Consider the following 68,003-nt stretch of genomic DNA (forward strand, 5'->3'; position numbering starts at 1 on the left):
AGCAGAGTCTGCTTGGGGTTTTCTCTCTCTCCCTCTCTGTCTGCCCCTCCCTCCCTACCCCTACTCCTTACTCCCTCTCCCTCTCTCTCAAATAAATAAATCTTAAAAAAAAAAAAAAGAAAATCAAGGTGGAATCTCTTTCTAGGTAGATTCTATATTTTTATAGAATCTATAAAATCATTTAAAATCCTAAGGCTTATGCCATCCTCGATTCTCAAAAGATAATTATATTGGGGCACCTGGGTGGCTCAGTGGGTTAAGCCTCTGCCTTCGGCTCAGGTCGTGATCTCAGGGTCCTGGAATCAAGCCCCACATCAGGCTCTCCACTCGGTGGGGAGCCTGCTTCCCCCTCTCCCTCTGCCTGCCTCTCGGCCTACTTGTGATCTCTCTCTCTCTGTCAAATAAATAAATAAAATCTTAAAAGATAATTATACTGTTTTTGCAGCCGTCAGGACAGATGTCTGTGTATTACAACTGTGTATTACATAAACAGGGAAGCAATCTTATATAGGGACATAAATGTTCCCTATTTAGCTGTTACTAGAGTTGATGGTTTTCTTCTTTTTTTTTTAAGATTTTGTTTATTTATTGATCAAGAGAGAGAGTGAGTGCACGTGAGCAGGGAGAAGGACAGAGAGAATCTCAGGCAGACTCCCCACTGAGCATGGAGCCTGATGCAGGACTCAATTCCTCAATCCTGAGATCATGACCTGAGCCAAGAGTCGGATTCTCAACCGACTGAGTCACCCAGGTGCCTTATTCTCTGGCTTGTTTCTCTCAGTCTTGACCAACCACAAGAAAAGAAAAGGTGGAGACAATCTGGGTGCTCCCAGCTGTTTTTATTCTCTCAGAAGAACTAATATTTAAATCTTTGAAGAAGTAACTGAAATCTCTTTTAGTTTTGCTTGCCCAACATTAAAAACTTTCCAGTGGTCTATGAAAAACAAGTGTCTGCCTAAGGGACCTTCAGAAGATTTTCTTGACAAAGAAAATTGTGTAAGAGGTATGCCATCAAGTGTTAGCCAGTCCAGCTGAATGAAGTGGCACTGAATTGGCTGGTCCACACCTGGCCAAACTGAAACTCAGAGAAGAGCACACTGGAGAAAAGGGTGCAAACAAAAGATGATGTTCTAATTTTCCATTTACTGAGAGATTACTATTTTTTTATTTTATTTTTTTGACAGAAAGAGAGAGAGTACAAGCAGGGACAGCAGCAGGCAGAGGGAGAAGCAGGGTCCCCGCTGAGCAGAGAGCCTGATGTGGGGCTCCATCCCAGGACACTGGGTTCATGATCTGAGCCAAAGGCAGATGCTTAATAACTGAGCACCCAAGACGATACTGTTAAAATGAAATTCTGAAGCTCCCAATTGTAATTAGAATTGTTCTCCTACGTCCCACTCTACCTTAAAGCTTACACTAACTGTATTTCATTAGGGTGGTGTTTTTCCTTTTTAAGACTTCATTTATTTATTTGATAGAGTGAGCAAGAGAGAGAGAATGAGCAGATGGAGAAGAAGACCACCCCCCAAGCAGATAGCCTGATCCTGGGATCATGACCTGAGCCGAAGGCAGATGCTTAAGCCACCCAGGCACGGCTCATTAGGTTCTTAACAGATACTTTTTGCAAGCATAGTCCTGTCTTAGCATGAACACTAAGAGGGGGTCTCCCTCCCTGCTGGATAGAAACTGGGTAGAATCCAGTTTCTTCCTTAAAGTATTACCTGTAAATTGAGTTATTTTGCCCAGTAGTTTAAAGTGCTCTAAAATAATCTTGTTTGGAACAAGTAATTTTGCTACTTTTAGATAACAATTACACAGAGCTTTTGAAGTTGGAAAAAAAAAAGTTAAAAAATCACCTAGCACCAGTCCACAGGCCAATTTTACGTTGAGAGTCTATGATTTGTCTGAGGGAAAGTTAGTGCAATAAATAACACTAATACTAATAAATAGATCAGTCTTTCAAGTACAGCGGTGTTAACCAATTAGGTTTCCTTTGTCCCAGAGGTAAATGAGGTAGCCAATTCCAGCTATATAGGGTTGCTCACTTATCCTAAATAAATAATACTGTTTCATGCCTTCCTACCTTTGAACACACTGTTTCTCTTCCGGAAGGCCTTTCTCTCCCTTCTATCTAACTACTACATGTCCTCCAAATTCATTTTCCCAGGAAGTTTTTTCCTGGCCTTCTAACAGTGGTCCTTCCTTCGCGTTCACCTGGCATACTTTTCACTCAGTACAGGAATAATGAAACAAACTCCATATTCCTTGAGATCAGCAACCACATCTTATCCAACCTTTTTCCTTAAAGATGTTCCAAGTATAGCATCTAGCACATGATAAGTGAGTGCTCAGGAAATATTTGATGACTCAAACCCCAAACATCAATATTTTTCTCAAACAGATATGTTTTACAGAAGCTCTTTTGATCAGTAGCGTAAAGAAACTGACTTCAGTTTTTGTGTGTGGGTTTTTTTTTTTTTTAAACAAAGTAAGCTCAAAGAATTTTTAGTAAATCCACTGACTGTTACAACCTTGGTGGTGCTGCTTTATTCAGTGGCTATGGAAGGTCTACCATACTGACCTTCACTCAGGGGATTTTGAGGGCACTGTATTAAGCCCAGAAGTCCGGTTTCAAAGACTTCATAATCTAAGGAGGAAGATAGCAATAGACATTTCACCTTTTATACGAAAGGTACAGTACATTTCTAGGCAGTATGAGACTTATGTATCAGAATACATAGTTGCCAGGAAATCGGGAAAAAGTTACTGCAGACATTGTCTGAATGAATTTCAGTTGCTGAAGCTGTTGAAACAGGGAGGAGGATGCAGAGAAGGAAGACAAGAGTAGGTGGTATTTGATCTGGATTTTGAAAGATGAGGAGACTGATGAGTACCTGGGCTGTTGTTAAAGATAACCGGAACCCCACAATAGTTAAAGCAGTAAAACATATTTTATTCAGGAACTATTGGCAAGAGGAGAAAAGAGACTTCAGTATACAACTGGGCTTGATCGCACTATTGTAATAATTTCTGAATAAAATCTGTTATAATGCTTTAAGTACTGTCCGACTCTGATTTTATTTAAGCGGAAAGGGGTAGTGATTTCAAAGAGTGGTGGACGCATGAATGACTGCAAAGGTGAGTAAAGCAATTTAGGGAAGCAGTTAGTAATCCAATGAAGTTGAGTAGTCAAGGAAATCGGGAATTCTGTGGAGCCAGAGCCTAGAGCACTGCTGAGGAAGTGCCGGAAGATGCGAAAGAGCAACCTTCTTCTACGGGATTAACTGAGTTGTTTGGTGATACTTAGAAATGTTTTTCTGTTCATTCACGGGAGTTCAAGTGGGAAAGGTAAGTTTGAACAAGATTGCTTAGGAAGTTATGCCGGTAAGTTTGGACTTTATCCTGTGGTCTGTGGAGCGAACTGGAGTTTTCAAAAGGCTGTACGTACAGTACTTTATAAAGATGATTGCGGTCTCAGCAGATGACACGCTGCAGCAGCATAAAGCAACCCCGGCCTCAGTTTACAATTTATAATAAGAAAAGGGCTGGGCCATTTGCTGTCTTAGGTCCCTTACCATCCCCGGGCATGCTTCTGCGGTAGTTCTGCCTTTCCTCACCTGGGCCCTACACCTCCCTCCTCCTGATCCCGAGGCACTTGCCACCTCCCTTACCCTCTGGCCTAGCGCAGCTGCTCTCGGACCGGTAGGAAAGGGCAGGGGGAGACATCTCGGGAGTTAAACGAGCCCCTCCTCCGAGATCCTTTGTCCCCAGCAACACCACCTGGGGAGCCCAGAGGGAGCAGCGCGCGCCATGGAGCGGGGAGAGGAGTTTCCAGGCGCTTTTCCGTCCTGGGTCCCTCGGGGAGGCTAGCCGGCCGAACCCACGGCTCAACCAGCCATAGGGGAGGGCGGCAGGAACCAGCCCCTCGAGCGTCCATGGCTCCCTGAGACAAGAGCCTGCGAGTCTCGGCGGTCACCGAGCTCCACCGCGACTCTCCTCAGAGGCCCCCGCCGGAGAGCCCACAAACACCCGCTCGCAGGCCCCGCCTGTCAGGAGGCTAAGCCCAGGGCCGCCAGGCGCGCGGCGTCGACGTCACGTGAGGCGGCCCGGCCACGTGACCCGGCGGCCCGGCCCCTGGCGCCCGCCCCCAGCTCCTCCCCTTCGCCCGGCGTCCCGGCCGCTGCTCGCAGGCGACTCTCCAGCCCGCGGAGCTTCGGAGATTCCCGCGGCTGGGCCCGGCGGGACGGCGTGAGACAGCGGCTTGGCGTCCCAGGTAGCCGGTGGGGCGCGGGCCCGAGCTCGCGGCGGCCGCTTCCGCCCCTGCCCCTCTGCTTGCTTCCCTTCCCGGCGGGCCGGGCTGGCGCGTCCCGTTCTGCCCGCTCCCTCCCTCCGGCTGCGGGCCTCGGCCCCCGGCCCCCCCGGCGGCGGGTCGGCGGGGCGCTGTGTCCTGGCCGCCGTCTGCGCCGCCGGGCAAGGCACCGTTAGCACCTCTGCTGGCGTTTTTTCCGAGGGGGAGCGAAAGGGTGGGGGGAGGCTGGCGAAAGTTTTCCCGGCTCCCTTTTTGAGCTGTTTGGACGCGGCTATGCTCCCAGCTGAAGCCTCTTACCGCTCTCGGCGCTGTTTTGCTGAGAAAAGACCACCCCTCCGACTCTCCTCCCCATCCTCGCTCGGCCCTTCCCAAGATCGTTCCATCTCCTCCTTCACCTCCGGAGGGTAGTGGTGTCACAGACCGTGTTCCCTACCGTTTCCCTTTCTCCCACAACACGGTTTCCGCAAAGGGGCATGCACTTAGGGACCTTTATCCAGGAGTGCGGCGAACTGAGGGAAGTATTTCTCTTGTCCTGCCTCGGGTATGCTACCTATTCGATTTTATACGAGATGACCATCGAGGCGTGCTCTCCTCTCTCATAAGTGGCTTTTTGTGTATATTTGTTTGCATGTGAGACATTCCGATGTCATCTTTGCAGCTGGGAATTACAGTTTTATAAAACAATATTATAATACTGCTTAAAAACCAGATTCAAAGTCTTATCTGACTTTGGCCTGTGTTGGGGGTAATATAGTTCTTGGAGACAGAAAGATTTTCAGACTGTTATGCATTGTGGGATAGTAACATCAAAACACTGAGTGTATCATGCTGAAGGGAGTGGAAAAATGAGCTAACCCTGAGGGCAGTTTATAGTGTGCTTTAAACTTTACAAAGTATCCATATGAAGTGAGCACAAGGTGAATTTCACCTCTGTAAAGTGCTTTCAGGGTTGAGTAGGTAACTGTGCATTTCCCTTCCGTTAATATAGCACTTAAACTGTGAGATGGATATCTTTTAATCCGTTGTGGGAATACCAGTCTATTTATTAAGTGCTTCTGGACGGGTCCTGTTTCTTCTTCCCTCTAGACGAAGAGGAAGGATATTAATCATTAAAGAGATTTCTTCTACAGTGATTTTTTTATGGGTGTGATCGAAATGATCAAATTCTGGGAACTTCAGAAAGCAACTAGCCTTAAAAAGCTATCAAGTTTGCAGCTTAAAAATATTATTTAAAATTTTTAAAAATAAAGAGTGCCTATATGTTCTAGCAAGACCTTTGGCTAAATTTTATTAATCAGTTCAAGCTGGGAAGTCTGAGACAGTATCTTCCTTTATCTGAAAGTCAGTGTGGGGAAGACGAAACTGAAAGGAAATCAAACACCATTATTATTCTATTTTTTCCTGTGTGTACTACATTAAACAGTAATTCATGCATCATAGATAAGGTGTGAACGCTCAAGGATTCTAGAGTCCAGCCAGGGCATTAAGACACATTTTTTAAAGATATTCTGTGGTTAAAAAAAAAAACACCCTAAAAATGTTACATATTGTGTACATGTTGAGGAATGCACAGGAGGCATATGATGAATGTTGTTTGAGTTTAACCAGAATAGATTTCTTAGAGGAGGTCATTTAATCGAGTGATTAATCAAGTGATTATCTAAGTCAGTTATGTGTTTGACCCACAGCATGGATTTAATGTTTTAAAATTTCCAAGTACAGTAAGTCCACAATATAGACTTTTCCCCCCTAATCTTGCCAGGAAACAATGAAAGAAAATTTAGAAACTACAGAAGCATAAAAAAGAATGTACATCACCTGTAATTATATCATCTGAAAATAACAGCATTTAATATTTTGGGACATACATCCTTTTTACTATACAAATTTGCTGGGTTGCTGTGTTCAGATAGTGAGATTTCAGAGGTCAAAAGAGATATTGTGATATCCAAATCTAGCTTACACCTGAGTCTAGGAGAGCCAATAGCAAAAGTTTGAGTATTGAAGAACTTAGCCAGATCTTTTTAGATAATTTTGAGTTTAGATGGAGTTTGAATATCAAGAGTTGAAATAGCTGGGGATATCTCTATTTTTTTTTAGTGTTAGATTTTAATAAATGAGATCATACTCATGCATACCTAACAAATCGTAAAGTGTGAAAGGACTTGAGTAGATAATGAATTTCACTTGGGAAAGACTATACTCAGGCCATTCCCAAAAGATGGTATCTATTCTTCCCACAACACCAGAAAAGAAGATTCCATGGCTTTCCTGAGATTAGCATTCCACAGGGGCAAGAGTATGTTTGCTGAGATGTCCCTTTCAATGCTTAAGAAGTTTTAGTTTTGGCGATGGACCAAGTCTATCCAGTTCTAGTGCTTCAGTCATGAACCCAAATAGTATGTGGAAACATCTAGTAACATTGTTGACAGCTGTGGTGAAGTGTTTCCAAGATCACTGCCAACAGTTCCTCCCTCTATGCTTGACTGCTGTACCTTCCATCAAAGAGATGGAGTGTCTGGCTGCTCCATGTAAATCTAGGAGAAGGAGAGACTACCTGCAGTGGCCCAGCTATGTGAGTGAGGCCTGTTTCAGCCTTACTTAAGCTCCGTTTGCCTCCCTCATGAATACTCCCTCATGAGTAACCTCAACTGAGTTACTCAAAGCACAGAATTCAAAGAAATAACAAACAGCTCTCCTTTTAAGCCACTGAGTTTTGGGATTGTATGTTGGTCAGCAAAACATGATTGAGACATCAGCTTAGCACCTTGTGTCATAAAATCTTTGGTGTAAATCTGGTTCACATATAAGTCAGTCCCAAGATACGATCCGTGAGCGCAGAATTGAGGTCAGCATATGCAGTAGTGTGCCTTGTGATAAGTCTTTAAATTATTCAGTCTTTATATCCTTATTCCATAAGGATATACTTACTGAATTAGTTTAACTGAATGGTGTGACAGTATCTTGTACTGGTTACATCAAAACTCAGTTAACATGTTTTAAAGGAACTACCCATTATTGAGCTGATGGATATGTGGTGTTTTCTTGCAGTTTGCCATTTGATGAATTTAGTACCATGATTGTAGTTGTAAATACATACGGTACAGATATAAGATCTGCTGCAGTGAACAGATGTTTGTGAGGTGCTTTGTTCTCAAGGGTCAAGAAGAGGGAATTTTATGCAGACTGTCGTTTCAAATGTGTGTATTACGGGACTTTCAACAAGCAGATGATCTTATTGTTCAGGAGCACTTGTCTCATTATGTTTAATTGAGCAACTTCCTATTCCAAGTCTGCTTAGGTCAGTTTAAGAAAAACAGACACTTCACTGGAGAAGAAAAACTCATAGGAGATCACATGGGTACTTCTACAGACTTAAGGTTTCCAGCTTCCACTGGGCTCTGTCTTAGCACCTCTGTAGGTTCCTCTAGTCAGTCGTCTTTCCTCCCAGGGAGAAAAAGTTGACCTCAGAAGAGAATGGCCCCAAATGCACATCAAACCCATAGTGAGATACTTCTTCACACCCACTAAGATGGTTATAATAAAAAAGACAATAATAAGTGTTGACGAGGATGTGGGGAAGTTGGAACCCTCATGAACTGCTGGTGGAAGTGAAAAATGTGGAGGGAGGGGTAGAGAAAGAGAAGAGGAGAAAAAGAAATAGCTTCCAACTCTTGGTGCCCTGACCTTGAAACTCACTTCCATCCATATCTATCCTTTCCTTTTCTGGTGTTTTCACAGAAGACTCTCCCCCCTTCTACAGCTTGTCTTGTACCTGTGCTTCAGATTCCACTTCTTGTTACTTTCTCAGAAACCTTATTTAGTGGTTATGTCGTGTCCTTATCTTTCTCTCTACTGGCAACTTCCCATTAACATTTCAACATTTTTCAGTCTCTGGGGGCACCTGGTTGGCTCAGTCTGAAGGGCATGCGGCTCTTGATTTCAGGGTTGTGAGTTCAGGCCCCACATTGAGTGTAGAAATTACTTGAACATAAAATTTTTAAAGTGAGTATTTTTATATCTCTAATATGTTTAAAACAGAGATCATCCAAAATATGTCCTTCAGCCCCAGCCCATTTTACATTTACTGCCTATTTCTCTTTTCCCTCACAGTCAAACTTAGTGAACAGTTTCTTTATAGTCATTGTTTCCTTTCTTTGCCTTTTGCATGCTCCTCAACCTGATGCAGTTTGGCCGTGTCCACCCACAGCTTCGCCGAAACTCTTCTTGTGGAAGTTGCAAATGATTCTCGTTGAAGTTGCAAATGATTCTTGTTAATCCAGGGGACCTTTCTTTGTCCTTACCTTGTTTGGTCTCAGCAGCTTTGGACCTTGACACTACCTCCTTTTTGTGATACTCAAGTCCCGAGGCTTCCATGACACTGTTTTCTGCTGGTTTTCTTCCTACTCTGCCAGTTGCTTCACAGTCCTCTTCTGCAGGGGTATTCCTTGTTTCTGGGCTGTTGGACTTAGAGTTCTTTCCAAGATCCTGCTCTCTCCTTACTCCATACGCTTTTCCCTGGGTGATCTCATTCCGAATTATCAGATCTCCAATCCAGATCTTTCTTGATCTTCAGATCTGTAAATCTACCTATTGGACATATCCACTCTGATTTCCCGTAGGTAGCTAAACTTAACATGTCCAGGGGAGAATTCCTCATCTCCCCTCTGAAACTGGCTGTATTCTCTGTCCTAGTGAGTGGCACAGCTGTGCTCAGTTACTTCCACTGAGCAGCTGGGTATAACCCTTGGTTCTTGCTTTCCCTTATTCAGCTCCTTTCCTCCCAGTCAGTCAGTTACAGAATCTTCTTGAGTCTGTCTCCTGTCCAGGTTGCTCCATTTCCGTTTCCTTGGTGCAGGCTGTTTTCTTTCCTGCCTTACTGCAGCCACCTTAGGCTCCCCCTGAGTTCTTTTCCTTCATCCCCATCTGCTCTCTACGTTCAGCCAAAGTAATCTTGAACAGACCTACATCTGATCACTTCCCTGCTTAAGGTCTTTCCGTGATTAAATGTTGCTCTTAGGATAAAGGCTAAGCTTTTTGGCTAGTGCCATGCTAAATTTCTTTCAGTTCTTCCACCTGACGTATACATGTTCACTGTTCCCTGCCTGGCTTTTCGCAGGTAGTTGACACTTCCCGATTCTGGTGTTCCCATGGCATTTGCACCTCCCCATCAGAGCAGTGGCCCCTCTGGTGAACATCTGTTTATGTGCCTAGACCCCTCTGACTCCATGTAAGTTCTGCTAGGGGTCCAGGAGGGGGTTGCAGTGTTGGCCTTGTATCCTTTTTACCTAGTGGACATCCAATAAACATTTATTGAATGAATACAGTATGGGTCTGCCTGTCTACTGCTGGAATTTTAATTGGTTTTAGGCCATCTCAGGGTATGGTTGATTATTTATTTTTATTTTTTAAAGATACTTTTTTTTTTTTTTTAAGAGTAGAAGTGAGAGAAAGGGAGCATGAGCAGGGTGAGGGGCAGAGGGAGAAGCACGCTCTCTGCTGAGCAGGGAGCCCGATGTGGGGCTCAGTCCCTGGACTCTGAGATCATGCCCTGAGCTAAAGGCAGACACTTAACCTACTGAGCTATCCAGGTGCCCTGGTTGATACTTCTACCATTGCAGAGACTAGTAGATGAAATCACATTAGAGCTTTTCACGTAGGAAAGGTTCATGATACCATAAATGAATTTGAGCTTGGATCCCTCTATTCCTGCCTTGAACACAATAGAAAAATAAAATCAGGTATTACTATGTTCTATCCATTTCTTCAGACTTTGACCCATCTATTTTTACTTGATCTCTTTTACACAGCTTTGTCTGTTTGGTGCGATGAAGAACAAAACTATAGAAATCATTTCAAGTCATGAAATTTTCTTTTCTGGTTTCCTTTTAAAAATAGAAGTGTATCATGAAAGCAATGCTTCTATAAGATTACAGTCAGCTTTACAACCCTGGATATCTTTTTTTTTTTTTAAAGATTTTATTTATTTATTTGACAGAGAGAGAGATCACAAGTAGGCAGAGAGGCAGGCAGAGAGAGAGGAGGAAGCAGGCTCCCTGCGGAGCAGAGAGCCCGATGCGGGGCTTGATCCCAGGACCCTGAGATCATGACCTGAGCCGAAGGCAGCGGCTTAATCCACTGAGCCACCCAGGCGCCCCTACAACCCTGGATATCTTTAAAAAAATGTTTTTTCTGCTAATACTATTGCCACTTGGATTGTTTGCTTTTCTAACCTGAGCACTTGACCTCAGTTTATTATTTCTTCACTTACAATGAGCTGTCAGATTCCCTATGTCCTAGAATTACCTAAAGCTTCTGTGCAATGAAATGAGAGTAGCCCCTGGATGATGGGGATAAAGAATTGCTTCTAGGGGCGCCTGGGTGGCTCAGTGGGTTAAAGCCTCTGCCTTCAGCTCAGGTCATGATCCCAGGGTCCTGGGATCGAGCCCCGCATCGGGCTCTCTGCTTGGCAGGGAGCCTGCTTCCTCCTCTCTCTCTCTGCCTGCCTCTCTCCCTACTTGTGATCTCTGTCAAATAAATAAATAAAATCTTTAAAAAAAAAAAAAAAAAAGAATTGCTTCTAGAGGCCATAATTGCAAATGGCGTTTCAAGTAAAGTAACTTACTGGCAGTTGGGAAGGGACAGATGTCCTCTCCACTGAGTAATACATCTGAACAAAGTGGAGTTCTCGGAAATTCTAAAACATCAGTCTGTTTTTAAATGAAGGTAGGAGGATTGCCTTGTCACCTGTTCATCTGCATCTTTGTGAAGAATAGCATAAACTCTTTTGGAGAATGTGGCATTCTGGAGCCCTTTGTCTTTGTGGAATTTGTCAAATATTCAGGACATTCCCCTTTATTCTTCTAGTAAGGTAAGCTTGCAGAAAAGAGAAGTGGATGACAGCTATTGCAGTAGCCCGGGCAGTAATGTATCAGTATCTCAGTAAATCTCTGAAACTTTGCTTCTTTGCAGTACTTATACCATAGAACTGGTGCAGTAGTTTTAAAGTGTATTTTTATTTAGGGATGCCTGGGTGGCTCAGGGTCCTGGCATCCAGTCCCGCATTGGGCTCCATGCCCAGTGGGGAGTCCACTCCTCCTTCTTCCTCTGCCCCTTCCCCTGGCTTGTGTGCGCACGCTCCTGCTTCCTCACTCTCTCAAATAAATGAATTAATTTTTTTTTTAAAATAAGTGTATTTTTCTTTATAAAGTTTTGAGGCTGAGTCTGTCTTAGAGGTGTGTCTGGACCTTGGAAATACATTTGGTGTCTAAGTCAGAGGTGTAGCATCTGTTCAGTCTTAAAAAGCTCATCAGAGTAAGTACAGAAGAAATCGATGAGAATAACATTTGGCTTTTCTGTAACTTCAGAGGTTTCTTGAATTTATTTTGCTGTAGCACAGATGTAGGACATGACAAGCTGTGAAGTTGCACCCCCCAAATTTACCTGAAACCCTAGAACTCGTCTATTTGGAAGTTTTACTAGAATTGAAAAACAGAACTCAAAAATAGAGAAAGGGGCACCTGGGTGGCTCAGTGGGTTAAAGCCTCTGCCTTCGGCTCAGGTCATGATCCCAGCGTCCTGGGATCCAGCCCCGCATCGGGCTCTCTGCTGAGTGGAGAGCCTGCTTCCCTTCCTCTCTCTCTCTGCCTGCCTCTCTGCCTACTTGTGATCTTTGTCTGTCAAATACATAAATAAAATCTTTAAAAAAAAAAAAAATAGAGAAAGATGGCTACACACTTAAATCTTTTGTGCTCAAACAGGAACTTCCATTGGTGAAAAAGGAAGAAAGCTATGAAAAACATTCATTCCTGCAGGAAACTGGCTGATCTTCACTGAGGAAATGCTTACATTTTATCATCTGTTAGGCTACTAGGAAGTTGATTTCTGGGACTTCATGTAGTGTTTTTCTAGAATACATCATTTTCACATAGTTTTGACTGTTGTGCAAGTAATTTTTTTCCATTTATACATTGACACGTAGCACACGGACCATATGTTTGTGTGTGGTATTCCACTGTTTGCATCGTTAGTCTTCTCGTGTTCTAGGTTCCCACTTGCCAGGATCTTTCTGTTAGACTGTCATCTCCTCAGAGCCAGGGACCACGAATGTATTGCTCTTTATGATTTCCTCCTGGTATGTGGGGTCATTTTCAGAAGAAGAATTGATATATGCTGTTATTTTGTTCATATTATCGTAAAGTAGTGCTTTTTTGGTGAGGCATCTTAGACTTTATCAATAGCTCATTAACCATAAATAAATTCCTTTTGTAAGGCAGCTTAGCAGCTTAAGCTGATAACAAATTATTACCCACCCACTTTATGAAAATGGAAAAACTTCTATTAGAGATTTTCAGTGTACATATAAGTGCTTTAATTTAAATAAATTATTTTGCAATTAAAAAAAACTTTCCACATTTGACATAGCTGTTTCAGAGGCTATATCTTGTATGCTAAAGAGCACCCAGGCCCCTTTTGAACGGATTGATTCAGCATTCAGAGTCTTTTATGTTTACTGTGAGACTGTCAGCTTCTATGATAAGGAACGATACAAGCTTGCTTCATGCCCCAAGAATGACAGCAGAGGGCTAAATGCCCCAATCAAAAGACACAGGGTATCAGAATGGATAAAAAAACAAAACCCATCAGTATGTTGCCTACAAGAAACTCATTTTAGACGCGAAGACACCTCCAGATTGAAAGTGAGGGGGTGGAAAACAATTTACCATGCTAATGGGCATCAGAAGAAAGCTGGGGTGGCAATCCTTATATCAGATCAATTAGATTTTAAGCCAAAGACTATAATAAGAGATGAGGAAGGACACTATATCCTACTCAAAGGGTCTGTCCAACAAGAAGATCTAACAATTTTAAATATCTATGCCCCTAATGTGGGAGCAGCCAACTATATCAACCAATTAATAACAAAATCAAAGAAACACATCAATAATAATACAATAATAGTAGGGGACTTTAACACTCCCCTCACTGAAATGGACAGATCATCCAAGCAAAAGATCAACAAGGAAATAAAGGCCTTAAATGACACACTGGACCAGATGGACATCACAGATATATTCAGAACATTTCATCCCAAAGCAACAGAATACACATTCTTCTCTAGTGCACATGGAACCTTCTCCAGAATAGATCACATCCTGGGTCACAAATCAGGTCTCAACCGGTATCAAAAGATTAGGATTATTCCCTGCATATTTTCAGACCACAATGCTCTGATGCTAGAACTCAATCACAAGACGAAAGCTGGAAAGAACCCAAATACATGGAGACTAAACAGCATCCTTCTAAAGAATGAATGGGTTAACCAGGAAATTAAAGAAGAATTGAAAAAATTCATGGAAACAAATGATAATGAAAACACAACAGTTCAAAATCTGTGGGACACAGCAAAGGCAGTCCTGAGAGGAAAATATATAGCAGTACAAGCCTTTCTCAAGAAACAAGAAAGGTCTCAAGTACACAACCTAACCCTACGCGTAAAGGAGCTGGAGAAAGAACAAGAAAGAAACCCTAAACCCAGCAGGAGAAGAGAAATCATAAAGATCAGAGCAGAAATCAATGAAATAGAAACCAAAAAAACAATAGAAAAAATCAATGAAACTAGGAGCTGGTTCTTTGAAAGAATCAATAGGATTGATAAACCCCTGGCCAGACTCATCAAAAAGAAAAGAGAAAGGACCCAAATCAATAAAATCATGAATGAAAGAGGAGAGATCACAACTAACACCAAAGAAATACAGACAATTATAAGAACATACTATGAGCAACTCTACGCCAACAAATTGGACAATCTGGAAGAAATGGATGCATTCCTAGAGACATATAAACTACCACAACTGAACCAGGAAGAAATAGAAAACCTGAACAGGCCCATAACCAGTAAGGAGATTGAAACAGTCATCAAAAATCTCCAAACAAACAAAAGCCCAGGGCCAGATGGCTTCCCAGGGGAATTCTACCAAACATTTAAAGAAGAACTCATTCCTATTCTCCTGAAACTGTTCCAAAAAATAGAAATGGAAGGAAAACTTCCAAACTCATTCTATGAGGCCAGCATCACCTTGATCCCAAAACCAGACAAGGATCCCACCAAAAAAGAGAACTACAGACCAATATCCTTGATGAACACAGACGCAAAAATTCTCGCCAAAATACTAGCCAATAGGATTCAACAGTACATTAAAAGGATTATTCACCACGATCAAGTGGGATTTATTCCAGGGCTGCAGGGTTGGTTCAACATCCGCAAATCAATCAATGTGATAGAACACATTAATAAAAGAAAGAATAAGAACCATATGATACTCTCAATAGATGCTGAAAAAGCATTTGACAAAGTACAGCATCCCTTCCTGATCAAAACTCTTCAAAGTGTAGGGATAGAGGGCACATACCTCAATATTATCAAAGCCATCTATGAAAAACCCACCGCAAATATCATTCTCAATGGAGAAAAACTGAAAGCTTTTCCATTAAGGTCAGGAACACGGCAGGGATGTCCATTATCACCACTGCTATTCAACATAGTATTAGAAGTCCTAGCCTCAGCAATCAGACAACAAAAAGAAATTAAAGGCATCCAAATTGGTAAAGAAGAAGTCAAACTATCACTCTTCGCAGATGATATGATACTATATGTGGAAAACCCAAAAGACTCCACTCCAAAACTGCTAGAACTTGTACAGGAATTCAGTAAAGTGTCAGGATATAAAATCAATGCACAGAAATCAGTTGCATTTCTGTACACCAACAACAAGACTGAAGAAAGAGAAATTAAGGAGTCAATCCCATTTAACAATTGTACCCAAAACTATAAGATACCTAGGAATAAACCTAACCAAAGAGACTAAGAATCTATACACAGAAAATTATAAAGTACTCATGAAAGAAATTGAGGAAGACACAAAAAAATGGAAAAATATTCCATGCTCCTGGATTGGAAGAATAAATATTGTGAAAATGTCTATGCTACCTAAAGCAATCTACACATTTAATGCAATCCCTATCAAAATACCATCCATTTTTTTCAAAGAAATGGAACAAATAATCCTAAAATTTATATGGAACCAGAAAAGACCTCGAATAGCCAAAGGAATATTGAAGAACAAAGCCAAAGTTGGTGGCATCACAATTCCGGACTTCAAGCTCTATTACAAAGCTGTCATCATCAAGACAGCATGGTACTGGCACAAAAACAGACACATAGATCAGTGGAACAGAATAGAGAGCCCAGAAATCGACCCTCAACTCTATGGCCAACTCATCTTCGACAAAGCAGGAAAGAATGTCCAATGGAAAAAAGACAGCCTCTTCAATAAATGGTGCTGGGAAAATTGGACAGCCACATGCAGAAAAATGAAATTGGACCACTTCCTTACACCACACACGAAAATAGACTCCAAATGGATGAAGGACCTCAATGTGAGAAAGGAATCCATCAAAATCCTTGAGGAGAATGCAGGCAGCAACCTCTTCGACCTCAGCCGCAGCAACATCTTCCTAGGAACAACGGCAAAGGCAAGGGAAGCAAGGGCAAAAATGAACTATTGGGATTTCATCAAGATCAAAAGCTTTTGCACAGCAAAGGAAACAGTTAACAAAACCAAAAGACAGCTGACAGAATGGGAGAAGATATTTGCAAACGACATATCAGATAAAGGGCTAGTATCCAAAATCTATAAGGAACTTAGCAAACTCAACACCCAAAGAACAAACAATCCAATCAAGAAATGGGCAGAGGACATGAACAGACATTTCTGCAAAGAAGACATCCAGATGGCCAACAGACACATGAAAAAGTGCTCCACGTCACTCGGCATCAGGGAAATACAAATCAAAACCACAATGAGATATCACCTCACACCAGTCAGAATGGCTAAAATTAACAAGTCAGGAAATGACAGATGCTGGAGAGGATGTGGAGAAAGGGGAACCCTCCTCCACTGTTGGTGGGAATGCAAGCTGGTCCAACCACTCTGGAAAACAGCATGGAGGTTCCTCAAAATGTTGAAAATAGAACTACCCTATGACCCAGCAATTGCACTACTGGGTATTTACCCTAAAGATACAAACATAGTGATCCGAAGGGGCACGTGTACCCGAATGTTTATAGCAGCAATGTCTACAATAGCCAGACTATGGAAAGAACCTAGATGTCCATCAACAGATGAATGGATAAAGAAGATGTGGTATATATACACAATGGAATACTATGCAGCCATCAAAAGAAATGAAATCTTGCCATTTGCGACGACGTGGATGGAACTAGAGCGTATCATGCTTAGTGAAATAAGTCAATCGGAGAAAGACAACTATCATATGATCTCCCTGATATGAGGACATGGAGAAGCAACATGGGGGGGTAGGGGGATAGGAGAAGAATAAATGAAACAAGATGGGATTGGGAGGGAGACAAACCATAAATGACTCTTAATCTCACAAAACAAACTGGGGGTTGCTGGGGGGAGGTGGGATTGGGAGAGGGGGAGCGGGCTATGGACATTGGGGAGGGGAGGCGAACCATAAGAGACTATGGACTCTGAAAAACAACCTGAGGGTTTTGAAGGGTCAGGGGTGGGAGGTTGGGGGAACAGGTGGTGGGTAATGGGGAGGGCACGTTTTGCATGGAGCACTGGGTGTTGTTCAAAAAGAATGAATACTGTTACGCTGAAAAAATAAATAAAATGGAAAAAAAAAAAAAAAAGAATGACAGCAGAAAAGGAGTCAGGATCTTGGTGCTAACCAGTTCCACGGGGCTTTTCACACTCTTCTGACCTCTTTTCCTTAGCAAACTTTTAGGCCAGCAGAAGACAGGTTCTGAGGTATACTTGCCCATCGATGGCGTCCATCTCCTTTGTTGCCACATACATACTCATTAGAATGAAGGTTGAGATCTGTGTGGAAGCTCCAGGCTTGTAAGTTATAATTCTAATTTCTAGTATTATTGAGAGCATTATTTTATCAAAAGTTTTCCTGGAATAGATTCTCTGTTTCCTGTTGTTTTTTTAAAAAATGTTGTATGTATAGTCAAATATATTTTTTGCTAGATCAGTAAAGCAAACCTGTAACAGTTACTTGGTTCCTAAGGGAAGGGAAAATAAATCTACTCTTAGAGGGATCAAAAGATTGGTTGCTATATGACTCCGTTAGTCTTCCAGTTCCAAATGTAGATTTCTAAAATTGGAAGGTCTGTGTTTGTCCTCTGGTCTAAATTTGCTTTCAGAGTGTAAAATAAAAATAACCTTTTCTTCTCCATGCCATGAGCTTTCTGAGGGACAGTGCTTGTCACTAGGAAAAGCCATCCAGGGAATGGGATTTTGATCCAGAGTACCAATGGACACAGAAAAAGTCTGTGGGAATAGGGGATATATTTTTGAGTGTCAAAGAAAATATGGAGATCCAAGTGGGTTGGCTTATTATCCTCTGAAGCGTTAAAACTCTTTTCCATCGTCTGCTTTCATTTCTCATTTCTGTTCTTCTGCTCTTGCTTTATTTCCATATGGCAAAAAACCAAGCAATCATTGATTCACCTATTAATGCACACTGAGTGACAATGGAGGGTGAACATATCAACGCTTTTTATGAGAGAGTACTTCCTAAATAATGGGCAGAAAAAAGTTGCAAAAAGAAAAAAGATTATCGTACTGAAGTACTTGAGAGGTGACTATTTAGTATAACGGACATGCTAATTGAAATTCATTTCTATGATTATAGTCAAGCCCTAGAAGGACTGGTCGTCATAACAAATAGTTAGTTTAGTTTGAACTGCTGTATATACTGGAAAGTTCTAAAAAGGCTATATGTCTTTTAGTAATGTTCCGTTCAGGATTTCTTTAATCTGAACTTGCCTTTCCAAGACAGAATTAATGAATTATGATTGTACTTTTTCAAAAATGTTTTTTAGGACTGAAACTTAATTTTAAAATAAATATCTTTGGGGCGCCTGGGTGGCTCAGTCATTGAATGTCTGCCTTTGGCTCAGGTCATGATCCCAGGGTCTTGGGATTGAGCCCATCATCAGGCTCCCTGCTCTGTGGGAACCTGCTTCTCCCTCTCCCACTCCCTCTGCTTGTGTTCCCTCTATCACTCTCTCTCTCTGTCAAATAAATAAAATCTTTAAAAAAAATAAAAATTTATGTCTTTGAGTTTATTAATGCAGGTTTCATGTAAACAGGGGATCATAATTTTATTTAAGATTTATTTATTTGAGAAAGAGAGTATACATATGTGTGGGGGAGGGGCAGGGGGAGAGGAATAGAATCTCTAGTGGACTCCTCCCCCCTGAGGAGGAGGAGTGCAGAGCCACCCTGAGATCATGACCTGAGCCAAATCCAAGAGTTGGTCGCGTAATTGACTGAGCTACCCAGGAGCCCCCATAATTTGATTTTTAAAAATTGTGATAAAATATACATAACGTAAAAACTATTTTAACTGTTGGTAGGTATACAGTTTACTGACATTAAGAACATTCACATTACTAGGCAGTTGTTACCACTACCTGTTTCCGTAGAACTTTCTCATCCTCCCAAACTGTCACTCTGTATCCATTAAACCAGTAACTCCCCATTCTCATCTCTGCCCAGTCGCTGGTAACTATCATTCTCCTTTCTGTCTCTATAAGTTTGACTAGGCTAGGCACCTCCTGTAAGTGGAGTCCATACAATTGTGTTCTTTTGTGTCTGGCTTGTTTCACTTAGCCTCATGTTCTCAAGGTTCATCCCCATTATCAGTCATCTCTTTTTTAAGTTCGAAAACTATTCCATTATATGTAGATACCATATTTTGTTTATCCATGCATCTATTTGTAGATATTTGAGTTTTCCACCTTTGGCTATTGTGAATAACATTGCTCTGGTCATTGGTGTACAACTGTCTATTCAAGTCCCTGCTTTCAATTCTTTTGTGTTTATACTAGAAGTAGAATTGCTAGATCATATGGTAATTATTTATTTTTTTAAGATTTTATTTATTGGACATTGAAAGGCAGCGAGATCACAAACACAAGCAGAGGGGTGGGAGAGGGAGAAGCAGACTTCCCTCTGAGCAGGGAGCCCGATGAACACTAATCCATACGGTTAGAACAAATTTGTTAATACTTCTTGTTTGGGCAAATTTAGTAGATGTCATGAGACATTTGAGCTGTCCTAATACTGTCCTAATTCTTGTGACTGATCCTTATATTTCTGACTCATTGCTAGGCATGGTGAGTCTTAGGCCTGGTATAGATTTCATAACAGATTAAATGCTAGTTAATTTCTAGTGATTCCAACTGCTTTAGCCTTTTGGATTTGTAGTATACACACTTTGTAATTTTGTGGTAGAGGGTCAAACGTATGAAGTTGATAGAATGATACTTAGTATGCTTTTCTTAATATTAGTTAGCAAATGTGTCGCTGCCCCCAACATCTCACAACAGTAATCTAATTGTAATGATGATGGTGGTAATTTTGAGTTAATTAGGAAATGTTGGTGGTATTTGCATTTATATTATACTGCCCTAGGAAAGAGACACCACGTGCCCATGTTCAGAACTGATCTATTCCTTACAGCAGATAGTACATCCTGAGTTTTAATACCTCCACAAAACTTCTTGGGGAACCTTGTCTGAATTCTGAGAATACCTTGTTCATGTCTTCAGCTGCTCATCTTGAACATGGTCTAATGGAGACAACCTTGTGCCGTAGCAGTCTATAGCCCAAGGAGGCACCTTGCGTTCATCTACTCTTGTGAGCTCCTTGAGGACAAAGGGCCTGCATTTGGTCTCCAAGATGTGCCACCTAGTGGTTTTCGGAAAAAGGAAGGAATGAGTGACATTCTCAAGGTTTCACCAGGCAAGTCTAGATGGAGGCTTATTAGCGAACACATTTTGGGGGGGGGCCAGTTCTTTTTGTATTTGAAACATTTTAAAAACAGATGCTGGTGTACATTATTGGATAAAGTCAGAAGGAAGTGATGTTGGAGAAGTTTAACCACTGAAGGGCCAGGGCTGATGTTCTCTGATGTAAGAAGACTCAGAAGGCTGGGGGTTGAGTCCTGACTATGCCACTCACTGCTCTGTGACCTTGGGATGTCACTTTACCTCTGAGCCTCACTTCTTTTTTGCTAAGAATGGATTATAACTTTCCTTTCAAGAGTATCGTGAAGATTAAATGAAATAATATATGTGAAGCTGCTTAACGTAATGTCTGCAGCCGTTCTTGATCGCTGTTCCTGTCTTCCTTCCTGGTCTTTGTTTACTTCACAAGATCGTGTTGCTAGGAGTAATTACTTGCTTGTGCAGCATTATTGCCCTTGTTCTCATGTGTTCCCAAATCCCCTGCAGCTTGTTCTTTACATCTTGAGCATAACATTATAGAATCTTACAGGACAGATTTTTGAGAGACCCAGGCTCAGGAAGTTAGGTGGCATGTCACGCTGATTAATTAAAAGCCAACCTGGGAATAAAACACGTGCTTCAGGACACTCTTTTCCACCATACCCAGACTGTTGCTAATACTTTCTGCTTTTATGATGGGTGTGGACCTATGAGATACATGACCTGGTTTTATATTAACTTTTAATTTTACAAGCCTTTGGAGAAATATCTTGTAAAACAAAATTTCAAGTAATTTAGAAATGGGTTCATATAATAAGCCATTATTATGAAATATATAATAAGTTCATATAATAAGCCATCATTATGAAAGCCTAATTTTTCAGTAGCTTACCAAACCTTTGGGATCAGAGTTGCCCATGACCGATTAATGACTTCAGAATAATTGTACTGTTGTCAGGAAAATGTTTAAGTTTGATGATAGTATCCCTTTGTGTTGTAATTTTAAATGTGGTGAATTATATTTTTTTGGCTAATTTAATCCCCCGTTTTCCCTGTTTATTTAAAATTCTATATTATATGCAATATTAAATGTGAGGACTAACTTTGATGTGGTTTATATTCTAGGAAAATAAAGTTCTGGATTTTTTTTTTTTTTTTTTTGAGGGGGTGGAATTGATTTGTCTGCTTCTAGATGTTTATACTGTTTTCCTTTCTTGTGACTCCTTCCCTGTCTGTTTTGTAAGAGACACAAGTCAGGCCGTTTGGGTGGGACAGTTTGTAAAAGGCATCTTTTTTGTTACCTCTAAGAGTATTTAAGACAGTCTTACCATACAAAGAACACAGAAATCAAGAACAAAGAAAAGAACAATAGACCAGTAGGAAAAAAAGGGACTTTATGTAAAAGGATGACGCATGAGGCCAAGAGGTGAAGAGTGTGCGTGCAGATTCCAGATTCCGGATTGTGTGGCTTCAGGCCCTGACTCAGCCACTTAATGGTTTGAGCAAATTCTTGAAATCTCTTTGCCTCCATTTCCTTGTCTATAAAGTGAGGATTTACATGAGTTAATAGAAAATATGGGGCGCCTGGGTGGCTCATTGGGTTCAGCTTCTGCCTTCTGCTCAGGTCATGATCCCAGGCCCTGGGATTGAGCCCTGCATCAGGCTCTCTGCTAAGTAGGGAGCCTGCTTCCCCCACCCCACCCCCACTCTCTGCCTGCCTCTCTGCCTACTTGTGATCTCTCTCTCCCTGTCAAATAAAGAAAATCTTTTTAAAAAAATAGAAAATATTAGGAACAGTACTTGGCACATTGTGTTCCAGAAATGTCAGTTGTTATTATTGTTGTTATTGTGATTATTTATTTATTTATTTATTTATTTGACAGAGAGAGAGATCACAAGTAGGCAGAGAGGCAGGCAGAGAGAGAGGAGGAAGCAGGCTCCCTGCGGAGCAGGGAGCCCGATGTGGGGCTCGATCCCAGGACCCTGAGATCATGACCTGAGCCGAAGGCAGCGGCTTAATCCACTGAGCCACCCAGGCGCCCCTATTGTGATTATTTTTTAAATGATGCCCAGCCTCACTCATCATAGGAGTTCAAGTTGAAACAAAACTGAGACACCATGATAAAACTGTGTGGTAAGGATATGGCTAACCAGGTACTGCCATACATTGGTAGTTATTTTATATACTGGTACTACTTCAGTAAGGGACAATTTGAGGTAACTGTTAAAAGGTAAAATAGCAATTTGGGGTGCCTAGGTGGTGCTTTAAGACTCTTTCTCCCTTTCCCTTGCCCTCCATCCCCACTGTGTGCTTGCTGGCTCTCAAATAAATAAATCTTTTAAAAAATAGCAGTTAAACTTTAACCCAGCAGTTCCATTTTTAGGGATTTATATTATAAATGCATGTATAAAAAAGGACAAGTATATGCAATAATGTATGTAGACAATAATTAGAGTCTTGTTTATGTTAAGAAAAGACTAGCAGTGGGGCGCCTGGGTGGCTCAGTGGGTTAAAGCCTCTGCCTTTCACTCAGGTCATGATCCCAGGGTCCGGGATCGAGCCCCGCATCGGGCTCCTTGGCGGGGAGCCTGCTTCCTCCTCTCTCTCTCTCTGCCTGCCTCTCTACTTGTGATCTCTATCTGTCAAATAAATAAAAAAAAAAAAAAAAAAAAGAAAAGACTAGCAGTGACTTAAACAGTCTCTCAGTGGAAACAAGTAAGTTGTTAATGTGATGTAATGGAATGCTACATAGTACCATTGAAAAGAAATGAAGTAAGTCTGCATGTGCTCATATAGAATGATTTCCAAGAAGCACTGTTAAGTAAGGGAAGAAAGGCTTCCACACACATCCACAAAATGCTTTTATAAGCATACACAGTCTCTGGAAGGAATTAGAAACAACTGTTCACAGTGGTTGCCTTTGAGGAGAGGGCTGGGGAGGGATAAAGTGGAGAGACTTACTTTACTCCTTTGAACCGGTTGAAACAAAATTTTTAAACATGTTTATGTATTAGTTTTTCACCCTTCCTCAAACTTTACCTGTTCCCACCAGCACGTACATGTGCACACTTCTCAGAGCATTCACATGTTCCAGGAGTCTGAGTGATGGGGAATAGCCTGTCCTGATCGTGTTAAATGCTTATTGAGTATGTGATGTGATTCTTGGTGTATAGTAGTTATCTGGTCCTTGTCATCCGACGAGTTGGTACTCATGGGAAAAATCTCCCTGGATGGTGAAAATTGAGGCCTTGGTTGGTATACCAAGTATACCAAAGCCCCAAGGCTCACTCTAGGTGTTATCAGAGGTACTGGAGCCCAGAAGGCCTTGGTCTTGAGCCTGGCTCTCCTGGCTATTTTTAGAGATTTGAGAAGAGAGTGAGGAGGAAGGAACTTCAGGAGTTCTGTACCTCATTAGGAAACCCTGGTTGTATTTATAAACTGGTTCTATTTCAGTTTCTAGAGTTGAGAGCCAGAATGGAAACTCAATTGGCATAGTAGGGTTTTGTGCTTGTGCAGCTCCCTGGAATTTCTAGAAATACTTTTTAACCCTAGAAGAATTGGAGGCATGACCAGGATGGATTCTTTGTGTAAAACTCCTTAAACAGGTCAAGTTTAGAGTTTTATGGACATTTATACCTATGTCTACTTTTTATAAGATACTATTTAAGCTAATTGCTGCTTGCATGAAGGCTATAGTCATGACCTTGAACAACAAGATTAGGGTGAATTGTCTTCCCTTGTTCATATGATACCTTTTCAGTATGAAGTGAAATTTCATCTGTATATATGTAGAAAATGTCATAGAAATTAGGACCAGAATATAATACTTTAGTTTATGGTTTCATTCAGTATATCTTAGTCTTGTCCTTCTTATTATTTTTGCCACTCTAGACTTACGTGAGGGATGTCCCATTCCCATGATTAAACAGTGGCTTGGCATGGCAATGATTTTCTGTGAGGGATGGGGATCTTTGAGTGCATCTTGGGGGTGGAAGGAGGGCAGTGGGGAAGTAGAAGTAATGATTCTGATTTTTGTAACATTCAGTTCATGCACACACCTTCCTGCCCTGCCTCTCCTGAGCAAGAATTAAGTGTCTTGGGGCGCCTGGGTGGCTCAGTGGGTTAAGCCTTTACCTTCGGCTCAGGTCATGATCCCCGGGGTCCTGGGATCAAACCCCGCATGGGGCTCCTTGCTCAGCAGGGAGCCTGCTTCCCCCTCTCTCTGCCTGCCTCTCTGGCCACTAGTGATCTCTCGCTCTGTCAAATAAATAAATAAAACCTTTAATTAAAAAAAAAAAAGAATTGACTGTCTTAGACAAACTAGTACTCTAACTTTTAACTTTTATCTCAGTAACCTAGAAAAATTGCCTGACGAGAGACCCTGGTTTCATCCACTTAGCTGTTTTTCCATTATCTGCTCTCTGGTTGCAAGTGAGCATGTCTGTAACAGATAAACACTGACTTGTGAGTTGGTAAAACCAGCAAATTGTTCTATCGAGTTGTTCCTCTTGTTGCAGAAAAAGGTCCAGGTTTGCCGGTGGAGGAAGGACTGGAGAGGTTGCTGGGGAAAGTGAGTGATCCATTTAACCAAAGGTTGGTACTTTCTTTTGGAATTAGGTTTTGTTTTCTTTTATTCACAGTGTCTTTTTTTGGAAGTTAGTTTAGTGGTTATTTAATTTTTTTCTTGGGGCCTTTTTTTGTTGCAGCAGAGATGTCGGCTTATTTATAGGAATTACTTGAAGCCAGAGTCATGGTGGATGTAGGAAAGTGGCCAATCTTCACTCTGCTCTCCCCTCAAGAAATTGCATCTATTCGGAAAGCATGTGTCTTTGGCACCTCAGCCAATGAAGCTCTGTATGTTACTGACAATGATGAGGTAAGAATCTCTTAAAACCCAGCGTGTAATAGGGGTGAGCTCTAAAGTGTGAAGTTTGAAAACCAAGAAAAGGTTGTGGCCAGCTGAGCTTTCCAGAATGCAAGTTTACTTATATCAGTCTCTGTTTTGAACTAATTCAGTGGAAGATCCATAGACACATTGATTCCACTTTCCCTGGTACATTTTTTGGCACTTTATCCCCTTGGCCCTTACCTTCCTTCCAGTCTTTTCTCCTACCACTATCCCACATGGATCCAGCAAGGCCTACCTCCTTATCTGCTGAAAAGGTTGGGGATAAAAAGAACCTGAAATTCAAGAAGACCATGTCTTTGATACAGTTTCTCTCTCTTTTCAGTTTCTTGATTTAATACCCCTCAACCCTCTGCTACTCTTTGAATTTCATAGTATAGCCACGTATTCTAAAACTTCAATAATGTTAGCAGAGCTTGAAATTTTCTTAATGCGATCTGTTTTTTCCTACCTATTGAGCCGTCACACTGAACTTGAGTGTGTCTTATTTTCAGAGTGGAGAAGGGAGCCTTTGTGTAACTTTAGGCCAAGTGACTCAGACAAAACTATTTGTTTTCTAGGTCTTTGTATTTGGCCTGAACTATAGTAACTGTCTAGGAACTGGAGATAACCAGAGTACACTTGTACCCAAAAAGCTAGAAGCCTTATGTGGAAAGAAGATTAAAAGCCTTAGTTATGGGAGTGGACCACATGTCCTTCTCAGCACTGAAGGTAAAGAGGGGACAAAGCCAGCTTTTCACATTGTGGGAAATCAAGCATTAATTCTGAGCTAAGGGGAGGTGGGGCCATATGAAATAATTTCGAATGGTTTATTTCTTAATTTCTGAGAACTGTATCAAACTGTTAAGCACTTCAGGTTAACTCTGGAGCAGCCATAATACTGCTTGCCAATTAAGCAAACGTTAGCATACTAATGTAAAGTTGCTAAAGATTAGATGTAGCAAATGAAGTAGTCCTTCGGCCTAATTTTTCAGTGGATTTATGGTAGCAAGGCAACTTTTGGGTTTTATTTGGCACGTTTTTATAAACACACATAATTCTGGTTTTCCTTTTTCGTGTAGTTCCTGAATCTCAAATTTAAGAAATCTTCGTTTATTCCCTGGCATTCATGTGTGTGCCATCTGGAAAGAATGTGGGATAGAGTCTACTCCTTTTACTTCTCCTATCACTGAAGAAGGACACTGTAACATTCTTCTTTGGTAATTTATCTGCACTGTGGGCAACCAGGACTCTGGAAAATAGGTTCTATATAACCTAAATTCTTCCTTTATATTTTAAGCATGTTAGCTCTTTCTCTCTCTCTAGCAGAGACCCTCTGCTTTCTGTGGGGAAGCTTTTTGTTTGCTTCTCTTTCACTTTCCAGACTGAGGAATCAGCTTCCTTGGATATTGCCAGAGGTCTTAGTATTGAGTTTTTTAATTGCCTTTAATTCATATCTGAATCCACTCCAAGTTGTCTGCATCTTTCTCACGCTGTGAGATCCAGATCTGAGTGTGATTGTCTAGTGAGAATATAACTGGTGTTGAGCGTAATGAAGTGATGATCTCACTTCCCGTTTTGTGTAACTGTGCTTTCTGGCATCACACTGGCTCTCTCAGGCAGTTACTACTTTGCTGACTGGTTCTGCTTGTCATCTCACATGACCTAATGATTTGATTTTTTCCTAACAAATACTGCTTTTAACTGGTTACTGATATCTGACTGTAAAACACTGGGACAGTTTTTTTTAGAGCAAACACACTGAAACGTATACCTTTATATTATTTGTTTTTAAAATAAAGATTACTTGAGAGAGCGTGTGTGCACATTCATGTGTGAGTGGGGGGAGGGGCAGAGGGCGAGGGAGAGACAGAATCTCAGGTAGGCTCTCCGCTGAGCTTGGAACCCAATACTGGGCTTGATCTCATGACCCTGAGATCATGACCAGAGCTGAAATCAAGAGTTGGATTCTTGTTTTTGTTTTTTTAAAGATTTTATTTACGTGTATGACAGATAGACAGCCAGAGAGGGAACACAAGCAGGGGGACTGGGAGAGAGAGAAGCAGGCTTCCTGCTGAGTAGGGAACCCAATTCGGGGCTCGATCCCAGGACACTGGGATCAGGACCTGAGCTGAAAGCAGACGCTCAATGACTGAGTCACCCAGCTCCCCAAGAGTTGGATTCTTAACCGACTGAGCCACCCAGGCACCCCTAAAACATATATATTTAAATTCTTGGTTTTCTTCAAAGTGGTGACCTTAGGAAATTACAGCTCTTGGAATTATTTGCAGAATCCAGATCGTGTAGTCTTAACTATCTTGAGTGTTATAATGATATAAACATAAGTAAACATAAAACATAAAAATATAAATAAAATAACTGATTTTCTTGTGGGAATATTTTTCTTTTATTCCGTTTTGATTGTTATAATACGTTTTATACAATATACTTTAAATGCATCCTACATTATGTATTAGTGTATGTATAGCACATATATTTGTGCATATTGTGTACGTATCATGAACAAATTGTTTTAAAACAAATTAAACCATTTAAAACACTTCAAACCATCAAATAGTGTATGGCTTTTAGTAAAACACAGAAGGACCTCTGCCTCACCCCTCCTCAGTCTTAGAAACTCCCCTTCAGAAGGAGCCACTTTTAACTCCTTCAAATGTTTCTTCACATTTAATCTTGATTTTTAAATTAGTACATATACACTTTCTTTGTGAATTTTCAGTTTTAGATCTTGTTCTTCCACTTTTTATCATGGCTGATAGAAGTTAGCTTTCTTTCCCCTTCTTTTCCTCCTTCAGTCCTTTCAATATAGCAATACCACCATTTTGGTTAAGTCGATATTCAGTGTTTACATTATTAGGACTCTGTAACTGTGATTTTTGGCTGAGCCACCACCTTCTGTACAACTGTTTGTTTTCCTGGGATTCATTCACTTATTTCTCTATAGGGCTGTCATTATGTCCAAATGCGTCAGTAGACCAATATATGTATCTCAGCACTTCTGATTTGTCTGTCTGTCTCTGGAGCCCTCCATCCCCGTGTTCCAGCCAGGACCAGTCACTGTAGGCCTGTTGCCCAGCTCTCAACCTAGAACTTCGTTCACTGTCATCTGTGGAAGTCCCCTCACCTTTGTCCTTTCTAGATCCCCTATTTCTTGTGCCCCTGTGTCTTCTTCCTTAGATTATACCCTTATTTGGATGAAACAGATTCTCTGGTAGCTTCCCAAGGAAGGTGGTGTGAGAGAAATCTTTGAGACATTCTCTTAAAATGTCTTCATTTTATGCATGCAGTTCCTCAGTGGTTTGGCTGGGCTTAAAATTCATGATTAAAAATCCTATTTCCAAATTTTAAAGTCATCACACCTCTCAAATCAGGGTTGCTCTTGAGATTCTGATGCCTTCTGTCTTTAGCTATTTTTGCGTATGACCGTTTTTTCCTCTTTGGAAGGTTTAAGATCTTTTCTTTATTCCCAGTTTTCTGAAAAAAATCATGGTTATGTACTCTGGTGTGGGTAATTTTTAATTAATTAAGAAAAATTTTATGAGAGAGAGCATGCATGCATGAGTGAGTGAGGGAGAGCATGAGCAAGGGGGAAGAAGGGAGAAGCAGACTACCTGCTGAGCAGGGAGCCCCACTGGGGCTCGATCCCAGGACCCTGGAACTATGATCTGAACCAACGGCAGATGTTTAACCAGCTGAGCCACCCTGGGACCCCTATTTTTAACTTATTGTATTGATCATTCTGTTGACTCTTCAGTTTGGAAATTCCTTCATGTCTAGATTATTTTTTTGTTTATTTGAGAGAGAGAGAGAGAGAGAGAGAGAGAGCATGAGAAGGGGAAGGGTCAAAGGGAGAAGCAGACTCCCCACTGAGCAGGGAGTCCAATGCGGGACTCGATCTGGGACTCCAGGATCATGACTTGAGCCAAAGGCAGTCGCTTAACCAGCTGAGCCACTCAGGTGCCCTGGATTATTTTCTTGTTATAGTTCATGGATAATGTCCCTTCTTTGTTTTCTCTGTTCTCCTCTTTTTTTGAATTTTTCTTGGAAGGAAGTGAAAGGATTCTGATCTGATCCTCTTTTTTATATTTTGTTTCCTATCTACTTTTTGGGAAATTTCTTCAACTTTATCTTACAACTCTGATGTCAGATTTTCACGTTTCTGCTGTTACGTTCTCCTGTTCTCTTCCTTGTTCTCTCAGTGTGCCTTTCTTGAGTCTCCTGTCCTTGTGTCATGGATTCACTGACTTCTCTTTGAGGTTGTCATAGTTTACTTTCATGTTGTCTTCTGTTCTCTGCAGTGTTTCTTTTTCTTCCCCTCCCGGATTTTTTTCTTTCTTCTTACTTAATTTGTTTTGGTCTGTGACTTTTCTTTTTTTTTCTTCTTTTTTTGGATTTTATTTATTTATTTGACAGAGATCACAGGTGGGTAGAAAGACAGGCAGAGAGAGAGGAATGGAAGCAAGTTCCCTGCTGAGCAGAGAGCCCGATGCGGGGCTCGATCCCCTGACCCTGGGATCACGACCTGAGCCGAAGGCAGAGGCTTTAACCCACTGAGCCACCCAGGTGCCCCAGTCTCTGACTTTTCTTGTTAGGGGCTTTCTTGAAAAGTTTGGTGATCTTGGCTCTCTGTCCGCAGGTAAGACCCAGGTGCTAATACACGTGCTGGGAACACTGGATTCATGGGCTTTTCAAGTGCCAAGCTTCACTTCAGGGAGATAGCAACTGTTTAATTAGGGATTCTCCCAGTGTCAGTATATGAGCCTCTGGAGAGTGGAACCTTCCAGATTCCTGACCTGGACAGGTTTGGTTTTTTTTTTTTTTTGACAGGTTTCCATGAGCAGGGGAAGGACAGGGATCTCACTATTCAGTATGTGGCCTTCCACTTCTTTCCTCACTACAGTGCCTCAGGGCTGTCATCAGGGCCTCTCTGGATTATTTTCCTAGCTCATTTTCTTTGTTGTGTTATGTGGGAGAAGGAAGGGAGGGAGGTTGGGGAAAGGGAGAAGGTGGGCTTCAGGGAAGTTACAGTAAGAAATTCACAGCAAGTAAATGCTGTAGGTCTCTTGTCTTATACCAGCGTTGGGAAGGGGTAGTTGCCTGAGCCCACAGCAAAAGGATTAGGATTTGGGGTCTAAGTGCTTCTGTTTTTGGTTACACCTGCCCTTACATCTCCTATGGTGTATGGTCCCTCCAATCCCTGGGCCTTCCTGAGATTCCAGGTTGTAATTGGCTTCTTCTTTTGCATTTGTAGGTATCACCTTCTCTGGTCAGCTGTGTTACTAACCGCATCTATCTGCCTTCCATCTTCCAAAATTTTGTCATCATCTCTCCTATTGTATTTTCTTGTTTATTGTTCTTTTTTGTCCTTGATTGTTTATGCCTTTTTTTTTTTTTAAATTTCTCCCTTCACTGTATTTCAGTAGGTTTTAAGGAAGGAGTAAAGATAAAAACGTGTTCAATTTTCCACACTTCACTGACTTTTGCGTTCTTTCTAAAAGGTCAGTGCTACATTATTAAATTGAAAATCTAGGATGTGAGCACGATCTGGCTGCCACATCTGTCACCCTGTTGATCACCAGGGTTGATACAGCTGCTCTGGCTGGGCAGGTGGGTGTCCCCTTCCTCCTTCACTGCTCCATGTACGTCCCTCCTGAAGCTGTGTGCTCAGTCAAGAGGACCGCCTTCCCCAATAGAGGAAGTCCAGGGTATACGTAGCTGCGCTTCCCACTAGTACCTCCAAACACGCTCTCAGAGTCCATTTATAGGAGAACATAGGGTAGTCAAGCTTCCAAGACCCTAGACACAGTCAAACAAGGTGCTATGTGGCAGTCTGCCTTTCCTCAAAAAAAAAAAGAGAAAGAAAATCTAGTCCCATCTGGTGATACTCTGAAGATCAGTGTTCATTTTGTATTATTGCTTTACATGTAGACCTAGGGCTTGTGGATTTCTTTTTCTGTCTTCTGAAGCAATATTAATACTTATAAAATTAGTTGTTTTTGACCACTCCTCCAACTGTACTTCTAGTCTCTGAAGGCTGGGTTTCCTTAAAGGTCAGAACTTTATGGGATGCTTCTTTGCTTCTTCCCTCTTTGCTTGCCCTTTCCTGGGCCCTTCCCACTCTCCACTTTCCCTTCTATCCTAGTTGGTTTCACTGTCTCGTCCGTTGGTAATTTTGCTCATCTCTTCACCCTGACATGATTCTGAAGCTTAATCTTTAGTCAGTCAGAGACTGTGTGGCAAGAGCAGGACTGGGGAAGTTGATGGGGTTGGATGGGATTGCTTTGAAAGCTTCCAGGGGAGCTGGGACTAAGAGCCATCTCAGGACGCTCACTTTTCCTGTGCTTCATCAAGTAAAAAGGGAAGAAATATGTATATATACTAATTTAAGATAGTAAAATAATGTGATAATAGTAATAATAATAATAGTTATGTAATAATAATAAGATAATCACAGGAAGGTAATTGCCAAGGGCAAATCTGGAGAGGACCAACGGCTGAGAACAGGCAGCTGGCAGCAGTCCCAGCATCTGGAGAGTAAGGTCCTTAATCCTGAGGGAGCATCTGGGTGACACAGGACAGCATTCCTTCATTCTCTTCCATGCACCGCTCAGATCCATGTCTTCTGACAGGTTTTGGGAAAAGCTCCTCCAGGGTTCTGGAGGGCCTCTTTTCCTAGGGAAGACCTAGTGAAGACTCCTGGTGGGATAATTCACTGCCTCCTGCTGCAGATAGTCTCATGGCCTGCTTCCCTCTCTCTCTGCCTGCCTCTCTGCTTACTTGTGATCTGTCAAATAAATAAATAAAATCTTTAAAAAAATAATAAAAGCTCTTTTTATTATATAGACATTATCCCTTAGTAATATAAATTATAAGTATTTTTTCCTAATATTTCATTTTTTTCTTTGCTCATGGTGTTTTTTTCCATGTGAAGTTTTAAAAACCTTTAAGTAGATTTATCATTCTTTTTATTGCTTCTATATTTTGAGTCATAGGAAAGTTTTCCTATTCTCAGATTATGGAAGAATTCACCAATTCTTTCCTTCTAATTCTTGTATAGTTTTATTTTTTTAAATTGTATTATGTTAGTCAGCATACAGGACATCATTAGTTTTTGATGCAGTGTTCCATGATTCATTGTCTGCCTGGAACACCCAGTGCCCCATGCAATACATTCCCTCCTTAATACCCATTGTATAGTTTTATTTTTCACATTTAAATATTTGATTCACTAGGAAGTTATCATGGTATGAGGAATGAATCTCATTTTTAATATAACCAATTATTTCAACCAACTTGTAAAAAGTCTTTTCTTCCTGAAATCACATCGCTTTTATTTCTGTATGCAGTTGGTTTATTTCTAGAGCTTCAGTTCCATTTCACTGGTTTGTCTATCTGTTCATGTCCTAGTATTAATTTTAGTTTTAGAAACTTTTTATAGGTTTTAATAACTGGTAGAGCCAGCTGTCCTCTCACTTCTTTTCTTTGAATTTTTCTATTTATTCTTGTGTTCTTCCCGTTGAACTTTCTAATCAGTTTGTCTAGTTCCAGAAAGTAACGTAAGTCATTTTATTGCTATTATTTCAAATTTATATATTTGCATGGGAAAAACTACCATCTTTTTGATACTGAGTGTTACTATCCAAGAACAGGGGCTATATTTTTATCTGTTCAGGTCTATTTTTCTGTCTCTTAGGAATGAAAACACTTATAAGTTTGGACACTTCTGTCACCTGATATAACTTTAACATAATATCATGGACTTTTTTTTTTAGGTGTTACACTTTTTCAATCTATAGCCTCATTCTTTTTAGGATGAATTTTCCCATTTATGGTTTCTGTCATAATTTCTGTAATAGGGAAAACCTCTTGTGAGAAACAAGATTAGATTCTAGATTAGATAATCAGAAACTTACTTAATTATGAGTACCTTTCCCTGGTTGCTTAGGGACCATTTCAGCGAAATAGCAGCCTGACAATAACACTTGGATTTCTGCTTTGCTTTTGGATATCATCATTTCCAGGTCTAGATTGTCCTTAATAGGGCAGGATGTTTTATTACCATGGGAAAGATATGAGGAGAGTATGTAACTTGGAGATCTCTGCTCTTGACACTTAGGCTTGCTGTAGGAGGAAATGCACAAAACAGTGGTACTTCTAGAGAGGAAACAAAGAAGTTACCTCTATCAGAGTCCCAAAAAGATAAAGTCATTAGAGAAAAATGGAGCCAGATTTTTTGCCAATTATAGTCTGCATGAGGAAAACTCTTGCATTTTTTTTTATTATTTTTATTTATTTATTTATTTGACAGAGAGAGATCACAAGTAGACAGAGAGGCAGGCAGAGAGAGAGAGAGAGAGGGAAGCAGGCTCACTGCTGAGCAGAGAGCCCGATGCGGGACTCGATCCCAGGACCCTGAGATCATGACCTGAGCCAAAGGCAGCGGCTTAACCCACTGAGCCACCCAGGCGCCCCAACTCTTGCATTTTTGTATGTAGTTCATACAAAAAGTATACTTCTCTCCTCTGTACTCTGTGAGAGTTGTGTGTGCACAGTGCATGCGTACACACACACACACACCCCCCCTCAGTGGTTCCCTGAGACTTGGTATTTGGTAAAATGATAGTAAAGACTAATAATGGTGAGCTTTCTTTTTTTTTTTTCTCTTTTAATTAATTAATTTATTTTTTCAGCATGACAGTATTCATTGTTTTTGCACAACACCCAGTGCTCCATGCAATACGTGCCCTTCCTATTACCAACCACCTCATTCCCCAAACCTCCCACCCCCGCCCCTTCAAAACCCTCAGGTTGTCTTTCAGAGTCCATAGTCTCTTATGGTTCGCCTCCCCTTCCAATTTCCCTCAATTTCCTTCTCCTAATGGTGAGCTTTCTTATGTCTTTTGCTTTTTGCTTGGTACCCAACATGGAAACTACTGAGATGACTCAGTGTGTTCAGATGGTCTAATTTTTGTATATCAAACTGACTTTTGACCATAAAGCTGATCTCTTTTTAGTGTCAGGTCCTTTCTTGAATGATTCTTTGTTTTTCTATCTGTGTTTCCTCATCTGTCCCTTTTTCCCTTTCCTTCATCAGTGGTTACTTTATAGGGAGAAGGAGGCAGTGTGAAAGAAATTAAGGTTGGAGAATAAGTTGTGCAAAGTCTGGGGAAGAAAGTACAGGGCTTACCATTCCTTCTTGGAGTTGATTGTGTGTGGCCATCTCCTATAGATGGAGTTGTTTATGCCTGGGGCCACAATGGATATAGCCAGCTTGGGAATGGGACGACCAACCAAGGCATTGCTCCCATCCAAGTCTGTACCAATCTCTTGATCAAGCAAGTGGTTGAAGTAGCTTGTGGCTCACATCATTCAATGGCTCTGGCAGCTGATGGAGAGGTAAGTACCCTGCTTTTATTCTTTATTTTTAAACTGTGGTAAAATATACGTAATATAAAATTGCTGTCCTAGCCATTTTTAAGAATTGTGGAAGCCAGGCCTCAGGATGTGTGAGAGCCACTTCCTGCAACCATTTTATCATATGCCTGGACTATTGCCATGGTCTCTTTAACCACTTAAAATGGGTTAGGATGGCAAATTTTATATTTTTATAAAGTATGTGTATGTATTTTTATATCCATGTGATCTATTGAATGCCAGTTCAGTGACATTAAGTATATTCACATTGTTATGCAAGCAGCATCACCATCCGTCAGCAGAACTCTATCTTGCAGAGCCGAAGCTGCATCTACCAGACTAGCTCTCCCTCTCCCTCCCGGCTCCGGGTGAACACCATTTTGTCTCCATGAGTCTGACTGCTCTGGGTAGCTCATTGGAGTGGAACCATGCGGTGTTTGTCCTTTATGACTGCCTTATTTCACTGAGCATAATGTTGTCAGGGTTTGTCCGTGTTGGAGTATGTGTCAGAATTTCTCTCCTTTTGAGGCTGAATAATACTCTATGTGTATGCCATATTTTGTTTGTCCATTTATCTGTTGATGGATATTTAGGTTGTTAATACCTTTTGCTAACAACCTAAAAGGTAAATAATGACCCTATTTATATCTGGGATATAGTGTAAACATAGTAGCCCTATGTGTACAACTAAAAACACGTGGGAACACACTCTTTTTCTAATATAACCTATGGGATGAGGACCACTCTTGATAGCAGTAGACTAAGCCTTAAGGCAGTTGAGTCTCCTGCTCTTTGCTAAGACTGTAAGTCAGATGTGTATGACAGTGGTCTGTCCTTTAGTTTTTGTTTTTTCACTACTCCATCCATTAAGGTCTGTTTTGTTTTTTGGCAAATGTAATGATGTCATAGAAAATAACTTTACCAACATTCCAATAGGTATTGTGCTACTTTTTCACCCCCAAGTTCTTTGCTTACTTATAAAGTTTTCTGATCTTATTGATTCTACCTTCTAATCTTTTGTCTCATTTTGTTTCTCTTCATCTCTATAACCTTAGGTCAGACCTTGCTATCAGCCTGGGCTATTGCCATGGTCTCTTTTATTCTATAGCTTTTTAATTGGTCTACCTGTTAAGTATTACAACTTTTCTGCCCCCTGTAATTTTTTTTTTTTTTTTAAGATTGATTGATCTATTTTAGAGCATGAGTGAGAGGAGCAGAGGGAGGAGAGAGAATATCAAGCAGACTCCACATCGAGCAAGGAGTCCAATGTGGGGCTCAATCTCGGGACCTTGAGATCCTGACCCAAGCTGAAACCAAGGGTCGGATATCCAGCTGACTGCACCATCCAGGTGCCCATACTCCCTGTGACTTCTAAAGCACAGATCATTCTGTTCTCCCTTTAAAATCCGTCAGTGATGTTAACAGTGATATATTATGTGGGGCAGGTTACAGGTGAAGAAACCAGAGAACCTGAGGGAGATCAAGGTTTCACGGCCGGGATTTGTTGGGACTAGGCCTAGCACCCGGGTCTTATGCCCCGAATCCGTAGTTTGCTGCTCTGATTTTGATTTTTGGAACCCCAGTCCTCATTTTTAAATAAAAGACAGCTGCATTGCAAGGGGCTTGTGATACTTGAGAAGAGGTGCCAGAAGAACATTAAAATTAGAATTCCCTAATTTGTACAGCCTGGAATCCTGGTTTACTTTAACTCTAAGCATATGCTACTTTGGATAATTGTGCTAAATATTTGCCTTATTATACCAGATGCTCCCGTGAACCCACTCTCGGGAAGTGTTGCTGGTTATTTCTTTTGTACCTGTGAAATGAACCTCTGGTGCATATTCTTTTAAGGCGCCAGCCATAGGTTTTGCTCTGGTTGCCTTGGGCAGCATCAGACATGTGAGCGAAGATAGGAAGTGCTGACCAAGGAAAGATTTTGGAAGCCAGACTTCAGGATGTGGGAGGACCACTGCTGGGGCAAGTGAAAGGGGTGGGGGTCCCTAGAAATTCTAGTGTTGGAGGAAGTTCTTTCCCAGGCTGCTGGCATCCACCCTCCCCTTATTTTTCTCTCTGGTCACACTCTTATTTGATAGGCTCAGTTGGTAATTAATGTGAACTGATTTTTCTTGTTTTGTTTTTCATCTTTGTTACTAGATTTTAACTAGCTTAGAGATTTATTTGGGTCTCTTTAGAAATCTGGTTTTCACCTAATGGCAAATCATAGGCCAAAGGTGCACAGGGTGCATTTGAGGAGGGGAGCTGTTTGGAGCTTACAGTGAATGAAAACTCAGAGGAGACAGTACCCAGAATAGCCTAACAACCTGGTGTCATTTCTGTAGGGACAGACACCTTTTTGGTACTTGTGAGCCTTACTGTGTTATGACCTGTAACTGTGATTGGTAATTATAATCGTCATGGCCATGAGTCATCAGGAAAGGTTATGTAATACTCAGTTTTGGCAATTAGTGAGACAGGGAGAAGCATTATAGGGCTTTAAAGCTTTCCATGAAGGAAAAAAAAGAGTATCTGTGTCCACAGAGTTAAGCAGACTTTTCCTCTCACTGCTACTTATGTGATATATGCTTTATTTCTTACTGATGCCAGACAAATCACATATGGCTGTCATATGACAGAGGCAGTACAGTGTCATGGTTAAGAGCACAGCTACACTTCTTGGGTTCCCATTCCACGTATACTGCTTACTGGTGTAGAACCTCAAGTAAGCCACTTAACCTCTCGGGTTCCATTTCCGTGTAGAAAATGCGGGTGATAATAGTATCTGCCCCGGGCCAGGGTCACTGTACAGGATGACTATGAAAATTAAAGACGGTAGTGGTGCCCAGAAAGTATGTAGAACCATGTAGCACATAGTAAATATTCATTAAGTAGATTTATTTTTATTTTATGATTATTAATGTGTGTTAGAGGTAGAATGTTCACCCTGTTACTAGTAATTCATTCTTTTTCCCTTGTTTTGTGTAGGTATTCGCTTGGGGCTATAACAACTGTGGCCAGGTGGGATCAGGATCTACAACAAATCAACCAACTCCTCGCAAAGTTACAAACTGTTTACATATTAAGAGGGTAGTTGGCATTGCTTGTGGTCAGACCTCATCCATGGCTGTTCTGGACAATGGTGAGGTGAGCTCTCTCTGCACTCCGCCCCTGTCCTCACCTCCTCTCTCGTGAATGGCATTTTCTGCACGAGGAGCATGTATGCGATCACGGAAGGAAAAGTGCTTTGTTTTATAGTTTCGTGGGTAGTTAATTGGTTACTGATTGTGGAGTACCTAGAGGGTGTTTGCTCCTCAGTATGAATTTTTAAATGCTAAGATTAATCTGCAAGTAAAGATACTCATATGTCTCAATTTTATTTTTTTGTGAGACCCCAGGTAGTTTGGTGTCCATAGGTATTTGTGATTTACTGTAGTGAAGAATTTGATACTACCTCTTTTATCCAATGAAAAAATCAAGTGTGCACTCTGTCAAGTTAACCGGTGATGTTTGTCAGCAGGGATGGACGCCAGTGCGCCTGCATCCGGAGTTTGTTGGCAGGAGGAAGCTACTTACAGGAGCAGAATTCTTTGTGCCAGTTGTTGTTGGCTACTTTTATATAAAACTCAACTTTTAGTGATCCTTTACTGTGGCTGCCTTTGAGCTGATGGTTATTTCTGTACAGTTATTCTGGTTGTAACTTCTACTTAAATAGGCCTGTTACCAATCTATCAATGTCTTAGTGGAGAAAAATTATGCAAAGATATGTCTTTGAGATTTTATTCATTTGAGTGAGAGAAAGAGAGCTTGTGAGAGCACAAGCCAGGGAAGGGCAGAGGGCAAGGGCAAAGCAGACTCCCCGCTGAGCAGGGAGACAGAAGAGGTGGCGGGGTGGGGCGGGGTGGGGGGTGGGGCTTAATCTTAACCAGGACCTGGAGATCATGACCTGAGGCACCCAGGCACCCCACAAAGATTGTCTTTGGCTACAGATGTGTGGGGTATGCATTGCAGTGCTAGAGTGCTTTGGAGTTTTCTGAATACTCACCTATGTTAACTTACTGTTTTAAATTACTTTTATTGAGGCATAATTGGCATACATTATGTTAGTTTTAGGTGTACAGTGTAATGATTCAATATTTGTATATAATTAAAGATCACCACAGTAAGTCTAGTTAAAATCTGTCACCATGCAGTTTTTTCCTTGTGATGAGAACTTTTAAGATGATTCTCTCAGCAGCTTTCAGATATGCAATAGAGTATTACTACCTGTAGTCACCATGCTGTACATTACGTCTCGATGACTTACTTATTTTACAACTGGTAGTTTGTACTTTTTGGCCCCCCTTTACCCATTTTGCCTGTGCTCTCCTGCCCCTACCTCTAGAAACCGCCAATCTGTTCTCTGTATATATGCGCTTGGTTTTTTTTTTTTTTTTTGATTTTTAAAATTTATTTATTTATTTATTTATTTGGCGTAACAGTATTCATTGTTTTTGCACAACACCCAGTGCTCCATGCAATACGTGCCCTCCCTATTACCCACCACGTGGTTCCCTCAACCTCCCACCCCCGCCCCTTCAAAGCCCTCAGGTTGTTTTTCAGAGTCCATGGTCTCTTATGGTTCGCCTCCCCTTCCAATTTCCCTCAACTTCCTTCTCCTCTCCATCTCCCCATGTCCTCCATGTCATTTGTTATGCTCCACAAATAAGTGAAACCATACGATACTTGACTCTCTCTGCTTGACTTATTTCACTCAGCATAATCACTTCCAGTCCCGTCCATGTTGCTACAAAAGTTGGGTATTCATCCTTTCTTTTTTTTTTTTTTTTAATAAACATATAATGTATTTTTATCCCCAGGGGTACAGGTCTGTGAATCGCCAGGTTTACACACTTCACAGCACTCACGATAGCACATACCCTCCCCAATGTCCATAACCCCCTCCCCCTCTCCAAACCCCACCTCCCCCCAGCAACCCCCAGTTTGTTTTGTGAGATTAAGAGTCACTTATGGTTTGTCTCCCTCCCAATCCCATCTTCTTTCATTTATTCTTCTCCTATCCTCCTAAACCCCCATGTTGCATCTCCACGTCCTCATATCAGGGAGATCATATGATAGTTGTCTTTCTCCGATTGACTTATTTCACTAAGCATGATACCCTCTAGTTCCATCCACGTTGTCGCAAATGGCAAGATTTCATTTCTTTTGATGGCTGCATAGTATTCCATTGTGTATCTATACCACATCTTCTTGATCCATTCATCTGTTGATGGACATCTAGGTTCTTTCCATAGTTTGGCTACTGTAGACATTGCTGCTATAAACATTCGGGTACACGTGCCCCTTTGGATCACTATGTTTGTATCTTTAGGGTAAATACCCAGTAGTGCAATTGCTGGGTCATAGGGTAGTTCTATTTTCAACATTTTGAGGAACCTCCATGCTGTTTTCCAGAGTGGTTGCACCAGCTTGCGTTCCCACCAACAGTGTAGGAGGGTTCCCCTTTCTCCACATCCTCGCCAGCATCTGTCATTTCCTGACTTGTTAATTTTAGCCATATGTGCTTGTTTTTGTTTTTGTTTTTGTTTTTAAAGATTTTATTTGTTTGACAGACAGAGATCACAAGTAAGCAGAGAGGCAGGCAGAGAGAGAGGAGGAAGCAGGCTCCCCACTGAGCAGAGAGCCCGATGCGGGGCTCGATCCCAGGACTCTGGGATCATGACCTGAGCTGAAGGCAGAGGTTTTAACCACTGAGCCACCCAGGCGCCCCGTTTTTGTTTGTTTTTTAAATTGAAGTATAGTCCGTGCACAATTTTACATTAGTTTCAGGTGTACAGCGTAGTGATTTGGTGAGTCTCTTCCTCAGGCCATGTTCACCAGAAGTGTGAACTTATTTTTTGAATCAATCCTGATGTCATCTTGGATGTTTTCAGAATTTCTTGGGATAGTCATTGGATATCCTCCATCTCAGTATTCTTTACTTTTCCTTTATTTTTAAAAATAAATTTAATTTTAAAAATATTATTATGTGGTTATTTTCACAAACAAAAGGAGATGAAACACATAAAGTAAAAAGTTGAGTACCCTTTCTCCAGTCTTGTTAATAGTTTAATGAATATCCTTTTGGGTTTTTCCTATAGACAATTCTGTATGGGTAAATATAACTATCTTTTATAAAAATGGGATCATTATAGGTTACTAATCTTCTCTGCTAGTCTGCAGCTTTCCTGCTAACAAGACAGATATTTACCTGAATCTATTATCAGACCATTTATAGCTGCTTTCCATTATAATGGCTACTTAGTTTTCCTATTGGATGACCCACACCCAGAAATCTAGTAATGGATATTGCAAATGTTTCTAAATTCTTGCTGTTACAAACACTGTAGCACTGACTTCCTGTGTTACTGTGTATCTCTGTACACTTCTGTAGGTGTTCTGTAGAATAAGTTCACAGGAATAAGATTTCTGAGTCAGAGGGTATGCCATTAAAGTTGTTGATAGCTATAGCCAAATTTCTCTGCAGAAAGTTAAAACCTGTTGCACTTATGTTATGGAAAGTGCCTTTAACCATCTCCTGCTAGTATCTTAAATTCTCTGTCCTCCTTCCCCTTCTGTCACATTGCCCTGAAAAGCCCCATCCATCCATTTGCCCTGCCTTGGCCTGGTGCCGCCAGACATTTCAGGTTTCTCATTTGACCAGACCTATAGTCAGTTCCTGGTCAGTGCTTTGTCCTGTGTCCCACACTTGCCATTCTAAACCTTTACCACTGCTGGCAAACCTGGCTCCAGCTCCGCTACTTTCAGCTGATGACTCCCCCTCCAGAGAGCAAAGGGGTCACCACATTCTGTTATGTCATCCTCTTAATCTATTTCCTGTCTGTTCCTTCTCTCTGGGTCCCCCTGTCATTGCCTTAGTTTAGACCCTCAGCAGAGCTCATCTGTGTGCTAATGAGAACACATATCTCCTGAATGACTGTCCTGCCTCTAGTCTTAGATAGTCCGGTCCCCTTTATGTCGAGCCAGCATGATCTTTCTAAGATGTGTGAAATATTTCAGTGGAAGGCCCATAGATGCATTCTGCTTTCCCTAGTATGTGTTTCGGTATTTCACCCCATTGGCCTTTGCTTTTCTTTCTAGTCTTCAGCCCTGCCACTGTGCTGGATGTGTCCTGCCACGTCTGCCTGCTCATGTTTAGAACCTGCTTCTAGAACATTCTGTGCCCTCTCCCTGGAATACATTCACTTCCATTTATCTCTGCTCAAATCTGCTTTCTGAAGGTTGTTCCTAAGCTATCTTTCTGTAGCTAAGTCCTTTCTCTGCTCTGTTTTTGTGGTGCCTTGATTGTATCTCTAGGATAGCACTTACCACCTGACTGCAAAAAGTTTGCAATTGTCCATCTTTCCTGTTAAACTGTGACCAAAAACTTATTCCTAGTACCTTTTATCGTGTCCTGACATATGAGAAGTGCTTCATAATTGTTAATGAGCATCAGCTTCCTCATGTATAAAACAAGATTAAGTGACTTGCCCCAAGGCTATCCAAACAGTAGGTTACAGCATAGGAACTCGCGCCAAATTCTGTCATCCCCACCCCCAAAATATCTTCTGTTTGGAGATCCCCTGTGGGATCACATAGAGTGTGGGTGTTGGAAGTGGAAAAGTACCTGATTTGTTTAGGTGAACGGCATTTTTATATGTTCCCTCTTACTAACAGTTTTAAAAGCCTGTTCTCTCCCTTTCTTTCTCTAAGGTATATGGCTGGGGTTACAATGGCAATGGTCAGCTAGGCTTGGGAAACAATGGCAATCAGCTGACCCCTGTGCGAGTGGCGGCTTTGCACAGCGTGTGTGTGAACCAGGTATGTGTGCTGGGTTGCGCTGCTGCTCACCTCCAGCTCCCCTGCCCTGACTTGGAGACAGTACTGTGTGCCTTCATCTTCCACATTTACAGTTTCATCTTCTCTAAATTCCCATGTTGAGGAGGAACACCATGGTGGTGACACATCAGGCTTGACAAGTTAAAAAAAAAAAAAAGCGATTGGAAAACTCTAGGAGTCTCAGTCTTGGGCTTTTCTAATGCTTTTTTAATGTTCCAGAGAATGTCAGTCCATAACTGATGATGAATTGGCATTCTGCAGAAGCTGGCTGTGGTCTTTAAGTAGATGTTTCTCCTGCCTTTCCTGTTTTCCTGTTGATGGTAACCATTTAAATTTACTTGCAGATTGTCTGCGGCTATGCACACACTCTAGCACTAACAGATGAGGGCTTGCTCTATGCCTGGGGAGCTAACACGTATGGGCAGCTGGGAACTGGCAATAAAAATAACCTGCTAAGCCCGGCCCACATCATGGTGGAGAAAGAAAGGTAACTGGGCTGTACTGTGTCTCAGGGTTCTGTGTGTGGTTTTGGACTTGGGGCTCTGTGTGCTGAGCTATGGGGTTTAGCTTTTGTAACTCTTCTGTTTCTTTACGTTGTCATTTTTGTTTTTTGTTTTAAGATTTTGTTTATTTATTTGACAGAGAGAGATCACAAGTAGGCAGAGAAGCAGGCAGAGAGAGGGGGAAGCAGGCTCCCTGCCGAGCAGAGAGCCCCATGTGGGCCTCGATCCCAGGACCCTGAGATCATGACCTGAGCCAAAGACAGAGGCTTAACCCACTGAGCCACCCAGATGCCTTCTTTACATTGTCATTTTGAACAAGAGTTTGAGTAGCAGCCAGAGTGAACGTGAGGTTGATATGATTCTTACGCAGCTCTTTAAAATAACCTCCTGTGATTGATAGGCATTAATGCGTATTGGTGTAATTCTTGCTGTCTTCCTGTGACCCATCTAATAGGGGAGTGAAATAGGGTCTGTCACCATATAGAAACTCAGAGTGTAGTTCTGACTTTTCCTTTGAGCCAACTAAAACAACTTCTAAATAAATAAAATCTCTTAAAAGGACAATACTGTTTAAATATTGATTTGATCTAATGTGTATCACTGCAATAATGCTTTGTTTATTCAGCCAAATTGTGAGTCCTTACCCACTAAGTTTTAGAGGGTTGTCTTCTGATTGTAGGACCTTGTCTAAAAAGCATACTGAGAAATGTAGGTCTGGCTTGATGTCCATTTGGATTAGGATGTTCAGAGTCCATTACCCTGAGGCCAGTGCTTATTTAGGGGTTGAGAGAATAAGTTGTATCAAGGAAATGGTATTTTGAAGACACTATTTTTTTTTTTTTTGCTACTGTCTAAGTCCCCCAGAAATGTCAGGACATTTTGCCTCTGTCCACTTTCCTCATCTACTTAAGTTTCTAGTCCCTTTTTTTTTTTTTTTTTTTTTAAAGATTTTATCCATTTGACAGACACAGAGATCACAAGTACGCAGAGAGGAAGGCAGAGAGAGAGGGGGAGAAGCAGGCTTCCCGCTGAGCAGAGAGCCTGACGCAGGACTCGATCCCAGGACACTGGGATCATGACCCGAGCTGAAGGCAGCGGCTTAACCGATTGAGCCACCCAGGCGCCCCAGTCTAGTCCCTTTTTCCAAGTTGTCCTCAACAGTGTTTGTTATTTATCCTAATTCAGAATGAGGTTAGGATGAGAAGTGGGGCAACAAGCAAGGGAAAAACACAGTACTCTTGTTCTGACCTTTCAGTTGTGTTCTTATGACCTGATAACTAATATCCCTCCATCCTGGGCTGTTTGTTGTGGTGCTGTCAGCATGACCCCTTTATCTACCTTGTGTGGTGTGCTGTCAGCTTCTGTGATAAAGAAATGACATATATTTTTCTGAAAACTTTCCAGGGTCATAGAGATCGCGGCCTGCCACTCCGCACACACGTCGGCGGCCAAGACCCAGGGCGGGCACGTGTACATGTGGGGCCAGTGCCGGGGCCAGTCGGTGATCCTGCCCCACCTCACCCACTTCTCCTGCACCGATGACGTGTTCGCCTGCTTTGCCACGCCTGCCGTCTCGTGGCGCCTCCTGTCCGTGGGTGAGAAAGCTCAGGCCTCCTTCCACCCGGGGGAGAGCCGTGCTAGCAGCTGACCATTCTGTTTCTGTAGTTGCTCGTTGTGGGCCCTTTCAGATCCTAGAACGTTTTATTCTCCAATAGCTGTAATTCCTTTCCTCAAAATAGATTTGCATAATAAAATTTATTTGTAAGTTATAAAATATTATAGGGACTTATTGTTTTCTCCCATTCAGTGCTTTCATTTTAATTGAGGTAAGATTTACGTCCATGAAGTTAACCATTTGAAAGTGCACAGTTCAGAGGCATCCGGTACGGCCACAGTGCTGTGTGACTGCCATTTATATCGAGTTCTGAAGTATTTTCATTTCCCTGAATGAAACGAAACCCCTGTGCCTGTTGTGCAGTCACTCCCCATTCTCCCTTCCCGCATCCCTGGCAGTCACATCTTTGCTTTTACTTTCTAAGGATTTACCTATTCTGGACATTTCCTATAAAGGGAATCCTACGATATGTTGACCTTTTGGGTCTAGCTTCTTTTACTTAATGTCTTTGAGGCTCCCCCATGTTGTAGTACACATTAGTTCTTCATTTGTATGGCTGGATGAAATTTCATTGTACGTATAGACCAAACTTTGTTTTTTCGTGCATCTCTTGATGGATATTTGGATTGTTTCCACCTTTGGCTGTTATGACTAGTGCTGTTAGAAATATTTGTGTACAAATCTTTGTTTGAGTAACCTTGTGTCATCAGGTGGGTCAGACAGCTAGCGTGGCTCTCTCACCAACAGGTGACCAGTCTTTATGGGCATGGCAGCAAGAGTATGTTTAGGAAGAGCTAAGCTGCTACTCAATTTAAAGTGAAATAAGTGATCTTTGGTTATATAATCTGTCCTTTTTCTGAATATTATCTTCTTTAAGAGTCTGTTGATGGAAAATGGTAAGGTGTCATAAAGCTGAGTAGCCATCAACAAGATGAGTTTAATCTCTTTTTCTTTCATTTCTTGTTAATTTCTGCCCTTTTTGGTGATGTATTTCTTCTAAGTTGTTTATATACAGAGGGAGTAAGTGGGTCATGCTGGCCCTATGCTTGGAAATTAATGTTGCTCTTGTCAACTATGGCATTTGGGTTGCTTTCGCAGTTGACATTGGAGGCCAGTCTTGTCATACATGTCATGCTCAGGTGTGTCAGACAGCTAGCGTGGCTGTCTCATCATTGGGTGACCCTCGTCTTTATGGGCATGGGAACAAGAGTATGTTTGGAAAGAGTTAAGCTGCTACTCAATTTAAAGTGAAATAAGTTGAACATTTCCAGGTTCTTTAATTATAATACAATGTAGACATTTTTTTTAAAGATTTTATTTATTTATTTGACAGAACGAAATCACAAGTAGGCAGAGATGCAGGCAGAGAGAGAGAGAGAGGAGGAAGCAGGCTCCCTGCCAAGCAAAGAGCCTGATGCAGGGCTCGATCCCAGGACCCTGGGATCATGACCTGAGCCGAAGGCAGAGGCTTTAACCCACTGAGCCACCCAGGCGCCCCAGACATTTTTTTTTTTTAAAGAGAGAGAATGTGTGGAGAGTGGGAAGGGCAGAGGGAGAGGGAGAGAGAAAATCTCAAGCAGACTCCATACTCAGCATGGAGCCAAAACGGATGGGTTCGATCTCGTGATCCTGAGATCATAACCGGAGCCGGCAGTCGGACATCAAGAGTCGGACACTTAACTGATCAAGCCACCCAGGTCCACCTGCCATATTTTTTTGCAGTGAATGTTATGATTTGAAAAAATTAGTTTCCAAAATGGGACTGTTTGGCCATAATCACACATATGTGTAGCATGTACAGCCAAACACTGTGTCCGTCTTCAGAATCCCATGTGTTCCTTAACCTGGACCTGTTTATAAAGGACTTCTCCAGGTACTTGCCTCTCAGAATCCTAATCCTGAAAAGACATCCTTTTCAGAACAAAAGTTGTAACATTTTTTTAATGTTAAGTTTGGAAAGGTACTTCTTTCCCGTCTACCAAAAGTCAGAAAGGTTTTTTCCTCTCAGTTTACTGCCTCAGCTGTGTTAGAAAGAGAGCAGCAGGTTAAGAAACACCTCTGAAGAATATTTTTTCAGAGGCAGCATTGTCCTTGTTGCTGGAAGCCAAGACAGGGAAAAGGGAAAGTCAGGCCTTAGGACTGATGCAGAAGTGGAGGTACCGATACAAAGCTATTTTGTGAGTGGGTAGGGTGCCTGGATTCCATGCTCATCTTAATCATTTCCTTTCTTTTATTTCCCAGGGATCCAGGGTCAGGGAAAGCCTGATTTTTGAGAGAGTGTCCACTTTCCTCCACAGCCAAGAGAGCTCTACATTGTGGGAGCCCAGGGGAGGGCTTAGACAGATGCCATTTTCTTGGGAGGTTCTGATAGTAAAGTTTATGGTAAGCTTCTTTGTTAAGTTTCAGCCTCAGTTTTAGCGGATGTCCCTCCTCCAAGAGCAGCAGGGTGCTGCGAGAGCCCCGTTCTCATCCTAAGGGCGGTTGAAACCTGTCGCTTATGTTCACAGCACCTGCATTCATTGCCAGTGATCTCTGGAACTCTTTTTGTTTTCCTATTAGCCTTTTACTTGTTTTCCTTTGTCCGTGCATAGACTGCACAAGAAAGTGTTACCTAATTTGTACAAGTGCCTTTAATTTTCTTTGTGAGGTCACAGTTGGACTTACAAATAATCATTTCAGCAGTTCTTATCAGGCAGTGTGATCAGCTTTTTGTAAAACTGTTCCCTTTGAGTATACGTGGTACTAAGTCAATTTACTCTGTTTTTAGATAGTAGGTAAGGATTATTGTTTGTACATTAATCTTTAGGATTAAGAGGGATGTTGAGATGCCACAAACCTAGGAAGCAGGATTTCTTTGTATAAGAACATGACTGCATGGCGTTACCACTTCACTGCTAAAGTTCTTTCTTGACACAACTTCAGTTGAATTTACTAGCTCCTTGAAACTACCCCAAAGCAGAGCAAAGATGTTCTTGGTGTTTCAGTCAGGGAAAATTGATAAATTCTTAGTCTGTGAAGAGAACAACCAGAGTTTAAAGATTTATTTAAGAGAAAGCAAGAGTGAGCACAAGCAGGGGAAGTGGGAGAGGGAGAAGCAGACTCCTGCTAAGCAGGGAGTCTGTTGTGGGGCTCAGTTCCAGGACCCTGAGATCATGACCTGAGCCGAAGTCTGACTTGGGGCGCTTGGGTGGCTCAGTGGGTTAAAGCCTCTGCCTTTGGCCTGGGTCATGATCCCGGAGTCCTGGGATCGAGCCCCGCATCCTCCTCTCTCTCTTTGCCTGCCTCTCTGCCTACTTGTGATCTCTGTCTGTCAAATAAATAAATAAAATCTTAAAATAAATAAATAAATAAAATGTCTGACTTGTATGTAAGACTGGTAATTGGCTTTTCCCACTACTATTTTTGGTAGTTTATAGACTCAAAGTACTTATTTTGATACAGTGAAATTGATGTGTCAAATAAGGCATGAACTCTTGAAAAAAATCAATGGAATTATCTATCATGCTAATGGTTATTTTTTTTTTAATTCTTTCATATCTCTAGCACGTTTCCTGAGCCTTTTGTATTAATAATGTGTTTGTTGCTTTCAGAGCATGAAGACTTTTTAACAGTTGCCGAATCACTGAAGAAAGAATTTGATAGTCCAGAAACTGCTGATCTGAAGTTTCGAATTGATGGGAAATATATCCACGTCCATAAGGCTGTTTTGAAAATCAGGTATTTTTGTATGAACTTAGAGACATTAATAACCTTTTGTTTTTGCAATCTCCATTTTTTTGTTAGCCCACAAAATGGGGACTGATAAGGAATAGCCTTGGCAGTAGAGAGAAATGGTACAACTTAGTATTTTTGTGAATGGGATCCATGCATTACTGAAGAGTTTTGCATGTGTATGTGAGTTTGCAGTCCTGTCTTTTTGAAAAGGCTTGATGTGGTAATGTGAATATTTGTCTGTATTGTGTTGGCGTTTTTTTTCCCCCTTTTTTTTTTGAGAGAGAGAGAGAGAGAGATCGCGCACGCAAGCATGCTCTGAGCCAGGGTGGGAAGAGGGGTGGAGGGAGAGGGAGAGAGAATCCTAAACTGGCTCCACCCTGGGTGATGTGGGGCTCCATCCCACGACCCTAAGCCAAAATCCAGAGTCCGACTGAGCGGTTCAGGCTCACTGTCTGTATTGTGTTTTAAATGAAGATCTGGTGAATATTTATTTCCATTGACAAATTTACATGCTTAAAAAAATACAGAAGATTTTTAGTGAAAAGTGTGTTTATCTTCTTTTACACTTAAAGATTCCTTTTTCCTCAAACAGAAAACTCTCACGGTCAGGAGTGGTGAACCTCTGACCCTAAAGGACATCTAAGTCCCAATTACAGGAATGTCCTTTAGAGAGAGTAGATGACAGGATTGTATTTGTTAATAACGGTTTGGACTCTTGGGCCCTGAGGCTGCCATTACTGCAAAAGAGGCACATGAAGTGAGACTGTTGGGAGTTACACTGGCCATTTATAAGTCCCTTTTGAAATTTAGCTGAAAACCTTTTTACAAAATAACACATTTTAAGGGAACCCAAATGCCATATGTCAGTCATTATTGAGAGAATAAATATCTGAACCAAAGTATTAACAGGTGAACCGGAAATGTTCCTTTCCACGAACCCGTGGTCAACCATCTGTTCCTTTCATTTAATTGTCGCATTTAATTTGTCATTCCTTGCCTAGACAATGGTTTTTCTTTACTTCTCAGATGAAGTAATGTCTTATGTAGGTGGATCCAGTTTTAGTTGAGAATGGATTTTGAAAATATCTATGTTTATTTACACCATATCTCATTTTAAAAGGATTTGAAAAGACTTTTTAAACTGAAGTAAATGACATGTTTAAGAAAACCCAGTATTTAGAAATCAGTTCCTCATACAGGTGGCTTTTTCCATGCAAATACAACATAAAAAGACCCACTGAAGTTTTTTTTGAAATCTGTGACTCTCCCGGTGAATGTATTTTGTGAGTAAGTTGGTAACAGGCTTGGGAAGATTGAAAGGGAGCAGGTCAAAGCAGAAGAACAAAATAGGACTAATGGCGATTTTGAAGAAGTGTCAGAAAAGAAGGAAAATTATCATGTAAGGTAATAGGATAATAATCAGCCTAAATGTAATCCAGTTAGCATTTAAAACCATTTTAAGGATAAGCTGAGTACATGAAAATTAAAAACCAAATGAATTACTTGAGTGATACTGATATATAGTCAAAGATTTGAACTCTTATTTCTGAATTTCTTTTAATTTCATTGTTTAAAATGCATTTCTCTGTAATACTGTTTAAGAAAAACACATGAGCAAAAAAAAAAAACATGAGCAGAATACTTGATCTGAATGAGGTCTGCCACATGGAGACAGTGGAACACTGGAAGTGCTAGGTACTTACTTCTAGGCTCCATTTATAATTCTTAGGTACTTACTTCTAGGCTCCATTTATAATAATTAGGTACTTACTTCTAGGTACTATATTTCTATAAGTCTAGGTACTTCTAGGCTCCATATTTAATTCTTATAATTCTTATAATTCTTAAATTGTATTTGATAGTTCTCATCGAAAAATGAAAGTGGAAATATGTAGATGGTGAATGTGAAAGCCTTTGCTAGCTGCAAATCCGTGATCCTGGGGTGTGTGAGCCCAAGGATAGGAATAGTTAAGGAGACCTGTAATACTTACCTCACCGCAGCAACTTCATAGGTAATTTTCTGTGTTCTGTTTAGGTGTGAGCACTTTCGGTCCATGTTCCAGTCTTACTGGAATGAGGATATGAAGGAGGTGATAGAAATAGACCAGTTTTCTTACCCAGTGTACCGTGCCTTTCTCCAGTACCTCTACACAGACACAGTGGACCTGCCGCCGGAAGATGCTATAGGTACCTTGGCCCGCGGGACAGGCCAAGCCACATGTCACACAACTCTCTCGTCATGTTCTTACAGTGCTGAAGTGTAAAAAGTGTCAGGTTGACTGGTTTTTAGACAATATTTGAAGATAAATGTCTTCAAAAATAGTGTTGTATAGTAATGATGGTTAATAATTGTGGATACATTTATTTATGACCGTGGACTTATTTTCATCTATTAATACTGAAGTATACATTGCTATTGCAAATAACATCTCATCTCGGAAGTAAAATGAGGGGGTAACTCTATTTATTCCCCTTCCTTTGTACTGTAGAAGAAGATGCATAAAGTGAGTGTAGGAGAGGTCTGTTTGGGGGTGGGGGAGGTAGGGAGTGAAAAAGAGGATTTATTTAATAAAATTTAGAGTATTATTCACTAAGAAGCTTCTGTTGATTTATCCACATAACTCTTTTCACTGAAATAAATTATGTATGTTTATAAATTATGGGAAATTATCATAAACTTAAACCTTCCATACTTTTTGCTTTTAGGTCTTTTGGACTTGGCCACATCTTACTGTGAAAACCGACTGAGAAAGCTTTGTCAACACATTATCAAACGTGGAATTACAGTGGAGAATGCCTTTTCACTGTTCTCTGCTGCAGTCAGATATGATGCAGAGGTAACATAAAACAGAAACCACCTCCTTCAACTCCCCATGGCCTGCCCCCTGCTTTTCTTGCATGAGACAAGGAAAAGGAGTAATTTCACTTCTATTTAGGGAATCCATGAACTGACTGACCTAAAAAATGAAAGCTGGCCTTCCTTGTTTATTCTGTGTTCATAGTTTCAAAGATGGCTATTCTTCTTTCATTTTTAACTAAGAAACTAACTGAAGTCCAAGCAGCTCTACTGTGGGTCGAAATAGAAAGTGTCCTACCCAGTTGGACTGATGCCATATTGTAGTTTCGGGGGTTTCTCAAGATCAACATATATATTTTTTTCAAAATCCACTTTGCTATCTCCCTAACTCTACCCTGTTGTCAGCCAAAGATGCTGTATGATTCGTATCTGTGTATGCTCTGAAATTCTATCTTTGTCTAATTATAACTCATTCATGTGTGAAGAACTCAGTCTGGGCTCTTTTTGTTTATGTGTTTGGTTGTGAATGGTTGATTTTGCACTGGATTGAATTCTTAATCTAGGATTCATGGATCTCTAGAGACTCTATGAATGAATGGGCTTTGGAGAGTCTGAAATTTTGCATTTAGTGTGTTTTCTTGACATTAAGAACCAAAGTGTCATCAGATTGTAAGCTGCTCATAGGCAGAAACTGGTTCTTTTTTTTTTTTTTTTTTTAAAGATTTTATTTATTTGTCAGAGAGAGAGAACGAGCACAGGCAGGCAGAGTGGCAGCAGAGGAAGAGGGAGAAGCAGGCTCCCTGCCGAGCAAGGAGCCCGATGTGGGACTCGATCCCAGGACACTGGGATCATGACCTGAGCCGAAGGCAGCCGCTTAACCAACTGAGCCACCCAGGCGTCCCCAGAAACTGGTTCTTATTCACCTCTATACCCTGTAGGGCCTGGCACATAGTTGGCACTGGGTAATAAATGTTTGTGGAACTGAATGAATATGGTACTACCTGAAGGGTGCATTAAGGATAATTAGTGAACTTAAGGCTGGTCTCGTTGGTTTTATAAATTTATAGAGAATAAAAGGTAGAGAGCAGTAGGCTGAGAATTCAAGGTGTCCAGTTAAAGTCTACACTTTAGTGACACAGTTAGCTCTTCTTAGAGGTATTTTGTCATCATTTGACAAGGCAGAGAACCTGGTATCAGGATTTACCAAACACCCGCAGAGGTCTGTAACCGTGGCCTTAGCAGTGTGGTGGAAGACAGATTTCATCTTTATCACACTTAGGGGTCAGAATGCACCAGTACGTCTTGTATTTTCAAAATATGTCCCATTTTTATTTGAGATTATGATTATAAATATTTAATAAGTTCAAATAGCTGACTTAGTCTGTGGTCTGGCAACAGAAGGTATGATGATCAAAGTAAATTATGTCTAATAGGAAATGGAAGTATAGATTTTTTTTCTACCCTTTCTGTGACATCATGAACTTCTTTATTGGAAGTGCTATTTCTTTGGGTTACATTCTACCCAGTGATATAATTTTAAATTGGTTGATGCCTGTTCGGTCCACTTTTTAATTGTCTTTAACATCTTCTCTGTATCTCTCCCTGACTCCTTCACAGCTAATGAGTTCCCTATTCCTGGAATTAGGATAGTGCTAACCGAAGCCAGTTAGAATCATCTGGGCAGAGGCAAACATCTCAGCTCTAGGTACTAGAAATTTCTTTCTCACTAAGCTAAAACCTACCCCCAAAAGTCACAGAAAAACACCTTGTGCTGCTTCTACCCATGCCAGCTGGAAAATTTTTTTTTTTTAAGATTTTTATCTATTTATTTGACAGACAGAAATCACAAGTAGGCAGAGAGAGAGAGGAGGAAGCAGGCTCCCCGCCAAGCAGAGAGCCCGATGTGGGACTCGATCCCAGGACCCTGGGATATTGACCCGAGCCAAAGGCAGAGGCTCTAAACCACTGAGCAACCCAGTCGCCCCTGGAAATTTTTTTTTATTACTGGTTTTTGTTTTTCTCATACTAAGTATAGACACATGAAATACTGTCCCTTCCTTGAGACTGAAAATATATGTGATTCCATAGAGTCTGTCACAGTATGGGCATTTGGTTTGGCACTCAAGAGTGTATGTTGATTGGGCACCTAGGTGCTCAGTCGGTTAAGCTGCTGCCTTCGGCTCAGGTCGCGATTCCAGTGTCCTGGGATTGAGTCCTGCATCGAGCTCTTTGCTCAGTGGGAAGCCTGTTTCTCTTTCTGCCTCTGCCTGCCACTCTGCCTGCTTGTGTGCGTGCGCGCGCTCTCTCTCTCTGATAAATGAAAAAAAAAAAAAAAAGTGTATGTTGAGTTAAATGAATGAACAAATATATTTGAAATACATCACCACAAAGGTGTACTTTATAGAAAACGAAAAAAAAAAACCCAACCCCACAAATATTATATATTCAATGTAGAAAAATTAGAAAATAGAAGACAAAAAGAATCACCTCTTTCTTTCTGGGCTTTTTTTTTTTTTTTGTAAGATTCTTATAGGAGTTCTGTAATTGACTAATATACTTTTACATTATATTTCCTTAATGATGTATAATGTAGTAATTAAAGTGTTTCTTTTTCTTTCTTTCTTTTTTTTTTTTAAAGACTATTTATTTGACAGAGACACAGTGAGAGAGGGAACACTAGCAGGGGGAGTGGGAGAGGGAAAACAGGCTCCCTGCTGAGCAGAGAGCCTGATGTGGGGCTGATTCCAGGACCCTGGGATCATGACCTGAGCCAAAGGCAAACACTTAATGACTAAGCCACCCAGGAACCCAAATGAAGTGTTTAGAATATAAAAATAAAACCCACTCACTTTGTTTATTAGTTGATGGGAAGCTTCTATATTAAGTCAGATTGGAAATTAACTGCCAGAAAATTGACTGACTTTCAGAAGCTCCACTTGAGACCAGGTGACTTTTCCTTCATTTTGTGGTTCAGATGCTAGGAAGATGGAGACTACGTGCTTCTCCCATTTTTTTCTCTTTCCTGCAGTTCCTCTGTACCCCCATTTGACAAGATAATGTCCAAGCAAATATACACACATAAAAGCGACAAAAATGTATTGACTCAGTAGTTAGGAAGATTTTTTAAAGTAGCTGCTTGTTGTGGAGCTGTTGCATTATGACTGCATTGTCAGACTTTCTCCAAGTTTTAGCTGAGGAACGACTTGGCCCAGGAGCACTTTCCGTATTCCTTTAGTACAAACCCAAATGAACATTGCCATCAAGAAGACGTGAATGAAACACTGTATCGAGATAGTTCTATAGCTCATCACACGAATTTTGAAATGTTTCTATTTATACTGTCTTCAGGATTTTTTTTTTCTGTTTATATTTTAACATTAGGAGAAATAGTTAGGAACAAGAGTACAGCACTCTCCAGAAAATCCTACTTGGTGAGCATCTTACATCCTAAGATTTTGCTGTTGTTGGGAAGTCATAAAAATAAGGCCAGGAATCTAATTACAAAATTGGTTTGGGACATTGGTATTGAAAAGTTTTGTGCTAAAGGCTGATGGTCAGCATTTTTTTCTTTCTGAAATTAAAAGTTTTCCATCATCAGTAGACTATAAAATATTTTTTGGTTAGTGAGACAAAGCACCTTTCTTCCCCCCCCCGCCCCAATTAATTTATTTATTATTTTTTCATAAACATATAATGTATTTTTATCCCTAGGGGTACAGGTCTGTGCAAAGCACCTTTCTGTATTTTGTCCTATGTAGTAAGACATTTAAGCACATTCTAAAAAACCAAACCAAAGACCCCTTTAATCTGGAATATTTTGTACCTGGTATATATTATAAAATACTGAACTTACAGTTTTAGAGTTTTGTTACTACTTTAACAACAAGTTTGGACAGAAGTAGGTGTGGTTCACAGTCTTGCTGTCTGGAATGTGTCTCAAGGTTGGCTTGTGACCCATACATAGCGCGTCTCACCCTGGCCAAGTGGCCTTCAGTAAAATTCTTAGCATTCAGTTATTTTAGCTTTGGGGAATTTAGGACTGGTTAAGTTCATTTAGGCTGCAGTAGCATTTTTAAAAATGGGGATATTAAGACCATCAACTGTCTGTGTTTTACTTTGCTGCTAAAGAAAATCTGTGGGAAGGAAAAACAAGTTATTTTCAGAATATAAAACTTATTGGAATAATTTTAAAAATTTGGAATGATTTTATAAATTATTTCAGAATAGCAGTATATTTTGAGCTTTCTTGCTGATTACAACAAATCAAGTACTTTATCTGATTTGCCTTAGAACCACTTTATAATTATTTCTCCATAAAATGTCATAAGTAAGGGATTTAGTTTCTAAAATACCAAGAATATCGTTTTAGAGCCCCTGATTTTGCACCCTTTCCCACTTCTGTATTCCATGGGCCTTAAGAAGATGCTTCAATCTGTTATGAACTTTTTTAAAAAAAGATTTTATTTATTTATTTGACAGACACAGCAAGAGGGAACACAAGCAGGGGGAGTGGGAGAGGAAGAAGCAGGCTTCCTGCTGAGCAGGGAGCCTGATGTGGGGCTCGATCCCAGGACCTTGGGATCATGGCCTGAGCCACCCAGGCGCACCCCTGTTAAGAACTTTTTTCATCTGCTGGTCAGTTGATGCCTTCTTGTTCTTCTTGGAAATGTTTTATATAAAGCCCGGCACTCCTGTTATAGTTACCTTATTAGTTGGGTAGGAGTTGAATTTTCTTTTTTGGGTATTGATGATGTGATCATTTGCAGAATGAGCGAACAGATTATGTAGGTTCTTCAAATATTTAAGAATTATCAGAAAAATATCTCATTTACACCTCAAAGACAAGCTGGCTCAGAGCATTGGCTGCTAAGTGAATTGCGTTGCTATGTCTCTCTGCTTCATGCAAATGAACTTGCGAACAGTTTCTCTTTCCAAGTGCATTCAGTGCTTCCTTTTCCGTAGAACTTCCTTAAGCAGGATTCAGCTGTTAAACGACAATTACTTATTTCAATAACCCAGATTTAGATAATTTTCAGGGTTCTCTAGTTGAACTTTCAGTGTTTAAAACTGCAGAACATTTTTTGAATACTGAGTTATCGCACCAATTCAAACTATTTGGAGGGGAAGGGAAGGCAGTTTGATAGAGCTAGTTTCACAAATGTATGAAGTGATTTGTAATTAGAGGCACCCTTTGTATACCTGTACTACATAAAAGTTCTTAAAGTTTATACCCAAGATCATCTCTGTATAATTAGTAAACTGGGTAAACTCATTTTTTCACGTGTACTTAAAAGAGCTTGAATTCCAGATTTGTAGACACGGAACTGATAAGGTTTTATAATGCGAATTTAGTGCAGTCTTCTTTAAATTCTTCAAATTCTTCTTTGAATTTGAAATTATGTGATTAAAAGTTAATATTTAAAGATCCTCATCTGATACATTGCATGGTTTGAAGAACTTTCTGTGCTTATGACTTGTTATTTCTTCCTAAATTATGTGTAGAAAAACTAGTGGGTTTTTATTTTTATTTTTTATAAATAAGATTAAAATGACTTTTATCTCCTTGTGGAATATAATTTAGTCCCTAAAGCTGTTTCTTAATCATTGAGTTGTAATACCAGGAGTAGGGCTTTTTCTTTAATAGTAATGTGAGAGGGAATGTTTTATATAGTTTAACATTTTAGGTTATTATAATACACAGAACATTTACCTGTACTTCAGCCCACGGGGACTCTCATTAAAAAGCGCTGATGCAAAGATTGTGCTGATATTTTATTTTTTATTTTTATTTTTATTTTTTTAAAGATTTTATTTATTTATTTGACAGAGAGAGAGATCACAAGCAGGCAGAGAGGCAGGCAGAGAGAGAGGAGGAAGCAGGCTCCCCACTGAGCAGAGAGCCCGATGCGGGGCTCGATCCCAGGACCCTGGGACCATGACCTGAGCTGAAGGCAGAGGCTTTAACCCACTGAGCCACCCAGGCGCCCCTGTGCTGATATTTTAAATGCATTGTGAATTATCTAGAAAACAAAACTCTGGCAGCAGCTGACTGATACACATAGAGGTGGTTTATCTCTTACTGGTGATATGACTGATGGGAACCTCATTCAGGGACCCTTAAAAGAAGGAAGCATTTGTTTGCAGGGGTCTGCACTGAGAGAGTAGAAAGGGATGTAACTCTGTGTTTGTGTGTGCCCTTCCCCACCCTGCCTGAAATTCTCATTTGACAGTATCTGGAAACTTGAAACCAAGACACTGCAGTTTAAATGTTGAGTTCCTGGTTTGCTAGAACCCTGAGTATTGACCTTCAGTGTAGCTTGCAAAGTTAAAAAAAAAAATTAAGGTATTTGTGATAAGTGCTTTCAGTGTGATTTGCTGTTATATATTTAGACTTTGTATACATTCCAGTGCCTGATTTAGTAAATATATGTTCTAGTGTTTAAAGGAACAAACATAGTAGCCATTTTGCTGGGGATGAAAGACTGTATTATCATTGGCGCAAATGGGTTTTTAAGTTGTTCTGGTTTGCCACGTGTGTGTATTACTTTTCCTTCTGAGTGTCGCTAGCTTCGTCTGACTGAAAACTCCAGTCTCTGAATATTCTTCTCTGGATTGACCATCTGAGAAATTAGTTTGCTGGGAATTGTAGTGTATTATTCCTTATGGCTTTAAGAATGATGGCATTTTATCTAGGAGAGCATAAAAGTGGATTTAAGATCTTTGGAATTTTTTTCTTTTTTAATATGTCTCTTGAAGACATCTCTTTATCACTTTTTTTGTTTCTTAAAATCTTTAAGCTAAGTCTTAATTCTTTTTTTCAGACTTCTTGACTGTGGTAAAACATATGATGGACTGAAGTTGCTTTCAGCTTTGTTTTTAATTATTATTGAAGAATAATTGACCGGCATTATTGTACTAGTTGTAGGTGTATGCTTTCAACTTCTCAGGATGAAGTCTGCATGGGACGAGACTGTGTGGTAGCCTTGCAGAAGCTGTCCCCCCATAGGCTGTGTGAATGGGTGTGTGTTTTGAAGAGTCAGACTGGAGGTAGTGGAATTACTGCTTTCACTATGTTTTGGCTAAATAGTGTTTGCTTTTCTGATACCTACCTATGGTCACTTGTTTGCTTAGTTTGAGGTTTCTGGCCTCAAATATCTTTTCTAGGGGAGGGTGAAAGATTTGGGATGAGGGTTTGGATAGAAGTAATTCGATCAAAGTTAATAAAAAAAGGCCTCTTCTTGTTTTTATTTTTGTTGTGTGTGTCCAGGATTTAGAAGAATTCTGCTTTAAGTTTTGCATCAATCATTTGACAGAAGTTACACAGACTGCAGCATTTTGGCAAATGGATGGCCCTCTGCTAAAGGAATTCATTGCTAAAGCCAGTAAATGTGGAGCCTTTAAGAACTGAAGCCCAAGGCTGCTGGGTTTTGTGAGTGCCCGGGGGCATGGGCGATGGTGCCTCCTTTGTGCTCTGCGGGTGATGTAATTTTGCAGGTAAAAAACCCATCAGGTGTTTTGTTTTGTTTTTTTTCCCCATTTCTGAGACACAGTTCTCTGTGTAGGAATATATGAAGGATGTACAGCTTTCTTGAACCCATTTTGAGCAACTCTTGTTTCCGGATATGTAGATTTTAAATATGACCTTAATTTGGCTGGAATGTTGTAAAGGGGTGAAAGTTCAGCTGGTTGGTGTTTTGTTTTGTTTCTGATTAGAGGAACTTAGGAACTTGGAAAGGGGAAATCTGTGCTAATTCTTCTGTTTCACATATTGACAACCCTTTGACACCAGGAATTGGGACAGTCTGTGAATTGTGGGATAGTCATAGAGGCCCCGCGGTGAATTAAAGATGCTGACTTGGGGGCTCGTTGAACTGCTGCATTAGTTGCTGTTTCAGTAGCCATACTGTGAAGGCATAGTTAAGATAGTTTGAGGCTTTTGTATTTGCACTACTGAGGACCTTTTTAAATTTCATGATGTTTCAAAATAGTAATCAGTTTAATATGAGTTAAACCTATTGAGATGCTGATCATGTAAAGATAAACTTCTAGGCCAAGACTTCTCTAAAGACTTAAGCACAGAAAGAGTAGTAATTTAGTCCTACCCGTGAAAACTTGATCATGAAAGAAATTTTGTTTGGACAAAGATCAATGTTTTATAAATTAGAATCTCCACTACTATCCAACAGTGTTTTGTTTTATTAAGACAAAGTCTGAGAACTGAAGTTAAAATTGCTGCCCCATCGTTTCCCCCTATAAATGCTCATCATAAGAGGAAAGTAATGGCATGCTCAGTATACTCTTCCGTCCTAAATCACGGCAGCTAGATCATCAGATCTGCTACATCAGACTCAGAAGTGGTTCTTAAAACCACCTTTCTGGCGGGACTTCTTGTAATTTGTTTTAGCTCTTTTATGCAGGCCGAGTATCACAAATTCACTTATTTGTAATCTCAGTGGCTTTCATTTTGGACTTCTTTAGCTTTTAATTGTGTTACGTATAATATTTAGCACAATTTAACTTCAAGAAAGGATCCAAATTATGGTTTTCCTGAAAAGATCCTGCTTAAAAGTGTCTTTTCAATTTGGTTTTGGTTTGTTTCAGTTTGTGTTTGGTTTGGTTTTGGTCTGCTTATGAGACGTGATTTCAGGAGGAAGAGTGTTCAGCTCTGGGTTTTATCATGTGTGTCCGTTGAGCTTGCTGTGAGAACAAAGCTTTGTTCTGCTCTCTGGCCCATGGACTCATTTCCATTTGCCGGCGTGCCCTCCTGAACCCTTTCCTGCTTGGAAAAGTTCCCTCATCTGAACTTGGAGCCTAAATACATTTTCAGAGGTGAATTAACAGGAGAGGGAAGATATGCTGCAGCTGCTGTTTTTAGCAATGTTTCGATGTGGGGGGGGTTGGTGGGAGTGAGGGCTCAAAGATAGTTCAGGGATAAGTGAGATAACTACAAGCCTAGCAGTCCCAGTTTCCTTTTCTTGATCCTGTCGCAGGTGATTGAAGTCCAGTCAATTATTAGATTAGAATTAGTTCTGCAACATGATAGAATTTTTCTTACTAGGTTGATAAATGCACATTAATTTGATTATTAGCTATGATGGGTAGTGTTTGTAACAATCACTGTTGTGTAGGCTTATGATCTGGACAAACAAGAACATCAGTATGTTTACTATTGCTCTTGAAAAAAAAATTTAAAAAAAGCACAAATTAAAGTAGTAGATAAATTTCTGTAGATTGTTCCCTCATTCAACAAATATTTACTGAAGTTCCTTATATAGGTGAAGAACCACTTCTCATAGTAGATTAATGAGTAATTTGTATGAGTATGTATGTAGTGAAGAAAATGGGAATAAGTCCTTTGAAAAGTACTTGAGTATCCTTTTTTTTTTAAATACACTCTTATTTTTCTACTTGGTTTTATTGTTAATTGTAGCAGGAAATGAAAACTGTTCTTTGAATTGTTTTTTTCATCTGATGTAATAATGAAAGCCAAAGTATTCATATTTCTTAAGATAGCCCTAAATGTACTCTTAAAATTCTTACTGGAACAATGTTTGATACTCTAGTATATAAGCTGTATTTATGTAATGCTTAGAATGACATATTAATAAATAATCTGTTAAGACATATATGTAGTGTTGTTTTTCCCCCTCAAAAATCAGTAACATGAAGTATGCCAGTCACAGAAGGACAGACGCTGAATGGCCCAGCTATGGGAGGTAACAAAAACAGTGGCCAGATTCTCTGAGACAGAAAGCAGAACACTAGTTGCCAGTTTGGAGGTAGGAGAGAGGACTTGAAGAGTCAATGTTTAATGGATACAGAGTTTCAGTTTTGCAAGATGTAAAGAGTTCTGGAGGTTCATGGTGGTGATGACCACCCAGCAGGGTGAATGTGCTTCATGCTGCTGAGCTGTGCACTCAAACATGGTTAGCATGGTAAATTTCATGTTACCTGTTTTTTGCCACTCATCAGTACTGTAATTCTCAGGGAGTGTTAAGCTAAAAATAGGTACCACAATGAATATGTCATCTGTTTCTCAATTGTGTCCCCCCCCCCGAGAAATCCTGTAGTTTTATTCCCACTGAAAGATAATACAATTGAACTGTTATAGCAGAAAAATGTATCTGGATTTTGTACTTATAAGTGAAGGGAAAGGCATAGTCCCTGTTCTCAAGGAACATACACGTTATTAGGAGAGAGGAGAGAGAAATTTAGGAATTAACACAAAAACATATTTATAAGCAACTTTTCATAATAGGTAGTGAGAGAAAATAGGTTAATATGAAAAGCAGATGCTCCAAAGGTAATGTTTGTGCAGGGTGGGGAAAGATAAAGTGTCCTCGCTCATTCCAAAATGGCAGGCAAGTGGCACAAGCAAAAGCTTGGAGTTGGGGGCTGATGAACCTTCCAGAACTTATCCTAAGCTATTTGTTCAGAACGGAGAACATAAGCCAGGGCTCATTAGAGGGAAACGTGGGTGAGGAGGGTGTGTGTGTGTGTCTCTACATTTCTTTCCTATGGTGCCAGAAACTGCCGTTTTTCACTTATTTTCCTTTTCAGTGCCCGCAGGCAGGCAGGTAGATTGATTAATGTGACGGAAGTTTTTCAGTAGGAAGTGCCATAGCAAGTACGAACCTGGGTCTGTTTCAATAGTTTGCCAGATATTTGCCTACTTGATGACCGTCAAACACACATTGCTCCATTGTGCCAAGTTACCTACCATGGTAGAATGACAGATTAAATTTGAAGGTAAAGTGAGGGACACAGGTTGTCTTTTAAGTGACGTTAAAACTCAGGTAAGCTTTGCTCTAAGATGTACTATCAGGGGAGGAAGTCCAAGTTACAATAATCAGCTAGACCAGGAGAATGTTCACTGCATCTGGACTGGACTCTTGGCATCTGATTTTACTTCTAGAATTCTTTTTTGTGGTAAAACATATATAAATTTACCATTTTAATCATTTTTAAATGTACGGTTCAGTGTTCTTTTTTTAAAAACTGAAGTATAATTGACATTAATCAGGTTTTCAACAAGTAATTTGACAGTTACATGCATTATGAAATGCTCGCCATGATAAATGTAGTTTCCATCTATTATCATGCAGTAATTACAATACTATTGACTATATTCCCTCTGCTGTACTCATGATCCCCGCAGCTTATTTTATAACTGGAAATTTATACCTCTTAATCCTCAGCACCTGTTTTGCTTGTCTCCCAGCCCCTCTCCCCTCTGGCAACCATTAATTTGTTCTCCGTGAGGCTCTTTCTCTTTTCTGTTATTGTTGTTTGTTCGTTTTTGTTTTTTAGTTTCCACATATAAGTGAAATGATAGGGTATTTCTTCCTCTGATTTATTCCACCTAACGTAATACCGTCTGGGTCCATCCATGTTGTTCCAAATGACAAGGTTTCATTCTTTTTTCATGGCTGAGTAATATTCCTCTTGTGAGAGAGGGTGTGCGTGCGTGTGTGGGCATGTGTGTGTGCGCTTGCACACATGCACTTACACGCTTGTATGTGTTATATCTAATTTGTCCGTTGATCTGTTGATGGATACTTAGGTTACCTTCATAGCTCAGCTATTGTAAATAATACTGCAATAAGCATAGGGTGCATACATCTTTTGAAATTAGTGTTTTAGTTTTCCTTGGGTAAATTACCAGTAGTGGAATTACTGGATTGTATGGTACTTTTATTTTTAGTTGTTGGAGGGACCTCCATCCTGTTTTCCGCAGTGGCTGCACCCATTTACATTCCCGCCAGCAGTTCGTGAGGATTCCTTTTCCTCCACGTCCTCGCCAGCACTTGGCTCGCTCTTGTCTTTTGGACACTAGCCACGCTGACAGGTGAGAGGTGATACTGCATTGTGATTCTGATTTGCATTTCCCGGATGCTGAGTCATGTGAGCATCTCTTCATGTGTCTGTTGGCCGTCTGTATGTCTTCCTTGGAAAAGTGTCTATGTAGGTCCTCTGCCCGTTTTTTCATCAGATTATTTGTCTTTTTGGTGTTATTTGGATATTATTAACCCCTTATCAGAGATATCGTTTGCAAATATCTTCTTCCATTCAGTTGCTTGCTTTTTCATGTTGCTGATGATTTCCTTTGCAGTGCAAAAGCTTCTTAGTTTGATGTAGTCCCATTAGTTTATTTTTGCTTTTGTTTCCCTTGCCTGAGGAGACACAGCCAGAAAAATAATGTCTCAGAGATTACTATGTTCTCTTCTAGTTTTATGGTTCCTGGTTTCACATTTAGGACTTTCATCCATTTTAAGTTTATTTTTATGTATGTTGTGAGAAAGTGGCCTGGTTTTATTCTTTGTAAGGTTTTCCCAACATCATTTTTGAAGAGCCTGTCTTTTCCCCCATTATATTTTCGCCTCCTTTGTTGTAGATTGGCAGAGCATAAGGGCATGGGTTTATTTCTGGGCTGTCAGTTCCATTCCATTGTGTTTGCGCTGGTACTGTTTGAATACTGTAACTCTGTAGTATATTTTGAAATATTGGTTTGTGCTACCTCCAGCTTCGTTGTTCTTCCTCAAGAAGGCTTTGGCTATTTGCGGTCTTTGGTGGTTCCATACACATTTTAGAGTTGTTTGTTCTAGTTCTGTGAAAAATACTATTAGTATTTTGATTGGGATTGCATTAAATCTATAGATTGCTGGGACGCCTGGGTGGCTCAGTCGGTTAAGTCGCTGCCTTCGGCTCAGGTCATGATCCCAGGATCCTGGGATGGAGCTCCGCATCAGTCTCCTTGTCCATCAGGGAGCCTGCTTTCTCTCTCTGCCTCTGCCTGCGACTCTGCCCGCTTGTGCTCTCTGATAATAAATAAATAAAAAATCTTAAAAAAAAAATGTGTAGATTGCTTTGGATAGTATGGATATTTTAACAATATTCTTCCAATGCATGAGCATGGTATATCTTGCCATTTATTTGTGTTGTCTTTAATTTCTTCATCAGTGTCTTAATAATTTTTAGAGTATAGGTCTTCAACCTCTTTTGTTAAATATAGTCCTAAGTATCTTATTCTTTATTATGCAATTCTAAGTGTTATTATTTTCTTAATTTCCCTTCCTGCTCTTTTGTTACTAAGTATATAGAAATGCAGATTTCTGTATACTGTTTTTACCTCCCACAACTTTACTGAATTCATTTATTCTAATATTTTTTGGTGGGGTCTTTAGAGTTTTCTCTGTATAGTGCCGTGTCATCTGCAAATGGTGACAGTTTTACTTCCTCCTCACAACTTAGACATTTTTTAAATTTTAAAAAAATCTGATTGCTATGGCAAGAATTTCTAGTGCTATGCTGAATAATGGTCATGAGAGTGAACATCCTTGTCTTGTTCCTGATCTTAGGGGAAAAGCTTTTCACCTGAGTAGGATGTTAGCTGTGGGTTTGTCCTATCTGACCTCTATAATATTGAGGTATGTTACTTCTGTACCCACTTTGTTAATGTTTATCATGAGTGAATGTTGAATTTTGTCAGATGCTTTTTGTAGATCTTTTGAATGATTTTATCCTTCATTTTGGTAATATATATTATGCTGATTAATTTGCATATATTGAACCATCCTTGTGTCCCTGGAATAAATTCCACTGATTGTGGTGAATGATCCTTTTCATGTATTTTTAAATTTGGTTTGCTAATGTTTTATTTGCATCTACATTTATCAGAGATACGGGCTTGTACTTTTCTTGTGGCATTCTTGTCTGATTTTGGTATTAGGGTAATGCTGGCCATATAAAATGAGTTTGGAAGCATTCCTTCCTCTGTTTTTTTTTGTTTTGTTTTGTTTTTTTGACTAGTTTTTTTTTTTGTTTTTTTTTGTTTTTTTTTTGTTTTTTTTTTTTTGGGTTTTACTGTTCAAAAAATTTTATTGAGTTGTAACTGACATATAAGTTTGACTAGTTTTTAAGAGTGTTATTACTTCTTTTTTAAATGTTTGGTAGAATTTACCTGTGGATCAACTTGGCTCTGAACTTTTATTGGTTGGTAATTTGTTGATTGCTGATTCAATTTTATTACTATTATTTGGCCTGTTCAGATTTTCTGTTTCTTCCTCACTCAGTCTGGTAACATTTTATGTTTCTAGGAATTTATCCATTTTGTCTAGTTTGTCTGTTGTTGGCATGTAATTTTTTGTAGAAATCTCATTTTTAAAAATTTGTCATTTGTAACTTGTCCTTTCATTTATGATTGAGTCTTTTTTTTCTTTATGAGTCAGCTAAAGGTTTATTAGTTTTCTTTGCTTTTCAAAGAACCAGCTCTTAGTCTCATCGATCTTTTTTTTTTTTTCTCTATTTCATTTATTTCTGCTCTGATCTTTATTATTTTCTTTCTTTTGCTAAGTTTGGACTTCGTTCTTCTTTTTCTGCCTCTGTTAGATGTAGAGTTAAATTGTTTGAGATTTTTCTTGAGGTAGGCCTGTATTGCTATAAATGTCCCTCTTAGAAGTGTTTTTTCTGTGTCCCAAAGATTTTGAATTGTTGTGTTTCCATTTTCATTTGTCTCCAGGTATTTTTTTCTAGTTGATTTTTATGTTGACACATTGGATGTTTAGTAACCTGTTATTTAGCCTTGTTTGTGTTTCTTCCACTTCTCTTGTAATTGATTTCTAGTTTCATGTGGTTGGATAGACAGTTGATATAATTTCTGTCTTCTTAAATTTATGAAGACTTGTTTTGTGGCCTATTATGTGATCTTGAATGTGTATTCTGTGGTTTTACATGGACTGTTCTATATCTCTTAAGTCCATCTGGTTTCAAATATTGTTTGACACCGTGGTTTCCTTACTGATTTACTGTCTCAATGATCCATTGATATAAGTAGGGTGTTAAAGCTCTCTACTGTTATTGTAATGCTATCAACTTTTCCCTTTATGTCTTTTAATATTTGCTTTATATGTTTAGGTACTCCTGTGTTAGGTATATAAATACTTGTTACATCCTTTGATAGGAGTGATCCATTTATCCTTATGTAATGACCTTTCTTGGTCTCCTGTTAGTCTTTGTTTTAAAGTCTATTTTTTTTAAAATTTTTTAATAAACATATAATGTATTATTAGCCCCAGGGGCACAGGTCTGTGAATCTACAGGTTTACACAGTTCACAGCACTCACATACCCTCCCCAATGTCCATAACCCCACCACCCTCTCCCTACCCTGCTCCCCTCAGCAACCCTCAGTTTGTTTTGTGAAATTAAGAGTCACTTATGGTTTGTCTCCCTCCCGATCCCATCTTGTTTCATTTATTCTTTTCCTCCCCCCCAACCCCCCCACATTGCGTCTCCACTTCCTCATATCAGGGAGATCAAATGATAGTTGTCTCTGATTGACTTATTTTGCTAAGCTTAATACCCTCTAGTTCCATCCACGTCATCGCAAATGGCAAGATTTCATTTCTTTTGATGGCTGCATAGTATTCCATTGTGTATCTATACCACATCGTCGTTATCCATTCATCTGTTGTTGGGCATCTAGGCTCTTTCCATAGTTTGGCTATTGTGGACATTGCTGCTATAAACATTCAAGTGCACGTGCCCCTTCGGATCACTACGTTTGTATCTTTAGGGTAATACCCAGTAGTGCAATTGCTGGGTCGTAGGGTAGTTCTATTTTCAACATTTTGAGGAACCTCCATGCTGTTTTCCAGAGTGGCTGCACCAGCTTGCAGTCCCACCAACAGTGTAGGAGGGTTCCCCTTTCTCCGCATCCTCGCCAGCATCTGTCATTTCCTGAAAGTTTATTTTATTTGATACAAGTATACCTACCCTCATTTTTTCCCCCCACCTTTCATTTGTAACGTGTATATTCTCCTGTCCCTTCACCCTCTGTGTCTTTAAGCCTGAAGTGAGTCTTCTGTAGGCAGCTAATAAATGGACCTTTTTTTTAATCCATTCACTCAGTATCTTTTGATTGAAGCATTTAGTGCATTTACATTTAAAGTAGTTGTTGATAAGTGTGTACTCACTGCCATTTTGTTAATTGTTTTCTAGTTTTTGTAGCTCTGTTTCTTCTTCTCTTGCTCTTTTCTCTTGTGGTTTCTTGGCTTTCTTTAGTGTCATGCTTGGATTCCAGTTTCTTTACTTTTTTTTTTTTTAATTTTTAATTTATTTATTTGACAGACAGATCACAAGTAGGCAGAGAGGCAGGCAGAGAGAGAGAGGGAAGCAGGCTCCCCGCGGAGCAGAGAGCCTGATGCGGGGCTCGATCCCAGGACCCTGAGACCATGACCTGAGCTGAAGGCAGAGGCTTTAACCCACTGAGCCACCCAGGCGCCCCGAGTTTCTTTACTTTTTTGTATTAATTATGGGTTTTTGGTTTGTGTGTGATTGCCATGGGGTTCGTATGTAACATCCTGTGTGTATAGCAGTCTATATTGGGTTGATGGTCAGTTAAATTCAAACACATTATAAAAGCACATTAAATTTTTATTACCCCATGTTTTATATATGTCGTATTTTGCATGTTTTTATTTTGTGTATCCCTTGATAATTTTTTTATATATAATTGAACCTCCTTACTAGTTTGTAAGTGAACACCCCACTGGATGTGGCAGTGCAGGTGCCTGTGGGCAGGTGGGTTGGATGGTCTGGCTTTTCCGGGGAAAACAGGGGCAGGCAAAAACGTGGAGCTAGCAAGGTAGATGGAGAGTGTCAGAAATGGCTCCCTAGAGAGCCAGAGTGGGGGGCAAGAAAAATAGCACCAGCCAACCACTTTCGTTCCAGAGAACAAAGGTCTGCAGATCCCTGCCCCTCTGGCATACATCCTGAATCTTTATCATACATCAGTGAATACACCATACAGCAGTGAATCTTTACCTATGTATGCCAGGCGCTTTTCAAACTCCTGCACCTGTGCTCCGCCTTCAGCCATTATTTAGCATGCTGGCTATTTAAGGGCGGAGACATCATTTCCTATAGCTCTTTAGCTCCCCGAGTCAGCCCCACTGGTTTTTTTTGTTTGTTTGTTTTTTCTTGACAGAGAGAAATCACAACTAGGCAGAGAGGCAGGCAAAGAGAGAGGAGGAAGCAGGCT

At 40.5% G+C, this 68,003-nt stretch overlaps 1 protein-coding gene across 4 annotated transcripts; it reads left to right on the forward strand.

Annotated features, from left to right (window-relative positions):
* Positions 1 to 4,159: 4,159 nt before the first annotated feature.
* RCBTB1 (RCC1 and BTB domain containing protein 1) lies at positions 4,160 to 60,589 on the forward strand. Of its 4 annotated transcripts, none has more exons than XM_045978331.1 (13): positions 4,160 to 4,273; positions 24,660 to 24,735; positions 24,849 to 25,018; positions 25,609 to 25,759; positions 34,278 to 34,444; positions 37,445 to 37,603; positions 42,209 to 42,316; positions 42,679 to 42,821; positions 44,242 to 44,432; positions 48,043 to 48,169; positions 50,202 to 50,353; positions 50,873 to 51,003; positions 58,231 to 60,589. In XM_045978331.1, the coding sequence occupies exons 3-13, from the start codon at positions 24,893 to 24,895 to the stop codon at positions 58,369 to 58,371; spliced, it is 1,596 nt and encodes a 531-aa protein (XP_045834287.1). In that variant the 5' UTR covers positions 4,160 to 4,273; positions 24,660 to 24,735; positions 24,849 to 24,892; the 3' UTR covers positions 58,372 to 60,589. The 4 variants fall into 4 exon arrangements, with proteins under 4 accessions (XP_045834287.1, XP_045834288.1, XP_045834290.1 ...); XM_045978332.1 differs by having other exon boundaries at positions 4,171 to 4,273; positions 24,852 to 25,018; XM_045978333.1 differs by lacking the exons at positions 4,160 to 4,273; positions 24,660 to 24,735; positions 24,849 to 25,018 and adding an exon at positions 26,110 to 26,247 and having other exon boundaries at positions 25,624 to 25,759.
* The last annotated feature ends 7,414 nt before the right edge of the window (positions 60,590 to 68,003 follow it).

This window comes from Meles meles, chromosome 14 (assembly GCF_922984935.1).
Source record: "Meles meles chromosome 14, mMelMel3.1 paternal haplotype, whole genome shotgun sequence".
NCBI lineage: Eukaryota > Metazoa > Chordata > Mammalia > Carnivora > Mustelidae > Meles > Meles meles.

Coding starts and splice junctions, on each gene's coding strand:
- RCBTB1 (XM_045978331.1), top strand. CDS start 24,893: ATGGTGGATGTAGGAAAGTGGCCAATCTTCACTCTGCTCTCCCCTCAA. Junction 25,019..25,608: donor ATGTTACTGACAATGATGAG/GTAAGAATCTCT, acceptor TTTGTTTTCTAG/GTCTTTGTATTTGGCCTGAA. Junction 37,604..42,208: donor CTGTTCTGGACAATGGTGAG/GTGAGCTCTCTC, acceptor TCTTTCTCTAAG/GTATATGGCTGGGGTTACAA.